General features: G+C 48.2%; 1 pseudogene; it reads left to right on the top strand.

Annotated features, from left to right (window-relative positions):
* The first annotated feature begins 1,828 nt into the window (after positions 1-1,828).
* LOC144482862 (uncharacterized) lies at positions 1,829-59,959 on the top strand (annotated as a pseudogene).
* Positions 59,960-62,396: the final 2,437 nt, after the last annotated feature.

The raw sequence follows: 62,396 nt of genomic DNA, 5'->3' as shown, positions 1-62,396 counted from the left end.
GGTCCCCCATGCAAGACTTCTTGAGAAAGTGAGAGGGCATGGGATCCAAGGGGCTGTTGCCTTGTGGATCCAGAACTGGCTTGCCTGCAGAAGGCAGAGAGTGGCTGTGGAGGGGTCTTTCTCTGCATGGAGGTCAGTGACCAGTGGAGTGCCCCAGGGATCTGTTCTGGGACCCTTGCTGTTTGTCATTTTCATAAATGACCTGGATGAGGAAGTGGAGGGATGGGTTGGTAAGTTTGCTGACGACACCAAGGTAGGTGGTGTTGTGGATAGTTTGGAGGGATGTCAGAAGTTGCAGCGAGACATAGATAGAATGCAAGACTGGGCGGAGAAGTGGCAGATGGACTTCAACCCGGATAAGTGTGTAGTGATCCATTTTGGCAGATCCAATGGGATGGAGCAGCAGTATAAAATGAAGGGTACCATTCTTAGCAGTGTAGAGGATCAGAAGGACCTTGGGGTCCGGGTCCATAGGACTCTTAAATCGGCCTCGCAGGTGGAGGATGCGGTCAAGAAGGCGTATGGCGTACTAGCCTTCATTAATCGAGGGATTGAGTTTAGGAGTCGGGAGATAATGCTGCAGCTTTATAGGACCCTGGTTAGACCCCACTTGGAGTACTGCGCGCAGTTCTGGTCACCTCATTACAGGAAAGATGTTGAAGCCATTGAAAGGGTGCAGAGGAGATTTACAAGGATGTTGCCTGGATTGGGGGGCATGCCTTATGAGGATAGGTTGAGGGAGCTTGGTCTCTTCTCCCTGGAGAGACGAAGGATGAGAGGTGACCTGATAGAGGTTTACAAGATGTTGAGGGGTCTGGATAGGGTGGACTCTCAGAGGCTATTTCCAAGGGCTGAAATGGTTGCTACGAGAGGACACAGGTTTAAGGTGCTGGGGGGTAGGTACAGGGGGGATGTCAGGGGTAAGTTTTTCACTCAGAGGGTGGTGGGTGAGTGGAATCGGCTGACGTCGGTGGTGGTGGAGGCAAACTCGTTGGGGTCTTTTAAGAGACTTCTGGATGAGTACATGGGATTTAATGGGATTGAGGGCTATAGATAGGCCTAGAGGTGGGGATGTGATCGGCGCAACTTGTGGGCCGAAGGGCCTGTTTGTGCTGTGACTTTCTATGTTCTATGTTCTATGTTTATTCGTTGATGAACACAGTCTGCAAACTGACCTTTACGCCACTATTAAGACTGCCTTAGTCTTTAACACTACCATTAGCACTTCCGTTGTCTTGTGTCCATGACATATTTGTTAAATCTCTCCTGATCTACTTTCACTGACCTTCTATTTTGCTCCACCCTCTCCAACAATATAACAGCCGTGACATTTCTACCTCTCTTCAGTCCTAAAATCCACTCATGATTCTCACCTTCTACTGCGCATGCGCATTGCTGCCACCAAGATGGCGGCCGTGTCCCGGGTCTGTCATTAAAAAAAGTCGTAGCGTCTCTTACTGACAACGTAGAACTGATTGCTTCTTATTTGGATTGTGAATCCTCCAGAAGGTGTTTATGAAACTTCCCAGTCCACTCACCGGCTCTGTTCCTCTCCTGTCCGGAGCTCATGTCTCCTCACAAACACCACGACACCGCCTCCATTCCATTCGCCTACAGCGTCCACTCCACGCCTGCGCAGCGGGCACCATCAGTCAGACTACGACCCCGCCCCTCCTTCACTCCGATTGGTTGGAGGACCAGCCGCTCCCGCTCGGTCCTCCAGCCCCGCCCACTCTCATTGTTCTGGAATCTCACTCTGCCGCTTCCGGTTTCAGCCCAGCAGCAACTTCAACCAAAGACCCAACTGGGAAAAGGTGAATATTTCCGCATGTTTAAAATCAGTAATGAAGTCATTAAATATAAATTGATAAAAGCAAAATACTGCGGATGCTGGAATCTGAAACAAAAACACAAAATGCTGAAAATCTCAGCAGGTCTGACAGTATCTGTGTAGAGTGGAAAGACAGTAAGAAGTCTCACACCAGGTTAAAGTCCAACAGGTTTATTTGGCAGCAAAATCCACTAGCTTTCAGAGCGCTGCTCCTTCGTCAGGTAAGTGGGAGTTCTGTTCACAAACAGGGCATATAAAGACACAAACTCAATTTACAAAATAATGGTTGGAATGCGAATCTTTATAGGTAATCAAGTCTTCAAGGCCCAGGCAAGTCGTGGGGGTTACAGATAATGTGACAAGATCCCGATTGAGGCCATCCTCATGTGTGCGGAACTTGGATATCAGTCTCTGTTCAGCACTGATAGCCAAGTTCCGCACACATGAGGACGGCCTCAATCGGGATCTTGGGTTCATGTCACACTATCTGTAACCCCTACGACTTGCCTGGGCTTGCAAAATCTCACTAACTGTCCTGTCTGGAGATAATACACATCTCTTTAACCTGTGCTTAACGCTCTCTCCACTCTCATTGTCTGTACCTTTAAGACTTGATTACCTATAAAGATTCGCATTCCAACCATTATTTTGTAAATTGAGTTTGTGTCTTTATATGCCCTGTTTGTGAACAGAACTCCCACTTACCTGACGAAGGAGCAGCGCTCCGAAAGCCAGTGGATTTTGCTACCAAATAAACCTGTTGGACTTTAACCTGGTGTTGTGAGACTTCATAGAATCATAGAAACCCTACAGTGCAGAAGGAGGCCATTCGGCCCATCGAGTCTGCACCGACCACAATCCCACCCACGCCCTACCCCTTTTTACTGTGTTTACCCCAGTCCAACACCAGCATCTCCACACCAGAGAGAAAAGAGCCAACGTTTTGAGTCCAGATGACCCTTCGTTAAATTGTTGTGAGCTGCATTATTTGTTAGAATGAGAGTGACGGAGTGGGATTGATCCACAGCCAGTGTCACCAGATTGAGGACAGGAGGGGAGAGAATCTGGAGAGAAGAAAAGAATCAGGAGAAGACTAGAAACTGAATCTGGAGCAATGAGCAGAGAGGGAAAAGCGTGTGTGGGGCACAGAATTGTTAGCTCTGAATTTCTGTCCTGTACTTACACTGATAACTTCTGTAAACTCCTTTTGCAGGGAGTTCGAGGGAGAGAAGTTCCAGATGGGAAAGTCAGAACAAACATCATATCAAAATCTGACAGTCACTTGATTCATCAGGACCTGAATATCATCGACTTCTGAATGTGGAAGGAGAAATGTTTGTCTGTTCTATCTGTGGGGAAAGATTTTAAACGTCAGTGTGACTGAAAAAGCACTGAGACACACACACACCTGAGTGAGAGTGTTCCAGTGAACTGACTGTGGAAAGAGCTTTAACCAGTTACACAGCCTGAAAAAACATCATACCATTCACAGTGCGGAGAAATGTACATGTGTTCTGTGTGAGGCTCCAACTGATCATCCAACCTGGAGAGACAAATTAATAATTGAATCACGGAGAAAGCGTGGACATATGGTGATTGTGGGATGGGATTAATTTTCCCTTTTAAACTGGGACATGATCAATGCAGTCACACTGGGGAGGGACCTTTCACCTTCTCCATGTGTGGAGATGGATTTACTCAGTTATCCAGTCTGTTGACACGCCAGCCAGTTCATACCCAGGAGAGGCCGTTCAGATGTTCCACATGTGGGAAGGACTCATATGACCTCCTGGCTCATGAGCAAGTTCACACTGAGGAGAGCGCATTCACCAGGCCTGTGTGTGGCAACGGATTCACTCAGTCATGCCAGCTCACTGAACATCAACATGTACACAGTGATCAGAGACTTTTTAAATGTTCTGACTGCGAGAAGAGCTTTAAAAGCAAGAAGTATCTGCAAATACACCAGCGACTTCACACTGGGAAGAGACTGTTCATCTGCTCTGAGTGTGGGAAGAGATTTGTTCAGTCATTTGACTTGCTAATGCACCAGTGACGTCACACTGGGGTGAGGCCATTCACTTGCTGTGTGTGTGAAAAGGGATTCACTCAACCCCACCAGCGAGTTCACACTGAGGAGAGGCCATTTATTTGCTGTGTGTGTGGGAAGGGATTCACTCAGACATCCCACCTTGTGACACACCAGCGAGTTCACACTGGGAACAGACCATTCATCTGCTCTGAGTGTGGGAAGGGATTCACTCAGTCATACCAGCTTCTGTTGCACCAGCGAGTTCACATTGGAGAGAGGCCATTCACCTGCTCAGTGTGTGCTAATGAATTCATTCAGTCATCAGACAGTCTGGTGCACCAACAAGTTCATACTAAGGGGAGGCCATTCACCTGCTCCGTATGTGGGAAGGGATTCACTCAGTCATCCCATCTGCTGAGGCACCAGTGAGTTCACACTGGGGAGAGGCCGTTCACCTGCTCAATGTGTGGGAAGGGATTCAATTAGTCATCACACCCTGTGACACACCAGCAAGTTCACAAATGACTGCAAGAATTAGATTCTGCTTTTAATCATATTGAAGACTAAATGTGTGGGTTAATCTTGATGTGTGTAAGAAAGCCACTCTCTTCCATGGTTTAGAGCTCCTAGATATGGAACAGAAGCTCCTTTACAACTATGTTTAGAGTCAGGAAGATTGCTGGAAACATGATGTCAAATCAGAGATTGGTGTAAAACTGGGATCTGTTCCTGACTGAAAGTAAAATGGTAAGAAGTCTCACAACACCAGGTTAAAGACCAAATAAACCTGTTGGACTTTAACCTGGTGTTGTGAGACTTCTTACCATGTTCACCCCAGTCCAACGCCGGCATCTCCACATCAAAAGTAAAACGGCAGGTTTAACTTTACAGTCTGAAAATAGTGATAGAAACTGACTGTTGAAATCTGTCAACATTAGAAAACTATTTATAAATAATTTGAGGGTTCTTTACAGTTGGGATCTTTCTCTGTTCTGTCCACTCAGGGTATTAGATAACAGACTTTCTCCTTGAATATCCAGCTGGAGTATTTGGCCCTGATGTGTTTCTTTGTTCATCTTATTGACTCTAAATATTGAGCCTTGTGGTTTCAGACACCAGGTAATCAAATTCCCAACAACAGATTGTCTTTTATTGACTTTATTAACAGCACTGCAATAATACAGACAGAGTAATTCCTCACATGGTTCCAGTACTCAGTGAAGTACTTTTTAAAAATTCATTCATGGGATGTGGATGTCACTGGCTTGGCCAGCATTTAGTACCCACCCTAATTACCCTTGACCTGAGCGGATTGCTAGGCCATTGCAGAGGGCATTTAAGAGTCAACCACGTTGCTGTGGATCTGGAGTCAAAGATGTGCCAGACCAGGTAAGGACGGCAGATTTCCTTCCCTAAACACATTAGTGAACCAGATGGGTTTTTTTTACAACAATCGACAACAGTTTCCTGGTCATGAGACTTTTAACTCCAGATTTTTATTGAATTCAGATTTCACCACCTGCCGTGGTGGGATTCGAACCCTGGTCCCCAAAGTATTACCTGGGACTCTTGATTACTAGTCCAGCGACAATATCACTCTGCCACTGCCTGCCTTTTATATGAAATTTATCTGCATCTCCGAGCCTGTAATGGTGTATTGGTCTGTAATTTTAACAATCTAATTCAATATTCCTTCTGTAATATCCTGTCTACCACTTTCCTGTTACCTGATGAATTTGTTAATTGTTATTATCACTGGATTGTCACAGTTTCCATGTGTTTAACATGATTAGTTAGTCTGTACCTGAATTTTATGATTTTTTAATGCAAGTTACACAGCAATTCAGCCTATTGGCTGTGAGCCTGTTCCTTGAATGAAATATCATTTGACTTAAAATTTACCCAGTCTGGAGAACAGAGATAATACAGTGGATTCAGAACTCTCTCCTCCCCAGCTCTGATCGAACAAGCTGCAGTTACACTGGAGATATTTATGTTTAAATTGTTCACTACAGTTGTGATCTGACCCTGTTCAAACTGTAACCAGAATGATATCTGTGCATTGTTCTGAGTGTGAGCACAAGAACGTGTCACTGTCACAAACAGATACCATTTCCTTCGTTCACACCTCCACACAAATACCAGCCCTTTACACACTCCTTTTCTACACAACCACAGCAACATGAGCAAGGATGTGAGGCTCATTACTATTCATCCACATTTCATAACAGCAAAGGCTCCACAGTACAGGAGCACACTGACCGTATAAGAGCCTCATCAGCCTGCAGGCTCCTGTTAAATACAGAGCAGTACAGGAACACACTGACAGTGTAACACAGCCTCATAAGCCTGCAGGCTCCTGTTAAATACAGAGCAGTACAGGAACACACTGACAGTGTAACACAGCCTCATAAGCCTACAGGCTCCTGTTAAATACAGAGCAGTACAGCAGTACATCAGTGACAAAAACGGTTGATGAAGGAAGGGCCGTGGATGTCGTCTATATGGATTTCAGTAAGGCATTTGACAAAGTCCCACATGGCAGGTTGGTTAAGAAGGTTAAGGCTCATGGGATACAAGGAGAAGTGGCAAGATGGGTGGAGAACTGACTTGGCCATAGGAGACAGAGGGTAGTGGTCGAAGGGTCTTTTTCCGGCTGGAGGTTTGTGACCAGTGGTGTTCCGCAGGGCTCTGTACTAGGACCTCTGCTATTTGTGATATATATAAATGATTTGGAAGAAGGTGTAACTGGTGTAATCAGCAAGTTTGCGGATGACACGAAGATGACTGGAATTGCGGATAGCGAAGAGCATTGTCGGGCAATACAGCAGGATATAGATAGGCTGGAAAATTGGGCGGAGAGGTGGCAGATGGAGTTTAATCCGGATAAATGCGAAGTGATGCATTTTGGAAGAAATAATGTAGGGAGGAGTTATACAATAAATGGCAGAGTCATCAGGAGTATAGAAACACAGAGGGACCTAGGTGTGCAAGTCCACAAATCCTTGAAGGTGGCAACACAGGTGGAGAAGGTGGTGAAGAAGGCATATGGTATGCTTGCCTTTATAGGATGGGGTATAGAGTATAAAAGCTGGAGTCTGATGATGCAGCTGTATAGAACGCTGGTTAGGCCACATTTGGAGTACTGCGTCCAGTTCTGGTCGCCGCACTACCAGAAGGACGTGGAGGCATTGGAGAGAGTGCAGAGAAAGTTTACCAGGATGTTGCCTGGTATGGAGGGTCTTAGCTATGAGGAGAGATTGGGTAGACTGGGGTTGTTCTCCTTGGAAAGACGGAGAATGAGGGGAGATCTAATAGAGGTATACAAGATTATGAAGGGTATAGATAGGGTGAACAGTGGGAAGCTTTTTCCCAGGTCGGAGGTGACGATCACGAGGGGTCATGGGCTCAAGGTGAGAGGGGCGAAGTATAACTCAGATATCAGAGGGACATTTTTTACACAGAGGGTGGTGGGGGCCTGGAATGCGCTGCCAAGTAGGGTGGTGGAGGCAAGCACGCTGACATCGTTTAAGACTTACCTGGATAGTCACATGAGCAGCCTGGGAATGGAGGGATACAAACGATTGGTCTAGTTGGACCAAGGAGCGGCACAGGCTTGGAGGGCCGAAGGGCCTGTTTCCTGTGCTGAACTGTTCTTTGTTGTTCTAGCAGCACACTGACAGTGTAAGAGTCTCATTAGTCTGCAGGCTACTGTTGAGTACAGAGCAGTACATCAGCACACTGACAGTTAACACTGTTTCAGAGGCCTGCAGGCTCTTGTTAAAAACAGAGAAGTGCAGGAACACACTGACAGTGTAACACAGTCTCATCAGCCTGCAGGTTCCTGTTAAATTTGCTGAGACGATTTCAATTTAAACCAGGTTTGCAGGCATCATGTTCCATTCACATGTCAAAGAAGAGAGAGATGTTTTGGGACAGGGGTGAAGTCCAAGCAGACTTGTTTTTGGCTTTTTTGATCACAGGACTGTGACCGATAACTTCCCTGGATCCCAGCGCCAGGAAAGACACTCTGGAAAATATGGGAGCTGAGAATTGTCCATGAGAATAACCAAAGGCGTGAGAACTGAAATAATCTCGAGTTCGAAATGAGAAAATGAAGCTGGTAGCAGGACATCAAGTCTCCTCTTCCATTGGAGAAATATTAACACAGCACTGCGCATTTCCATAAAAACTGACTTAGTGACATTTATCTAGAATATCAATAACTCCTAGAACAGGGTTGGAGTTTAACATGAGCAGAAACACACAATGGAAGTGATTGACAGAATCCCACCCTTGCACAGAAACTTACTGATGTCTCAATAGCTGTGGTGACTGAATAAGTCCCTTCCCACAGACAGAGCAGGTGAGCATCCACTCTTCAACACGAATGCATTGGTGTGTCTGCAACTCACTCTTCTCTCATTCGTAATGTTTAAAAAGAAATTTTTCAGTGTGAACATGTTGATGCAAACTGAGAGTGTCTCACCGAGTGAATTCCTTCCCACACTTGGAGCAAGGGAACGGCCTCTCCCCAGTGTGAACTCGCTGATGCCTCAGCAGAGTGGATGACTGAATGAATCCTTTCCCACACACTGAGCAGGTGAACGGCCTTTTTCCTGTGTGAGTCTGCTGATGTCTCATCAGGGTGGCTGACTGAGTGAATCCCTTCCCACACACAGAGCAGATGAATGGCCTCTCTCCAGTGTGTGTGTGTTGGTGTTGTTTCAAGTGCTTTTTGCTCTTAAAGCTCTTCTCACAGTTGGAACATTTTAAATGTCTCTTATTGGAATGAGAGCGTTGGTGTGACTGCAGGTGTTGTGACTGTACAAAACCTTTTCCACACACACAGCAGATGAACGGTCTCTCTCCTGTGTGACTGCGACGATGAGTTTCGAGATGGGAAGGATAATTGAATCCCTTCCCACAGTCCTCACATTTCCAAGGTTTCTCCATAGTGCCAGTGTCCTTGTGTCTCTCCAGGTTGGATGATCAGTTGAAGTCTTGTCCACACACAGAACATATGTACAGTTTCTCCCAGCTGTGAATGGTGTGATGTTTTTTCAGGCTGTGTAACTGGTTTAAGCTTTTTCCACAGTCAGTTCACTGGAACACTCTCACTCGGGTGTGTGTGTGTCTCAGTGCTTTTCCAGTCACACTGATGTTTGAAATTTTCTCCTCCAGGCAGAACAGACAAACATTTCTCCTTCCACATTCAAAGTCTCAGGATATTCAGGTCCTAATAAATCGATACTCAGTCTGATTTTTATGTGATGTTTCCTCACCTCACCTGTAAAAGGAGTTAACAAAAATCGTCACAGTCAATCGAGATAGAAATTCAGTCCAAAGATGTGCGGGTTAGGTTGATTGGCCATGCAAAAAAAAAAATTGCCCTTCGTGTCCTGAGATGTGTAGTTTAGAGGGATTAGTGGGTAAATATGTAGGGATTTGGGGGTAGGGCCTGGGTGGGATTGTGGTCGGTGCAGACTCAATGGGCCGAATGGCCTCTTTCTGTACTGTAGGGTTTCTATGATTTCTATGAAATTCTGAACAGACAATTCTAGTTTCTCTGGAACTTTTTTTCCTCTCTCATTCCCCCAAATCTGTAAATCCCCGTCCCACACATTCTCCCTCCTCCCTGGGCTGAAATCCAAACCATTTCTTTCCTCCACTCCCAGTTTTCTCCCTCCCTCTCCTCTGTCTGGGTTCAGTTCTCCAGCTCCTGTCTGCAGACTGACAATAAAACCAATGGGTCTTATTGGGGGTGTTGGGGCCTCCAGCGGGTGTTTGTGAATCCTCCCCGCCCACCTCCCAGGGTTTCCTTCCTTCCCAGAGATCAGAGTCCTCATTGATTTGAGGCCAAAGTGTAACCTCTTATTTATTGTCCCCCTCCCCCATCCTCTGATGTGAACCATCCTCCAGTGGCTGAGCCAGGATGGGGCCGTTAACCTGGGCCTGTTCCCGGGAGGGAGGGAGGGAGAAGCCCCGCAGCTGCAAACCAGGGAGCTGACAATGATTCTGAAGGGTTTGCGGATCCACAAAGTGTTTCCAAATCCTCCCAGCCACCGCCGAACGCTGACTCCGCTTCTCCGGGACAAACAAGCGCCAAGGACAGCAATGACACTGCGCATGCTCCACATCACAATGCCCGGGGACTGATTGTCGGCAGCTCCGAACCAATGGGAAGAGGGGGCGGGGCTGGAGGACCGAGCGGGAGTGGCTGGTCCTCCAACCAATCGGAGTGAATGAGGGGCGGGGCTGGAGGACCAACGCTCAGATAAAACCTGGTGGGGGCGGAGTCAACATCGCAGCGGCGGAGCCGGCGGTTGGAGATTGGGGAGGATCCGCAAACCGTTCAGAATCATTGTCAGCTCCCTGGTTTGCAGCTGCGGGGCTTCTCCCTCCCTCCCTCCCTCCCTCCCGGGAACAGGCCCAGGTTAACGGCCCCATCCTGGTTTGGGAGCTGGAGCATGCGCAGTGCCTGCGGCAGACGGTAAGGAGCTCGAGCGAGCGGGTTTTAAATGGGGATTTTTATAGAGTCAGAGATTTACAGCCTGGAAACAGGCCCTTCGGCCCAACTTGTTCATGCTGCACTTTTTAAAACCCCTAAGCTGATCCCAATTGCCCGCATTTGGCCCATATCCCTCTGTACCCATCGTACCCATGTAACTGTCTCAATGCTTTTTAAAAGATAAAATTGTACCGGCCTCTACTACTACCTCTGGCAGCTTGTTCCAGACACTCACCACCCTCTGTGTGAACAAACTGCCCCTCTGGACACTTCTGTATCTCTCCCCTCTCACCTTAAACCTATGCCCTCTAGTTTTAGACTCTCCTACCTTTGGGAAAATATATTGACTATCTCGCTGATCTGTGCCCCTCATTATTTTATAGACCTCTATAAGGTCACCCCTCAGCCTCCTACGCTCCAGAAAAACAAGTCCCAGCCTCTCCTTATAACTCAAACCATCAAGTCCGGTAGCACCCCAGTCAATCTCTTCTGCACTCTCTCTAGTTTAATAATACCCTTTCTATAATAGGGTGACCAAAACTGCACACAGTATTCCAAGTGTGGCCTTATTGTTCTGACTTTTCCAACAGGGCTATTGAATTTATTGGATAGATCTTCCAGGCATACTGAGCTGAATGGTTTCCATCTGTGCTGTATCATTCTGTAAAACAATGAATATTCAGAATCAGGAAGGGACAGAACGAGAGGAATCAGTGACTGTGATTGAATCCAGCCAGAGTCAAGGGGAGAGAGAGGAGATAAAGTAAAAGTTTCTAAATCTCTGTAGTCCCACAGGACAATTTAACATAGCAGATCATCAATTTGCAATTTGTGTTTATTTTTTAAAATTAATTTATCTCAATAGCTAACAATGTTATTTTATATTCATTGAGGTTAAAATAGTGCTGCAGAGAAGGAGGTGCTGGAAGTCTTAAAGTACATCAAGGTAGATAAATCCCCAGGACTTGATGGAGTGGGAGGCTCGGGAGAAAATTGCAGGTCCTCTGGTGCCAGCAGGTTAGGTTGGTGTGGAAGCACTGGTCAGTGCCTTGGGCTGTGGCTCAGAGAGAGCGGGGCCCCCTGCACTGAGATACCCTGCCCTGCACAGCCCTGGGGGAAATGTGTCAGTGCCTCCCAGATAAGGATCCGCTTCACCGCCTCCTGCCCACTTGGGCCTGGAGTTAGTGCTGCCTGTGGGGAGGCAGGTGCCGCTCAGTGCCCTGAGAGTGGGGGAGCTGGGGCCTGCCTTCCTGACCCTCCCCTCCCCTCCCCTCCCTCTATCCAGCGCCTCCTTGTCATTCACACCAAGTCCTGGTAGCATCCTCGTAAAACTTCTCTGCACACTTTCTAGTTTAATATTATCCTTCCTATAATAGGGTGACCAGAACTGTACACAGTATTCCAAATGTGGTCTTACCAATGTCTTGTACAACTTCAACAAATTGTGCCAACTTCTGCATTCAATGTTCTGACCAATGAAACCAAGCATGCCAAATGCCTTCTTCACCACTCTGTCCATCTGTGACTCCACTTTCAAGGAGCTATGAACCTGTACCCCATGATCTTTGTTCTATAACTCTCCTGAACTGAGTAAGTCCTGCCCTGGTTCGATCTACCAAGATGCATCACCTCGCATTTATCCAAATTAAACTCCATCTGCCATTCGTCAGCCCACTGGTCCAATTGATCAAGATAACTCTTCACTGTCCATTATGCCACTAATCTTAGTGTCATCTGCAAACTTACTAACCACGCCGCCCATATTCTCATCCAAATCATGAATATAAATGCCAAATAACAGTGGACCCAGCACTGATCCCTGAGGCACACCGCTGGTCACAGTCCTCCCGTTTGAAAAACAATTCACTACAACCCATCCTCTGGCTTCTGTCAAGAAGTCATGATGTGGAGGTGCCGGCGTTGGACTGGGATGAACACAATAAGAAGTCTCACAACACCAGGTTAAAGTCCAACAGGTTTATTTGGTAGCAAATACCATAAGCTTTCAGAGCACTGCTCCATCTGACGAAGGAGCAGTGCTCCGAAAGCTTGTGGTATTGGCTACCAAATAAACCTGTTGGACTTTAACCTGGTGTTGTGAGACTACTTATTCTGTCAAGAAGCCAATTTTGTATCCATTTAGACACCTCACCCTGGATCCCGTGAGATTTAACCTTGTGTAACAACCTACCGTGTGGTACCTTGTCAAAGGCCTTGCTTAAAGTCTTTGTCGATAACATCAACTGCACTCCCCTCACCTACCTTCTTGGTTACCCCTTCAAAAAAAACTCAGTCAAGTTTGTGAGACATGATTTTCCACTCAAAGCTATGCAGAACTGTCCCTAATCAGTCCTTGCGTCTCTAAATGCCTGTGGATCAAAATACCCTCCAACAATTTACCCACCACAGATGTGAGGCTCACTGGCCTGTCGTTCCCAGGCTTTTCCCTGCAGCCCTTTTTAAACAAAGGCACAACATTTGCCACACTCCAATCTTCAGGCACCTCACCCGTGACTATCGATGATTCAAATATCTCAGCTCGGGGAACTGCAATTTCCTCCCTCGCCTCACACAATGTTCTGGGATACACTTCTTCAGGTCCTGGGGATTTATCTACCTTGATGCACTTTAAGACTTCGAGCACCTCCTTCTCTGTAATATGTACACTCCTCAAGACATCACTATTTCCCCAAGTTCCATGCTTTTCTCAACAGTAAATACTGATGAGAAATATTCATTATAGGATCTCACCCATCTCTTGTGGATCCTCACATAGGTGACCTTGTTGATCCTTAAGAGGCCCTACTCTCTCCCTTGTTACTCTTTTGCCCTTTATGTATTTGTAGAAGCTCTTTGGATTCTCCTTTGCCTTATCTGCCAAAACAATCTTCTGTCCCCTTTTTGCACTCCTGATTTATCGCTTAACTCTACTCCTACACCCCCTATACGCCAAGGGATTCACTTGATCCCAGCTCCCTATGCATGTCATCTGCCTCTTTCTTCTTCTTGACCAGGGCCTCAATATCCCGAGTCATCCAGGGTTCCCGACTTCTGCCAGCCTTGCCCTTCACTCTAAGAGGAGTGTGTTTACAAAGACTGAGTGCGGATGCAGAGCCCGAAATAAAACTGGAAACATAAATGGAGTTGGTGGGTGGGTGGTGAGGCTTTATAAACACCCGATGTTGGCCTCAATTAGCAAAGCAAATTCCTTGGGCCTTCCGGAGGCTTCAGGACCGAGTTAATATCCACCATCTTTATAGGGATCCACGTACTGCAAAGTGCCTGCGCATCCGCCATCTTTATTGAGGGTAATTTGGAACAACGCATGCACAGCCACCGTATTTCTTGGGGGTGAAACCAAATGAATAACCCACAGGGGACAAAAAAATCAGATTGATTTCATAACAAACTGTTGTTGAAAACCGGAATTGAGGGTTACAGCCAACAACAACTTCTATTGATAAAACACCATTAATATCAGGGTGGTTAACACTGCCTCTCAGCTCCAAGGACCCAGGTTCGATTCCAGCCTTGGGTCACTGTCTGTGTGGAGTTTGCACGTTATCCCTGTGATTGTGTGGGTTTCCTCTGGGTGCTCTGGTTTCCTCCCACTGTCCAAAGATGTGACGCTCAGAGGGATTGGCCATGCTATATTGCCCCTCCGTGTACAAAGATGTACAGGTAAGGTGGATTAGTGGGGTAAAAACATGGGTTACAGGTATAGATCAGGGGTAAAATATTCAGAGTTGGTGCAGACTTGATGGGCCAAATGCTTTCCTTCTGCACTGTAGGAATTCTTTGAGAAGTCATCCCTGTGCACTGAAGGTCTAGTCACTAATGGTGGAGTGATTAAAATAGGGAATGTGCAGGAAGCCAGAATTGGAGCAATGCTGGAGGTGATTCCAGAGATAGGGAAGAAAAGGCCTTGGAGTGATTTGGAAAAATTAGTTGTGAGGATGAATGAAAAATATGCAACATTTCATTTCGATCTCCTAGAATCCGACAGTGCAGAAGGAGGCCATTTGGCCCATCGAGTCTGCACTGACCACAATCCCGTCCACGCCCTATCCCCATTAGCCAATGCATTTACCTGAGCTAGTCCCCCTGACACTAGGGGTAATTTAGCATAGCCAATTCACCTAACCTGCACCTGTTTGGACTGTGGGAGGAAACCAGAGCACTTGGTGAAAACCCATGCAGACATGGGGAGAATGTGCAAACAGACTGTGACCCAAGCTGGGAATCAAACTTGGGTCCTTGGTGCTGTGAGGCAGCAGTGCTAACCACTGTGCCACCGTGCTGCCCTCAACTCAGGGAGGAGGGAGAGTGTGTGGGACATAGATTTACTGTTTTGGGGAACAAGAACAGAAAAGTTGTTCCCTTTGAAATTAGACTTGTCTGATCAGAATTTCTATCCTGGACTGACAGTAGTTTTGTAAACTCCTTTTGCAGGATATTTGAAGGGGAAGATTTACAGTCAGCAAAATGAAATCAAGTTTCATACCAAGATTTAACAGTTGCTCAATTCACCAGCACCTGAACACCATCAGCCTTTGAATGTGGAGTGTGGGAAAAGATGACTGGACTCAGCGTGACTGGAAAAGCACTGAGAGACACACACACACAACCGAATGAGAGTTTTCCAGTGAACAGCCTGTAAAAACATCACACCATTCACAGCAATGTGAATCTGTGCATGTGTTCTGTGTGGACGAGGCTTCAACTAATCACTCAATATGGAGAGACATGATGATACTGACACCATAGAGAAACCGTGGATATGTGGGGACTGTGGGAAAGCATTCACTTGCCCATCCAAACTGGAAACTCATCGACACACCCACACTGGGGAGAGACCCTTCAACTGCCCCATGTGTTGGAAGGAATTTACTCAATCATCCTGCCTAACATTACACCAGCGAGTTCAGAGAGACCGTACACTTGCTGTGTGTGGGAAGGGATTCGTCCAGATGTGTAACCGACAACTACACTGGAGAGTTCATACTGGGGAGAGGCCGTTCACCTGCTCCGTGTGGGAAGCGATTCATTAATTCATCCAACCTTGTGACACCAGAGAGTTCACACTAAGGAGAGGCTGTTCAGCTGCACTGACTGTGGAAAGAGCTTCAGACATTGATCCAGCCTCAAAGCACATCAGCGACTTCACACTGGGGAGAGACCATTCACCTGCTCAGAGTGTGGGAAGGGATTCACTACCTCCTCCCACCTGGTGACACACCAGCGACTTCACGAGTGAGTGCAGGGAGTGGATTCTGCTGTAGCTGCTGCTGTTAATCACATCCAGGAGTGAGCCACATTCATTCTGACATTTGAGGTTTGTTTCTGCTGATAATAATCCCTGTAACTGGGCTGGAGTTTAATATTCTGGATCTAGAGCTGATTGTGTTTTCAGGATTGCCATTTCCCTTTAAGAACTGCTGTCTGTGATCTTTCCCCATCAGTCAGGAACTCGCATCACCGCTTCTTTACAGTGCAGAAAGAAAATTCACCAGTTCCCTCATTTGCATCAAGCGGGTCAAAGATCCCTGAGATCTTAATGACTGCCCCCAATAAAGATGGCGATGTGTGGATGGGTGATCACCATCTTTGTAAGGGGCAAATTGTCAGTGAATGGGAGGGGCTTGTTCCCCATTGTTCAGAATGGAGACAACTTGTCCATCAAACTGCATCAACACTCTGAGTCCCAATGTCTTATTGAGGCAGTGTGTTGCCACAGAAGGTTAGAACTAAAGAAAAAATCACAAGATCTTTTATTTATATTTTAAGGGCAAGAGGGTAATCGGGAAAAGAGTAGGTTGGTTAGGAACCAATTGCCCATTAGACAACTTTGGTGTGGAGCCGGAAGATGTATTTGAGGTACTAAATGAGTATTTTGCATCTGTGTTCACTGTGTGGAAGGACAATGTAGGTACAGAAAGCAGGGACGGGTGTGTGATAGAATTGAACAAATTGTCATTGGTGGTGTGGTAAATAGCGAGGAGGACAACCTTGGATTACATGGAACACACAGAACATAGTACAGTACAGGCCCTTCGGCCCTTGATGTTGTGCTGAGCTTTGTCCAAAATCAAGCTATCCCACTCTCTATCATCCTGGTGTGCTCCATGAGCCTATCCAATAACCGCTTAAATGTTCCTAAAGTGTCTGACTCCACTATCACAGCAGGTAGTCCATTCCACACCCCAACCACTGAGTAAAGAATCAAACCCCTCCCCATTACCCACACATCAGTCAACCCACTTTCTCTCTCTTCCCCCCCCCCCCCCCCCCCCCCCCCCCCCCCCCCCACCACCACTGATCTGAGTCAGAGCCGTTGGAAACACTGAACGTGCCCTTCAGAAGCTGGAGAACCCGATTCAGACTTTTATTGAGCAGGTCCATTACGGTGCGGTTCCGGATTGGCAAACGCGGTGGTGAAGGGGGAAAGTTGGGCGGGCAGTTCATTCATTCAATTTAAATCGCCATTGCACCTGTTTTGGGCGCAAAGCGGATCACCGCCATTCCGGGTTTCGGTAAAGTGGCAATCTGCACGGACGCAGGTGCAGATCGTACCCGAGGGAGAGGGCACTGAGGAGGGCTGGTGCCCCAGTCAGGAGGGAGGGAGTGCCGGTGTTGGGGGCAGCAGCAGTGGGGAGGGGGACTTTACTCTTCCAGCTCTCTTGGGCGCAAACTAAGTCCAGGGTGTCTTTCCCCCCCCCCCCCCCCCCCCCCCCCTCCCCCCCGGTGCAGTCTTCCCTCCCGTAGGTGGAAAAAAGTAAAGAAAGAGTGTGTCTCCGTGTCCTCTTTCCCCCTCTCCCTCCAGGGAGAGAGCACCCTCCAGCGGACCGCAGGCAGGCGATAGCTCACCTTCCTCCCCTTCCCTCCTCCCTTCTTCCTTGCAGGAAGCCAACAATTCGGCAGAAACAATAGAAAACGGGCATCTCCAGCAAGCAAGCTCCAAGAAAGTGTGTTACTCACAGATGTTGCCCTCTTTTAAGGTCAAACCAAATAAACAAACTCAGGTTAAGTCAGGACAAAGTAAACGGGGCAGTTCCCCAAAAGGAGGGGGAACAGCCCGAACAGAAATCAAAGTACAAAGGAAACTTAAAGATCAATTTAAAATGTGATTATTAGGGTCAATAATGCACCCCAACCTCTGCGGTGCTCAACGGGCACGGAAAGCGTCAACCGCGCCCGTGGACACCGCACGCTCCCTCTCCAGGGACACCTGGCCGCGAACGTAGCTGCGGTAGAGGGGAAGACAGTCAGGGTGGACGGCCCCCTCGATCGCCTGCTGCCTGGACCGGTAAATGGCGTGTTTCGCCAGGCCCAGGAGCAGGTTCATGAGGAGGTCGCCATCCCGACCCTCCCCTCTCCGCACCGGGTCCGTAGATCAGGAGCGTGGGACTGAAGTGCAGACAAAACATCAATAAAAGGTTCTTTAGGAAAACATAAAAGGAGTGCAGCCTAAGACACTCAACATGGACATGGTCCACGGACTCCACAAGGCCACAGAAAGGGCAGTCTTCGGGGCCCGTGAACCAGTGAATCCTACGGTTGTGCGGAACTGCTGCATGCATCACCCTCCACCCCAGGTCCCCGACGTAATTGGGGGAGATCCCTCCGTAGAGGGACCTTTTATACACCTCTATTAAGTCTCCCCACATCCTCCGTCTTTCCAGGGAGAACAACCCCAGTTTATCCAATCTCTCCTCATAACTAAGCCGCTCCATACCAGGCAATATCCTGGTAAACCTCCTCTGGACTCTCTCCAAAACCTCCACGTCCTTCTGGTAGTGTGGCGACCAGAACTGGACGCAGTATTCCAAATGCGGCCGAACCAATGTTCTATACATCTGCAACATCAGACCCCAACCTTTATACTCTATGCCCTGTCCTATAAAGGCAAGCATGCCGTATGCTGCCTTCACCACCTTCTCCACCTGTGACGTCACCTTCAAGGATCTGTGGCCTTGCACACCCAGGTCCCTCTGCGTATCTACACCCTTTATGGTTCTGCCATTTATCGTATAGCTCCTCCCTACATTATTTCTACCAAAATGCATCACTTCGCATTCATCAGGATTGAACTCCATCTGCCATTTCTTTGCCCAAATTTCCAGCCTATCTATATCCTTCTGTAGCCTCTGACAATGCTCCTCACTATCTGCAAGTCCTGCCAATTTTGTGTCGTCCGCAAACTTACTGATCACCCCAGTTACACCTTCTTCCAGATCGTTTATATAAATCACAAACAGCAGAGGTCCCAATACAGAGCCCTGCGGAACACCACTAGTCACAGGCATCCAGCCGGAAAAAGACCCTTCCACTACCACCCTCTGTCTTCTGTGACCAAGCCAGTTCTCCACCCATCTAGCCACCTCCCCCTTTATCCCATGAGATCCAATCTTTTTCACCAGCCTACCATGAGGGACTTTGTCAAACGCTTTACTGAAGTCCATATAGACGACATCCACGGCCCTTCCCCCGTCAACCATTCCAGTCACATCTTCAACAACTTCCCCACCACGGATGTCAAGCTCACCGGCCTATAATTACCTGGGTTAAATAACGGGACCACATTAGCTATCCTCTGGGACCTCACCTGTGTCCAGTGACGAGACAAAGATTTGTGTCAGAGGCCCAGCGATTTCATCTCTCGTCTCCCTGAGCAGCCTTGGATAGATTCCATCAGGCCCTGGGGATTTGTCAGTCTTTATATTCTCTAACAAACCTAACACTTCCTCCCTTGTAATGGAGATTTTCTCCAACGGTTCAACACTCCCCTCAGACACTCCCAGTCAACACATCCCTCTCCTTTGTGAATACCGACGCAAAGTATTCATTTCGGATCTCCCCGACTTCTTTGGGCTCCAAGCATAATTCCCCACTTTTGTCCCTGAGGTCCAATTTTTTTTTCCCCTGACAACCCTTTTGTTCCTAACGTATGAATAAAATGCCTTGGGATTCTCCTTAATCCTGTCTGCCAAGGACATTTCGTGACCCCTTTTTGCCCTTCTAATTCCCTGTTTGAGTTCTTTCCTACTTTCTTTGTATTCCTCCAGAGCTCCCTCCGTTTTTAGCTGCCTGGACCTAACATACGCCTCTTTTCTTTTTGACCAGTCCCTCAATTTCCCTGGTTATCCACGGTTCTTGAATCCTATCCTTTTTTACGGGCACATGCCTGTCCTGTAGCCCTAACAACTGTTCCTTAAAAGACTCCCACATGCCAGATGTGGATTTACCCTCAAACAGCCTCTCCCAATCAAGAGCTGCCAATTTCTGCCTAATCCCACTAAAGTTAGCCTTCCCCCAATCCAACACCTTACCCTTGGGACACCACTCATCCTTTTCCATCGCTATCCTAAAGCTAACAATTGTGGTCACTATTTGTCACATGTTCCCCTACCGAAACTTTGAAGACCTGACCGGGCTCATTCCCCAGTACTAGGTCCAGTATAGCCCCCTCTCGAGTCGGGCTATCTACATATTGTTCCAAAGAACTCTCCTGTACGCATTTTACAAATTCCTCCCCATTCAGAGTCCCTGCTCTCAGCGATTTCCAGTCTATACCAGGGAAATTGAAGTCTCCCACTACAACAACCCTATTTTTCCTGCACCTATCCAGTATCTCCTGACATATCCGTTCTTCCACTTCCCTTGGGCTGTTGGGGGGCCTGTAGTATACCCCCAACATAGTGACTGCACTCTTCCTGTTTCTAAGCTCCACCCAGAGTGACTTGTTACACAACCCCTCTGAATTGTCCTCCTTCTGCACTGCTGTAATATGCTCTCCAACTAATACTGCTATTCCCCCACCTCTTTTGGCCCCTCCTCTGTCTCACCTAAAACACTTGTACCCCGGAATGTTCAGCTGCCAGTCCAGTCCCTCTTTCAACCAAGTCTCTGTCACTGCAACCACATCCAAATTCCTTGTGAGCATTAAGGCCCTAAGTTTGTCTGTCTTACCTGCTACGCTCCTTGCATTGAAGTATAAGCACTCCAGACCTCCAGGCCCAGTGAGGTCATCCTCCCCCAGAGTGCACTTCTTCTTTGCCAGCCTTGTCCCAGCCCCAAGCTCGTCCCCAGCCTCGACACTTGTAGACCTAATATTTTGATCCCCACCCCCCTGCCATACTAGTTTAAACCCCCCCCCCGAACTGCACTAGCAAAACTCCCAGCCAGGATATTCGTGCCCTTCCAACTTAGTTGTGACCCGTCCTCCTTGTACAGGTGCCATCCTCTCCTGAACTTCCCATTGATCTAGGAAAATGAAGCCCTCCCTCCTGGACCAGTCCTTTAGCCAAGCATTCAATTGTACTGACTCCCTATTCTTAGCCTCACTGGCACGAGGCATTGGGAGCAGACCAGCGATGGCCACCCTGGAGGCCCTACTTTTTAGTCTATTTCCCAACTCCCTGAATTGCTCTCGTAGGATCCCCCTGTGCTTCCTATCTACGTCATTTGCACCAGTGTGTACAATGACATCCGTTTCTTTATCTTCCCCTTTTTAAGATGCCTCCTATCCACTTGGTGACATCCATTACCCCAGTACCAGGTAGGCAGACTACCATCCTGGAGTCCTGTTCGCACCCACAGAATCGCCTGTCCGTGCCTCTAACCGATGCATCCCCCACCACTATTGCTCTCCTAACCCCTCTCTTTCCTTTCCGGGGCCACAGAGCCTGACTCTGTGCCAGTGACCTGGTCACTGTGGCTTACCCCTGGAGAGTCATCCTCCTCCACACTATCCAAAACAATATACTTGTTTTGGAGGGGGACAACCACAGGTGACCCCCTCCACTAATTGCTCACTCCCCTCCCCTCTCACACCTGTCGCCGAGCCCTTCCTATTATGAGAGACAGCCACTGGAATACTCTCTGGTACATTACCCTTCTGACCTTTACTACTCCTAACTGTGACCCACGTGTCTTCCTCCCGATGCCCCGGTGTAACTAGTTCCCTATAACTCGTGTCAATTATTCTCATTCTCCCTGACTAGACCAAGGTCAGCAATCTGCAGCTCCTGCTCCGTGACGCGGTCCCTCAGGAGCTGCAGTTCCACGCACCTGGCGCAAATGTGGTCCTCCGGGAGGCTAGGTGTTTCCAGGAACTCCCACATCCCACACCGGAAGCACAGAACTGGCCTATCATTCATAGTTACCCTTTTCCTATATAGGTTTGGATAAAAATAACTTGCCCTGCCTCGCCCTTACCGCCTAAGCCCTCTGAGCCAAAGCCCTGACAGCTCTCACTCTGCTTCACTTGCTCCACTGCCCGCTCGTAAGTGCTGCCTGCCTTTTAAAGCCAGCAACAAACCTCCCCAGGCCTACTTCCGGTTTTGAAAAAAAAACCCTCTGATTTTACGCACAAAATTAACTGAAAAAAATAATAAATCTCCACTAAAAAACACTCTCTCTTCCCCTCAGCTCTCTCTGTGGAACAGTGAGGCTGAAACCTCCAAGACAATCCCTTTTTAAAGCCAGCAACAAACCTCCCCAGGCCGAGTAACCTGGGGTCCATCCCATCCGGACCCGGCGACTTATCTATCTTGATGCCATTCAAAGATTCCAGCACAACCTCTTTCTTAAAGTCCACATACTCAATCTTTTCAGTCCACCACAAGCCCGCAGTACATCCACCCAGGTCCTTCTCCTCTGTGAAAACAGAGGCAAAATACTCAGAGCGCCTCTGCCATTTCTACTGGTTCTGTACAGACTTTCCCGCCTTCACCTTTTATAGGCCCTATTCCATCACGTCTCATCCTTTTACTCTTCACATATTTATAGAACGCCTTAGGGTTCTCCTTAATCCTACCTGCCAGGGCCTTCTTGTGACCCATTCTGGCTCTCCTAATTTCCTCCTTTAGTCCCTTCCGACAAGTCGTATACTCTTCTAAATCCCTATCTTTGCCAAGCTCTGAGTCTTTTGTACGCTTTCCTTTTCTTCTCGACTTGGTCCCGCACAGCTTTCGTGCACCACGGTTCCTTTAACTGACCAACACCTCCCTGTCTGCTCGGAACGTTGTTCTGTAGAACTCTAGACAGGCATTCCTTGAAAAACTGCCACCTCTCTTCAGTACATTTCCCTGAGAATACCTCCTTCCAATTTACTACTCTAATTTGCTGTCTAATGTCTTCATATTTCCCCTTACTCCATATAAACACTTTCCTGGCTTGCCTGATCCTCTCGTTTTTTTCTAATGCAAGCCTAAAGGAGATAGAGTTATGACCGCTATCCCCAAGATGCTCTCCCACTGAGAGATCTGACACCTGTCCAGGTTCATTGGTCAGTATCAGATCAAGTACAGCCTCTCCTCTTGTAGGCTTGTCCACATGCTGTGTCAGGAAACCCTCCTGAACACACCGAATGAACTCTTTCCCATCCAATCCCCTTATCCTCGGGATATTCCAATCTATGTTTGGGAAATTAAAGTCTCCCATCACAACAACTCTGCTATTACTGCATCTCTCCAGGATCTGTTACCCTATCTGCTCCTCCACCTCCCTGTTACTATTAGGCGGCCTATAGAAAACTCCCAGCAAAGTGACCGGCCCCTTTGCACTCTGTACCTCCACCCACAGAGACTCGGTGGACAATCCCTCCACAGCATACACCTTCTCTACAGCTGTGACACTATCCCTGATCAGCAGTGCCACTCCACCCCCTCTCTTGCCTCCCTCCCTGTCCTTCCTGAAACATCTGAATCCCGGCACCTGGAGTATCCAGTCCTGTCCCTGAGACATCCAAGTCTCCGTAATGGCCACCACATCATACTTCCAGGCATCGATCACGCTCTGAGCTCATCCCCTTTATTCACTATACTCCTGGCATTAAAGTAAACACATCTCAATCCTTTGGTCTGAGCTCTCCCCTTCTCTATTCCCTGTCCATCCACCCTCTTGCACTGTCTATAACCCTTCTCTGTTTGCGAGCTAACTTCCTCACTCTGATCCCCTCCCCCAAACCTATCGAGTTTAAACTCTCCCCAGTAGCCTTAGCCAACCTTCCTGCCAGGATATTGGTCCCCCTGGGATTCAAGTGCCACCCGTTTTTTGTGTGCAGGTCACACCTGCCCCTGAAGAGGTCCCAATGGTCCAGGAACCTGAATCCCTGCCCCCTGCACCAGTCCCTCAGCCACACATTCATCCTCCACCTCACTCCATTCCTGTCCTCGCCTTCCCGTGGCACAGGCAGCAATCCTGAGATTACTACCTTTGCTTTCCTCCTTCTCGGCTGTCTCCCTAATTCCCTATACTCTCTTTTCATGACCCCTTCCCCCTTCCTACCCACATCAGCGGTACCAATATGTACCGCTACCTCCGGCTCCTCTCCCTCCCCCCTCAGGATTTCTGGGACTCGCCCAGCGACATCCTGAATCCCAGCCCCAGGGAGGCAGACCAGCATCCGAGACTCCTGCCTGCCTCCGCAAAATCGCCTGTCCGTCCCCCTGACTGCCGAGTCCCCGATTAATACCGCCTTCCCCTCTTTTCTTTAGCCCTCTGAGTTACAGGGCCGGACTCCACCCCGGAGACACGGCCACTGCTGCTTCCCCCAGGCGGGCTGTCCCCCCCAACAGTACTCAGGCAGGAGTACTTGTTGTGTAGGGGCACATCCACCAGGGTGCTCTCAATCACGCGAGCTTCACCCTTCCTGGCCGTCACCCACTTGGCCTCCTCCCATGGACCACCTGATGATAGGGACACGAACATTGGAGTGTTGCCCCAGTCCCCCGACATGCTAAAGAAGAACTCCGGGTTGTAACCGGCCGGGTGGAACAGAGCCGTGGGGGCCCCGCTGCCACCCGGCCCCGGAGACTCCTCGCCGGGGGACTGAGGCAGCACATGTTTCGATTTACAGGGTGCCTTGCCCCCTTTTTTTCAGGGGACAAGGCACAAAGACAGGTGGGGGCACGGCAGGAGATGACTCACAAGGGGGGAGGGGCATGCAGACCTCGAACTCTACGGTGCCCGAGGGGCCCCGCCTCTTTTTGTTAACCTGCCCTCGGGCAGGCGAGGCCCCTCGCCCTCCGCCCCTCTTCGCCTTGCCGCGCCCCCCCTGCTCTCCCATCACGTCCCCCCGAGGTGGCGGCGTCACCAGTTTTGCCGGCTCGGGGTCGCTTACCCCCCCATGCTCGGGCCCATGATCCCGGGCACCGGACCCAGCACTTGGCCCCGGAGAGCCCACGGGCCCAGCAGATGGTGGTGGGGGGGGGGGGGCGCAGGTGGAGACTGAGGTGGTCCCCGAGCCGGCTGCCGGGGTGGTTGGGGTGTTTTTCCTGGGGGACGGGGTTCCGGTACCCCCCTTCTTTTTTGTTGTGCCCTTCTGGGCCTTTTGGCCGCGCGGGGGCTCCGCTCCCCCCCCGCCGGCAGCTGAGGTGGCAGCTGCTGCCGGCGTGGCCTCCCCTCGCGGGGGGGCAGATGGTACTCGTTTGGGGGGAGAGGGGGCTGCGGTGCCAGCCTTCCAAGGGAAGTGCTACGCCCACCCCGAGACTGCCTTGGGTTGGCGGTCGGCGGCCTTGGAGACGGGGCAGTTTTTCCTCACGTGCCCCGCCTCCTTACAGGCATGGCACCGCACACCGTCCGCGGACCAAAACACCCGGTAAGTGGTCCCCTCATGGGGGACATTGAACCCTCCCTCCAGTTCCTCCTCCCGGGCCAGGCGGACAAAAACCTGGCGCCGGAAGGAGTATATGTGGCGGAGGGAGGGGTCCCGAAGGCCGAGCGGGATCGGCTGCACCCCGGACCTGACCTCCCCCAGTAGATGGAGGTGGGGGAGGAGGAGCTCACTCGGTAGGAAGGGCGGGACGTTCAATATTACTATCTTGTGGGCGGTGGCCTCCAAAGGGTCCACCGCCAGGAATGTCCCGCCCACCGTGAGCCCCTTTTCCAGGGCGAGGCGAACCGCCCGCTCGGCCTTCAGGAAGAATACGGCCCGGCCGTACATCTTTGAGGCCGCGACAATGGCTGAGGGGCCGACAACCCCAGCCATTGCCTTAACGCAGGCCTCGATAGACATGTCGGGGTGGGCGTAGCACTTCACCCCGAGCTGCCGCGTGATCAAAGAAAATGGCGGCAGGGCCTTGGAAGCGGCGGGGGCTCCGGCAGCCGCCACGCCCGCATAGGTGGGCCGAGAAGGCCCTGCCACCGGCGACGCTGGTGATGTCGCCATCGTATCAGGGGAAGTGCTACACCCACCCCGAGACTGCCCAGATGTACGGCAGGGCGTATGTGGGATGGGGAAGATAAGGGAGGGTGGGGTAGGCGGGGAGGGGTGTAGGTGCTCTCTCCCTGGAGTGAGAGAGGGAGAGAGGAGGTTGGAGGAGCAGGAGGGAGACGAGGCACAAGGCCGGTGCCCCAGTCAGGAGGGAACAAGGGGAGGGGGCGCCGGTCGTGGGGGCAGCAGCAGTGGGTGGGGGACTTGGGTCTACTGGCCCTGTCGGGCGCGCACTGTTCAAAAGTCCAAGGGGTCCTCACCCCCCCCCCCCCCCCCCCCACTGCAGATGTTAAAGTCCGAAAATGCCTTCGCACCCCCCCCCTCTCCCCTCCAGTCACCCCTTGTCCTCTCTTCCTCCCTCCCTCCGGGGAGCGCACACCCTCCGCAGGCAGGTCAGATGGCAGGCAGGCAGGCAGGTCAGATGGCAGGCAGGCAACAGGCAGGCCAGGCAACAGGCAGCAGCTCACCTCCCTCCTTCCTCCCCGCAGGGAACGAAAAACAAACAAACCAAAACAACACAAAAACCGGGCGTCTCCGTGAGGAAAAACTGAAAAATAAAGGTACTTACAAAAAGAAAGAAAACAAACCCAAAGTTTCCGCCCGGGTCTGACCCGGGGCCTTCCGCTACACGGGCGAATGTGAATCCACTTCACCTCAGAAACAAAATGTAGGTGTTGTCGAGAGGAGGCACGTTTCAGGCCGTCCGTACTCAATCCTCATTCAGAGAGAGAGCAGCAGCAGCTTTGCTGGGCAGGAATGCTCTATCCAGAATCTCTGGGTCAACAGAAGCCATACATCAGGACTCTGATGAGAGACCTTTCACATGCTCTCACTGCGGGACTGGCTTCAGGCGATCAGGCGACCTCACTGTACACCAGCGAATTCACACTGGGGAGAGGCCGTTCACCTGCCCTGTGTGTGGGAAGAGATTCACTTGTTTATCCTCTCTCACTTCACACCAACTTGTTCACACAAATGAGAGACCGTTCAGATGTTCTGACTGTGAGAAGAGCTTTAAAAGCAGAAAACTTCTGCTCGCACACCAGCGAAATCACTCTGAGGACAAACCGTTCACCTGCACTGAGTGTGGGAAAGGATTCACCCGGTCATCCATTCTGCTGAGACACCAACAAGTTCACAGTGAGGAGAAGCCGTTCACTTGTTCAATGTGTGGAAAGAGGTTCACCCAGTCACACAACCTGGTGAGACACCAGCGAGTTCACCAGTGATCACAGGGGTGTGATTCTGCTGTTATTGCTGCTGTTAATTGCATCCCCGACTGAATTATATTTATACTGAAAGTTGGAGTTTTTCTGATGTAAATCAACCCTGTTGGACTTGTAGAATACCCCACAGCATCTCTCATTCATGTGTCAATAAATCTTCACACCTGCAGACCTTGTTTTAAATTTAAATCACTCAGAAACTGTATTGAACTAAAGATGAACAATAAACAGATCACAGTCCAATCCACCCCTGTGTGAATGTGCCGATGTATCAGCAGGCTGATGACTAAAGTCTGTTTTGTAACTTCAGGATGAGGATGTGAAAGCTCTGAATGTTGGTAATCTTATCTGTCGGCTGGAGCTATTTGATAGGCAGGATGTTCATAGCTGTAAACTTGTCAGATGTCGAAAGAATTACTATTGGAGTAAACTCACCCATTTATAACCTCAGACTCTGGTCCCTATTGTAATGAATAAGTAACACAGTGGAACAGCGAGGGAAATATGTGGGGCTACGGGGATAGGGCCTGGGTAAGATGCTCTGTTGGAGAGTTAGTGCAGACTCGATGGGCCCTGTACCCTTGTGCATTTACCCTGCTAACCCCCGCTAACTTATACATCGTTGGGCGCTAACAGATAATTTAACATGGCCAATCCACCTAACCTGCACATCTTTGGACTGTAGGAGGAAACTGAAGCACCCGGAGGAAACTCAGACACAGGGAGAAGGTGCAAACTCCACACACAAACCCAAGGCTGGATTCAAACCCAGTGCTGTTAGGCAGCAGTGCTAACCACTGTTCCACAGTGCAGCCCTTCATAGAATCATAGAATCCCTACAGTGCAGAAGGAGGCCATTCGGCCCATCGAGTCTGCACCGACCACAATCCCACCTAGGCCCTACCCCCACATATTTACCCGCTAATCCCTCTAACCTACACATCTCAGGACTCTAAGGGGCAATTTTTAACCTGGCCAATCAACCTAACCCGCACATCTTTGGACTGTGGGAGGAAACCGGAGCACCTGGAGGAAACCCACGCAGACACGAGGAGAATGTGCAAACTCCACACACACAGTGACCCGAGCCAGGAATTGAACCCGGGACCCTGGAGCTGTGAAGCAGCAGTGCTAACCACCGTGCTACCGTGCCGCCCTTCTGCTGCTGAATCCCACATCCACACATTACCGCCAGACTTGACAATTTCAACACATTCCTGACTGGTCTCCCACATTCTATAATTTTGAGATAATCCAAAATGTCCTCATGTCTTGCAGACGCTTCCTCCATCTCCACAACCCCCTCTTCTAATTCTGGACCTCTGTGCAGCCCCTTTGCAATTCCTGCAGCATTGCTGGCCTGCGGACTAATGTATGGTTCAATTCCCATTCCAGCTGAGGTCAGTGTCGGAGCTGTCTCCTCACCCTGCCCAAGAGTGGATGGTAACGGCAGCCTGCTACTGACACAAACTGCCAGGAAAACAGCTCTGGATGACACATCAGCAGACATTTGGGGTTCCAAATGCTTGAAAACTGTTAACCTGTGTGAAATTGAGGTGTATTACAGCCTAATTTAAATATAGGATGAGTGTCATTGCTTATTTAGTCACTGCTATAAACAGCGGAATTCTCACTTTGTAAACCTCAGCTTGAAGGAATAAAGTGAATAAATTGGGATATTAACTTTTACCATTATCCATCTGAAGCCAATGGACTCCTTTTTCCCTGTCCTGATGTGACACTGGATCTTCTTCGGTTTGAAGAAGAAACTTAACATAGAACATAGAACATAGAAAGCCACAGCACAAACAGGCCCTTCGGCCCACAAGTTGCGCCGATCACATCCCCACCTCTAGGCCTATCTATAGCCCTCAATCCCATTAAATCCCATGTACTCATCCAGAAGTCTCTTAAAAGACCCCAACGAGTTTGCCTCCACCACCACCGACGTCAGCCGATTCCACTCACCCACCACCCTCTGAGTGAAAAACTTACCCCTGACATCCCCCCTGTACCTACCCCCCAGCACCTTAAACCTGTGTCCTCTCGTAGCAACCATTTCAGCCCTTGGAAATAGCCTCTGAGAGTCCACCCTATCCAGACCCCTCAACATCTTGTAAACCTCTATCAGGTCACCTCTCATCCTTCGTCTCTCCAGGGAGAAGAGACCAAGCTCCCTCAACCTATCCTCATAAGGCATGCCCCCCAATCCAGGCAACATCCTTGTAAATCTCCTCTGCACCCTTTCAATGGCTTCAACATCTTTCCTGTAATGAGGTGACCAGAACTGCGCGCAGTACTCCAAGTGGGGTCTAACCAGGGTCCTATAAAGCTGCAGCATTATCTCCCGACTCCTAAACTCAATCCCTCGATTAATGAAGGCTAGTACGCCATACGCCTTCTTGACCGCATCCTCCACCTGCGAGGCCGATTTAAGAGTCCTATGGACCCGGACCCCAAGGTCCCTCTGATCCTCTACACTGCTAAGAATGGTACCCTTCATTTTATACTGCTGCTCCATCCCATTGGATCTGCCAAAATGGATCACCACACACTTATCCGGGTTGAAGTCCATCTGCCACTTCTCCGCCCAGTCCTGCATTCTATCTATGTCTCGCTGCAACTTCTGACATCCCTCCAAACTATCCACAACACCACCTACCTTGGTGTCGTCAGCAAACTTACCAACCCATCCCTCCACTTCCTCATCCAGGTCATTTATGAAAATGACAAACAGCAAGGGTCCCAGAACAGATCCCTGGGGCACTCCACTGGTCACTGACCTCCATGCAGAGAAAGACCCCTCCACAGCCACTCTCTGCCTTCTGCAGGCAAGCCAGTTCTGGATCCACAAGGCAACAGCCCCTTGGATCCCATGCCCTCTCACTTTCTCAAGAAGTCTTGCATTAGAGCACTGGGCGGTACAGTGGCACAGTGGTTACCACTGCTGCCTCACAGTGCCAGGGATTTGGATTTGATTCCTGGCTTGGGTCACTGTGTGGAGTTTGCACATTTTCCCCGTGTCTGTGGATTTCCTCCGGGTGCTCCGGTTTCCTCCCACAGTCCAAAAGATGTGCTGGTGAGGGTGCATTGGCCAAGCTGAATTCTCCCTCAGTGTAACCCGAACAGGTGCCGCAGTGTGGTGACTGGGGGATTTTCACAGTAACTTCATTACAGTGTGAATGTAAACCTTCTTGTGACTCATAAATAAACGTTACTATTGGCCTCAGTACCCGAGACCTGGCAGGATGGCAAGAATGGCCCGGGGCTCCAGTGAGGTGTACTGGAGGGGCCGGAGTGGGCAAGTGGTGACACTGGGAGGAGCAGCAGCTGGGAGGCCTACAGCGACCTCTGGTGGACAGGAGGGGAAACAGCAGCAGTGCAGTCTGCGCAAAAGCTTCCCCAGTTCAGCTGATCAGAGAGACTGGGAACCTCTCCAAATGTAAACTTCAGCTTCTCACATTCACCCCCATTCATCCCTCTCTCCCTCCATCCACCTCACTCTCCCTCCCTCCCTCTCACTATCCATCCCTCTCTCCCTCCTCCCATCCCTCCCTACAACAAGAACCATTCACTGAGCACAGCAGTTTCACCCTCATTCCCCCAGTCTGTATTCCAGCCTTTATCACATCCACTCTGCTCCCAGATACTTTACACCATTAGATATTACAATTCAAACTTTATAATCTCTACAATTTACTATTTGTTCAAGGAGATGAGGGCGGCATGGTGGCACAGCGGTTAGCACTGCTGCCTCACAGCGCCACGGACCTGAGTTCAATTCCTGGCTTGGGTCACGGTCTGTGCAGAGTCTGCACATTCTCCCTGTGTCTGCGTGGGTTTCCTCCAGGTGCTCCGGTTTCCTCCCACAGTCCAAAGATGTGCTGCTTAGGCTGACTGGCCATGCAAAATTGACCCCAGTGTCAGGAGGATTAGCAGGTTAAATATGTGGAGTTACGGGAAAGGGCCTGGGTGGGATTGTGGTCGGTGCAGACTCGATGGGCTGAATGGCCTCCTTCTGCACTGTAAGATTCTACAATTCTATGAGTTCAGAAAATTAAAGTTAAAAGTTAAATTTATTTATGAGTCACAAGTAAGGCTTACATTAACACTGCAATGAAGTTACTGTGAAATTCCCCCAGTCGCCACACTCCAGCACCTGTTTGGGTCAATGCACCTAAACAGCGCATCTTTCAGACTGTGGGAGGAAACCGGAGCACCCGGAGGGAACCCACACAGACACGGGGAGAATGTGCAGACTCTGCACAGACAGTGACCCAAGCCGGGAATTGAACCCGGGTCCTTAGCGCTGTGAGGCAGCAGTGCAGACAGACAGTCAAGAAATCATCAATTCCACTCCCACCCGGAGCTATGGGGATATATTTATACATTATCTCATTTCACAATAAAACCCACACACTGAGTTTCAGATTTGCTTCTGTTATTATTTTGGTGCCCAGCAGGTGGATTAGAGTGAGATTGACATTAACCCTTCATGTCTCAGTCTGTCTCTGTGTTTGTGAGAGTGTCTGAGATTGAGTGTGTGTGTGTGTGCGTGTGTGTGTCATTAGAAGGATAGAAACAAGAAGCAGGTGTAGGCCATTCGGCCCTTTGAGCCTGCTCCACCATTCATTTTGATCATGGCTGATCATCGAATTCAATATCCTGATCCTCCCTTCCTCCCATATCCCTTGATCCCTTTTGCCCCATGAGCTATATCTAATTACGTCTTGAAATCATATATTCATGTCTGTGAATGTATTTATGCATCTGTGAGTTTGTCTGTCTCTAGAATCATGGACGATTGACTCACCTGATGAAGGAGCAGCACTCCAAAAGCTCGTGATACCAAATAAACCTGTTGGATTTTAACCTGGTGTTGTGAGACTTCTAACTAGAATCATAGAATCCAACAGTGCAGAAGGAGGCCATTCGGCCCATCGAGTCTGCATGACCACAATCCTATCCAGGCCCTATCCCCTTAACGCCATGCATTTACCCTAGCTAGTCCCCCTGACACTAAGGGGCAATTTAACATAGCCAATCCACATAACCTGCCCATCTTTGGACTGTGGGAGGAAACTGGAGCATCCAGAGGGAACCCACGCAGACACGGGGAGAATGTGCAAACTCCACACAGACAGTGACCTGAAACTTGAATCGAACCCTGGCCCTTGGCGCTGTGAGGCAGCGGTGCTAAGCACTATGCCACAGTGCAGTAATCCAGGGGAATGGGATTAATTATTGGATTACACAGTGATATGTTACAGAGCAGGAATCCAGGGGAACTGGATTAATTGTTGGATTACACAGTGATATGTTACAGAGCAGAAATCCAGGGGAACTGGATTAATTGTTGGATTACACAGTGATATGTTACAGAGTCTTAAAATCTGAAATAAACGAGTCAATGCCACAAATAGTCAACAGGCCCAGCAGCTTCTATGAAGGCAGAAACAGAGTGAAACATGCAGCCAAACATCCATATGAATGAGGAGCAGCAGTGGACCATTGGGCCCCTCTGCTGCAGCATTTGACAAGATCCCGACTGATCTGATTGTGGCCAGAACTCCATTTTTCTGTCCCCCCCGCTCTCCCCCTCCCCATACCCCCCCCCCCCCCCCCCACCAACCCTCTGACTCTCTTGTCAATCAGGAATCCATTTATTCAGCCTTAAAAATATTCAATGACTCTGTCTCCACTGCTCTCTGGGGAAGAGAATTCCACAGACCAAAGACCCTCTGAGAGAGAGAGAAAGATCTCGTTCTCTCTATCCCTAACGTCTCAAGTCCAATGCGCTCTCCAGAGCCACACAGAAAAAATCAGGATAAAAACAAATTACTGTGAATGATGGAATCTGAAACCAAAAGAGAAAATGCTGGAAAATCTCAGCAGGTCTGGCAGCATCTGTCAGGAGAGAAAGGTGTTGACGTTTCGAGTCCAGATGACTCTTTTTCAAAGACTGACCTCTGAAGAATTGAGAGAGGGGGGAGACAAAATGAAAGATCTGCAAATTGACAAAATGTTTCACGGCCCAAGACCAAAGCGAGTGGTAATGGGACAAGTAAAGACACAAAAGATGTTCTGGATGAGGTGTGAATAGCTGGTGAGCGATAGTCTGAATGTAAAGTAAACAAGAGGGAAATTAGGTGAAAAAAGCAGCAACGAAACACAGATCACAATGGGGGGAGAGATTGTGGTGTAAAATTGTTGAGCTCAGTTTTGTTCTGAAGGCTGTAAAGTGTCTCTTTCAGTTGCGAGAAATAATATTATATTTCCCAGTTCCGATGACAGGTCACATTCAGTCTGTTTCTCTCTCCACAGAGGCTGCCTGACTTGTTGAGTATTTCCAGCCAAAAGAGAAAACGCTGGAAAATCTCAGCAGGTCTGGCAACATCTGTAAGGAGACAAAAAGAGCTGAGGTTTCGAGTCCAGGTGACCCTTTTGACAAAAACAGCAATTTGCTTTAATTCATGAATATTTCCAGCGTTTTCTGTTTGGTGTCAACCAGAGAATGTGTAAGAATTGTCACACCTGGAACAGATGTCTCTTACTCAGGACACCCCAGGTCGGGTCTGGGTGGCCGGGGGGGGGGGGGGGGGTGAGGGGGGGGGTGAGGGGGGGGGGTGGGTGGTGGGGGTGAGGGGGGGGGGTGGTGGTGGGGGGGCGGGGTGGGTAACGTTCACAATTTTATATTTGTGTCTGGTGTGAATAATACCTTAGATTAAACGGAGAAGTTTTTTAAACTGAGGAGAGTAACTGCATTTGGGCGCTGACTTTAAACAACATTAACAAGCCCGGGCTGCTGGAGAAACATTTTGGGATTTGTGAGCAGTCAGTTCCGGCTGGTTTGAAGTGAAATCCTGTCGGTGCTGCGGCAAATCTGAACTCAAACCAGACAAACTGGAACCGCTGGGTTAGAGATTCCGGGTGTTGGGATGTGGAGGCTGGGGGAGGGGGAGATGGCGCTAAAACTCTGAGCTGACTTCAGACAGAGTGAGTGGGGTAAAGGGGAGGAATGACAGAGTTAATGTGGGATTCAGGGACAATAGCAGAAGGTGGGAATCTCTGGAAAGAAGCATTGGGGGTAAAGGCCATCAAAGAATGCTTGTTTAAATGAAGATAAAAGCAAAATACTGCGGATGCTGGAATCTGAAACAGAAACAGAAAATGCTGGGAAATCTCAGCAGGTCTGACAGCATCTGTGGAGAGAGAATGGAGTTAATGCTTCCAGTCTGAAGGTTCAGCAGGGAAAGAATCAGCGAACTGAACATACTGAACCCAGGGGGAGGGAGTGACCCAGGATAAGGGACAGGCGCAGCTCAGTGAGGCTCTGCCATGTCCATCAACACATCCACATTCAGACCTTAGAGCGCCAAGGGGGACGGGAAGGAGAAACTATCTGGGGCACAGCAGGAGATCACCCCTCCCCCCAGTCTGTGGTTCCACAGACCTCCCACACCTGGACAGGGTTGGCTCAAGGTGCAGGAAACTGCAAGCTGAGAGGCTGAGCTGTGAACTGGGCCGGCTTGGGGGTTTGAGTGACAGTCCTGGGGCTATTTCAGGACAGGAACAGCCACAGATTCCCCCTTTTTCCTGGGACGTTTCACTGGAGCTGTGTTGGTGAGTGTAATCTCTGTCTCACTGTCTCGGTAATGGGGGTGGGTTGTAGATTGCTGTGAGTGTTAGACTAAATAACCTCTCCTCATGCTGCCAGTTCCAGTCTGCAGACTCCATTTCTCAGTCCAGTTTGCTGCTCTGTCTCTCTGTACTTTGCTGCAGTGCTCCACATTCTGAGCAACATCCAGCCCATTGTTATCACCCGAAATTTGCGGCAAACTCCCTTCACTGTGACACAGCGGTTCGCACTGCTGCCTCACAGCGCCAGGGTTCGACTCCAGCCGTGGGTCTGTGACTGTCTGTGTGGAGTTTGCACAGTAAGGGTCCAGAATATATTGTTGCGGTTGCAGGCAGGATGAAGAAAAAGGTCAGGATGGGGATTAGCAGAGTAAGTGCGTGGGGTTACTGGGATAGGGGGTGAGCCTGGGAAAGATGCTCTCAGAGTCAGTAGAGACTCGATGGGTAAAATGGCCTCTTTCTGCACTGGAAGGATTCTATGATTAGTGAATTACGGTGAGCAACTTTTGAATAGAGGGGTTTCTAGGGCGCAGAGCATTGTGGGAAATGTGACCGCCATTCGTCAGTGCTTGACTCTAGATGTTTCATTATAGACTGAGGGCAAGTCAGCAACCTGAGCCCTCAATAATGTTTGTAGCTCTCACAGGCTGCCTAGTCTGCTGAACATCTCGACGATCCTCAGTTCCTGGCCTCCTGCGTGTTTTCTTTATTGCTGCTTCGGTCTGGCATCTATTCATCACCTGTCTCTATGGGTTCTCTCTCAATCCCCTTTTTTCTGTTTTAAATCAGTTTCACAGGGACTAGAAGGGGACGATTTGCAGTCAGGAAACTGAAAGTAAATATCATATCAAGAACTGCCAGAGTCGTCCAATTTATCATAACTGAATATCAGTGGATTTTGAACATGGAAGGAAAAAGCACTATTCCCAGTGGGGAGAATCCGTACACGGGTTCTGTGTGTGGACGAGGCTTCAGCCGATCCTCTGGCCTGTCAAAACGTAAGTGCAATCACTCCTTGGAAAAACTGCAGAAATGTGTGGACTGTGGGAAGGAATTTAATTCCCCATCCCAGCTGGAAACTCATCGGCGCAGTCACACTGGGGAGAGACCGTTCACCTGCTCTGAGTGTGGGAAGGGTTTCACTCAGTCATCCAACCTACTTGCTCATCAACGAGTTCACACTGATGAGAGACCTTTTAAATGCTCAGACTGTGGGAAGTGCTTCAAAAGTTCTTGGGGACTGATGTCCCATCAACGTCTTCACACTGATGAGAGACTGTTCAGGTGCTCTCACTGTGGGATTGGGTTCAAGCATTCACATAACCTTACTGTGCACCAGCGAATTCACACTGGGGAGAGGCCATTCACCTGCTCCGAGTGTGGAAAGGGATTCACTTGGTCATCCAAACTATTGATACACCAGCGTATTCACACTGGGGAGAGACCTTTTAAATGCTCTGACTGTGGGAAGTGCTATAAAAGTTCAGGGGAACTGATGTCCCATCAACGTATTCACACTGATGAGAGACCGTTCAGGTGCCTTTACTGTGCTACTGGGTTCAGGCAATCAAATCACCTCATTGTACACCAGCGCACCCACACTGGGGAAAGGCCATTCACCTGCTCTGAATGTGGGAAGGGATTCATTCAGTCCTCCAGCCTGCTGAGACACAAGCGAGCTCACACTGGGGAAAGGCCATTCACCTGCTCTGAGAGTGGGAAGAGATTCACTCAGTCATCCTACCTGCTTAGACACCAAAGAATTCAATAGTAACCACGGTGATTGGAATCTGCTGTTAATCCTATCCAGGACTGTAATATGTTCATTGCGTTTGTTTTTGTTGATGTTAATGAACTCCAGCCAGTTATACGGTTTAATATTCTGAATAAAAGTCAAATCAATTATCTTTGTGTTCAGTACTGTGAATCTTTTTAATATCATTAGCACAACTGAATTCCTTCTGAGTTGCTCTCCCTTTGTCCCTCATCCAGCTTCACCTCCCCACAAGTGCTCATTGGGAATAAAACTCACAATCTTCTTTGTCACTAAGTTTGAGACAATCCAATCAGCTGCCTCTCCTGCTTCCCTCCTTCCCCTAACCCACTGGAACAAACCTCCTCTAACGCTGCCCTTTATCTGAGCTCTGAACTCTCATCTTTCTGCAGTTTCTCTCCTGCCTCCCCTCATGTCCTCTTAGAGCTCATCTTGTCCATGAGACCCATCTCTTGATCCCTCAATCCTATTCCCACTGAGCTATTGACAGCACAACCTCTCCATATCAGCTGATATTGTCAATATCTTCCTCTCCAAATTCAGTATCATCACCCAATTCTCAATAACATTTCTTTGACACATGCCTTTGTAAACTACCATCCCATCTCCCTTTCCTCTCTAAAGTTCTTGCATGTTTTACCTTCCACATATTGTAACTTGTTTTTCCTTTCTCACTGTGTATAGTAAAGTTTATTTTGTTTGTTCAGAATGTGTGGAATCTTGTGCCTTTATTCACTTGTTAAGTGTCTTGAATCTCCACCTTTCTCTATTTTATACAAACTCACCCAAATCTAAAAACTATTTTGTGGGAATTGGGGGAATAGAACAGAAGATGGGTTTCTGCTGCTAAGTTACCATCTCAGCTGATGTTACTTCTGGACAGGAAGGTCCCAGAATAAAACCCTGGCTCAATTGACCGTAACTTTTACCTTTTTGTTTTAGAAATGTAGATGAACAGAGTCACTGGACGGACAGTTAGCTTTTAACAAAAATATTTATTAAACATGAAAATATTGACAATAACACAAGACTCCTTCATTCCACACAATCACAGTGAGGGAGCTCCCTCTAGTGGCGAAGTGAGGTAAATGGCCTCTGCCTGGGAGATCACTGAATCATGATGTGGAGATGCCGGCGTTGGACTGGGGCAAACACAGTAAGAAGTCTCACAACACCAGGTTAAAGTCCAACAGGTTTATTTGGTAGCACAAGCCACAAGCTTTCAGAGCGCTGCTCCTTCATCAGGTGACTGGGAGTTCTGTTCACAAACAGGGCATATAAAGACACAAACTCAATTTACAAAATAATTTTTGTATTTTGTAAATTACATTATTTTGTAAATTGAGTTTGTCTTTTTGAGGTTGTTATGCTGAAGCTTTATGAAGCACTGTTTAAAGCACAATGGGAGTATTGTGTTCATAACCAGCCAGCACACTTTAGGAAGGATGGGATGGTCCTTGAGAAGGTGCAGAGGAGATTTACCAGAATGGTTCCAGCACTGAGGAATTTTAACTCCAGAGTCAGCTTCGAGAAGCTGGAGTTGTTCTCCTTGGAATGAAACAGGCTAAGGGGAGATCTGATTGAGGTGAACACCATTATGACAGGTTTAGATCAAGTGGATCGAGAAATTGGGCAGGATCTACAGAGACCGCTGGAGGTTGTTGGTAAACGTAACCTTTAACTGCACATTTTTCTAATGATGTACAGGGCGGCACGGTAGCACAGTGGGCGGCACGGTAGCACAGTGGTTAGCACTGCTGCTTCACAGCTCCAGGGTCCCGGGTTCGATTCCCGGCTCGGGTCACTGTCTGTGTGGAGTTTGCACATTCTCCTCGTGTCTGCGTGGGTTTCCTCCGGGTGCTCCGGTTTCCTCCCACAGTCCAAAGATGTGCGGGTTAGGTTGATTGGCCAGGTTAAAAATTGCCCCTTAGAGTCCTGGGATGTGTAGGTTAGTGGGATTAGCGGGTAAAATATGTGGGGGTAGGGCCTGGGTGGGATTGTGGTCGGTGCAGACTCGATGGGCCGAATGGCTTCCTTCTGCACTGTAGGGTTTCTATGAAAGCTCAGCACGAGGCTTCACAGAGAACCATCTCTCAGCAGACTCTTATCATCTGATCATACATCACTGTGCAGAATATTTACACATTTAACATTCACCCTTTACACTGCACCAAGTCTTTCGTCAGCCTTCCTAACATCCCCTTCTTTGACTCCGTGTCAGTTGTCTGATTTGTCAGTTGATGTTTCTGAGATTCACCTTGGGACACTCTCCTACATTCAAGGTCTGATGGAGATGAAAGTTATTTTAAAATCACATTGTAACAGACTGGGGAAGTCAGGATTAAAACAATATCTGGGTAAATGGAGTTAGGTCACAGATCAGCCCTGACCTCACTGAATGAGAGAACAGGCTCGAGGGGGATAAATGACCTCCTCATGTTCCTGGTAAACTTGGACTCAGACACCAGCTGATGAATGGAAAGTGATGGGAGACCTGGGCAGAAGAGACTTCATCAGAAACCAGCACTGGAGCAGAGTTAGAGAGTGGGAGAAGCCTGGGGAGAAACTACACAGGAACTGGAGTAGGTTGTTCAGCTCTTTGGGTCTGCTCTGTCATTCAGTTAGACTCTGGCTGATCAATTAGTTTATCATCAAGATTTATTTGATTCTATTCTGTAGATTAAGCTGCAGCTCAGTTTTATGGGAAATTAACATCAGCAGAAACAAACTCCAACTATCACAATGGGAACATGTGAATTAGGAGCAGGAGAAGGCCACTCGGCCCCTCGAGCCTGCTCCACTATTCAATAGGATCCCGGCTGATGTGATTATAGCTTCAACTCCACTTTCCTTCTTACCCCTCATACCCTTTGACTCTCTTGTCAATCAAGAATCTATTAAATTCAGACTTCAGAATATTCAGTGAGCCAGCCTCCACCACTCTCTGTGGAAGAGAATTCCACACTGTAACAACCCTCTGAGAGAAAAGGTTTCTCCTCATCCCAGTCTTAAATGGGAGACCCCTCATTTTTAAACTGTGCCTCTAGTTCTCCTCTCTCTACAATCAACATCCACTCTGTCAAGTCCCCTCTGAATTTTATATGTTTCAATCAGATCCTCTCATTCTTCTAAACACCAATAGATACAGGCCGAACGTGTCCAACTTTTCCTCGTATGATAACTCCCTCATCCCAGGAATCAGTCAGGTAAACCTTCTCCGAGCTACTTCTCACACAAGTCCTCTCATAAGTAAGGAGATCGAAACTCCTAGAGTACACAGTACTCTAGATGTGGTCTCACCAATACCCTGAACAAATGCAGCAAAACATCCCTGCAATAAACAACAATTCATTTACCTTTCTAATCATTTGCTGTGTCCACACACTAACGTTTCCTGATTACAGTACCAGGACACCCAGATCCCTCTGTACGTCAAGTTCTGCGATCTCTCGCTCTCTTTAAATAATCAACTGCTTTTCCATCCTTCCTGTCCAAATGGACAAGTTCACATTATCCAAAAATCTTGTTCCAACTGCCAACTTTTTACCCACTCACTCACCCTATCTATATCGCTTTGCAGGCTTGTTATGGTCATTCACATCTCACTTTCCTACCTACCTTTGTGTCATCAACAAATTTTGATCCTGTCATCCACGTCATGAAAATAGTTTGTCAATAGTTGAGGGCCCAGCACTGGTCCCTGTGGCACTCCACAGGCTACACTTTGCCATCCCAAAAATGACTTGTTTCTCCCTCCTCTCTGTTTCCTATTCGCTGATCAATCCTCTATCCATGCTAATATGCCTTATGCTACGAATTCGTATTTAGTGTGGTAAACCTTGACGTGGCACCGTGTCAAATGCCTTCTGGAAATCTAAATACACCACATCCACAGGTTCCACTTTATCCACATTGATTTATTGGATTTCTTTGAGGAAGTAACAAGCAATTAACATGGTTTCCCTTGCACAAAACCATGTTGACTCTGCCTGATTGCACAGAGATTATCTGTGTCCCACCCCAGTCTCCTTAATAACAGAATGAACATGATTCAGTCCTGCACGGGATTATTTATTAATTACTTCAATAATAGATAGATAAATAAATAAATGAACATGATTCAGTCCTGCATGGGATTAGCAGCAACAGCAGAATCCAATCCCTGCAGTGACTTGTGAACTTGCTGGTGTCTCAGCAGATTGGCTGACCGAGCAAATCTCTTCCCACATACGGAGCAGGTGAACGATCTCTCTCCTGTGTGAATCTGCTGGTGTCTCAGCAGGTGGGATGACTGAGTGAACCTTTTCCCACACATGGAGCAGCTGAATGATCTCTCCCCAGTGTGAATTTGCTGGTGTCTCAGCAGGTCCTTAGAGCTTTTAAAACTTTTCTCACACTCAGAACATTTGAAAGGTCTCTGATCAGTGTGGACCAGTTGATGTGCAATGAGCTGGGGTGGCTGAGTGAATCGTTTCCCACATGTGGAGCAAGTGAAGGGTTTCTCCCCAGTGTGAATTCACTCGTGTATCAGAAGGTGGGGTGAATCAGTGAATCCCTTCCCACACACACAGCAAATGAACAGTTTCTCCCCGGTGTGAACTCGCTGGTGTCTCAGACAGTGGGATGAATGGGTGAATCCCATCCCACACACCGAGCAGGTGAACGGTTTCTCCCCGGTGTGAACTCGCTGGTGTGTCACCAAATCCTGTTTACTTTTAAAGCTCTTCTCACAGTCAGAACACTGAAATGGTCTCTTATCAGAGTGAACTCGCTGGTGTGTTTGCAGCTGGGATAAACGTCCGAATCTCCTCTCACACACGGAGCAGGTGAATGGCTTCTCCCCAGTGTGAGTGCGCTGATGGACTTGTAAATCATTTTTACTTTTAAATCTCTTCTCACAGTCAGAACATTGAAATGGTCTCCGATCAGTGTGAACAAGTTGGTGTGTCAGAAGGTGGGATGACTGAGTGAATCCCTTCCCACACACTGAGCAGGTGAACGGTCTCACCGCCATGTGAGTGCGCTGGTGTCTCAGGAGGTCCTTTGTGCTTTTAAAGCTTTTCTCACAATCAGAACACTGAAACAGTCTCTGATCGGAGTGAACCTGCCGGTGAATCAGGAGGCTTGATAAAGCATAACATCCCCTCCCACATTCGAGGCAGGCGAATGGCCTCTCACCAGTGTGAACACGCCGGTGTGGATAGAGGCTGGATGAGTAAGCAAATCGTTTCCCACACTCAGAGCAGGTGAACGGCCTCTCTCCAGTGTGAATGCGACGATGAATATCCAATTCGGACGGGTAATCGAATCTCCTCCCACAGTCCACACATTTCAATGGTTTCTCTGAGCTGCGGGTGTCCTCATGTGACTCCAGGTTGGATGATGAGTTGAAGCCTCGTTTACACAGAATATGTGTCGGGTCACTACTCAGTTAGAATGATGTGATTATTTTTCAGACTTTTTAAACCACTTTCCACATTCAGCACATTGGAAACTCTCAGGTGTGTGTGTCTGGGTGCTTTTTCAGTCACACTGATGTTTGAAATCTTTGCCTGCAGACAGAATGAACATTTCTCCTTCTGGAGACAAAGGCTGACGATATTCAGTTTCTGATGAATCAAATCACTGAAACAGATCTTGATGTGAAGTTTGGTTTGAGTTTCACATCTGTAAATCCTGCTTCATAATACCCTGCAAAAACAGTTTACAAATACCATCACTGTCAGTACAGGATAGAAATTCTGAACAGACAATTCATAGTTTCTCTGGAACATATTTTCCTCTCGTTCCCCCAAATCTATAAATCCCCGTCCCACACACTCTACCTCCTCCCTGGGCTGAAATCCAAACCCATCTCAACATCTCCACCATTTCTTCCCTCCACTCCCAGTTTTCTCCCTCCCTCTCCTCTGTCTGGGTTCAGTTCTTGATGTGGAAATCTCACTAACTGTCCTGGCCGGAGACAATACACATCTCTTTAACCTGTGCTTAACCCTCTCTCCACTCACATTTTCTGTACCTTTAAGACTTGATTACCTGTAAAGACTCACATTCCAACCATTATCTTGTAAATTGAGTTTGTGTCAATATATATGCACCGTTTATGAACACAATGTGGGGGTAGGGCCTGGGTGGGATTGTGGTCGGTGCAGACACGATGGGCCGAATGGCCTCCTTCTGCACTGTAGGGTTTCTATGATTCTATGAAGTCCTACTCACCTGACGAAGGAGCAGTGATCCGAAAGCGAGTGGCTTTTGCGACCAAATAAACCTGTTGGTCTTTAACCTGGTGTTGTTAAACTTCTTACTGGGTTCAGTTCTCCAGCTGCTGTCTGCAGACTGACAATAAAACCAATGGGTCTTATTGGGGGTGTTGGGGCCTCCAGCGGGTGTTTGTGAATCCTCCCCGCCCACCTCCAAGGGTTTCCTTCCTTCCCAGAGATCAGAGTTGATTTGAGGCCAAAGTGTAACCTCTTATTTATTGTCCCCCTCCCCCATCCTCTGATGTGAACCATCCTCCAGTGGCTGAGCCAGGATGTTCCCGGGAGGGAGGGAGGGAGGGAGAAGCCCCGCAGCTGCAAACCAGGGAGCTGACAATGATTCTGAAGGGTTTGCGGATCCACAAAGTGTTTCCAAATCCTCCCAGCCACCGCCTAACGCTGACTCCGCTTCTCCGGGACAAACAAGCGCCAAGGACAGCAATGACACAGCGCATGCTCCACATCACAATGCCCGGGGACTGATTGACGGCAGCTCCTGACCAATAGGAAGAGGGGGCGGGGCTGGAGGACTGAGCAGGAGCGGCTGGTCCTCCAGCCAATCGGAGTGAATAAGGGGCGGGACCTGAAGCATGCGCAGTGCGGGTAATGGCGACGGACGGCCGGTTTTCGTTTGGAAGCGAGATCAATACGAGGTAGAGGGCGGCGCGCGGGGAATGATAAATGTGGCGGGTGGGTGGAGAGACTTTGTAAACATGTTGTTCAAACCCAAACCCCGGAAATGAACTTCCCGGTCCCCCCCTTTGTACCAAATGGAGCGGCAGCTTGTAATGTTAGACCCGGGCTGACTGCCGCCATTGAGGCTGCATGTGGGAGGCCGGCAGGGATTGTGATCGGAGAGGGAAGCCCTGACGTCACAATGGAAAGAGTGAGGGTGTGACGTCACAATGGAATGGGTGAGAGTGTGACGTCACAATGCAATGGGTGATAGTGTGACGTCACAATGGAATGGGTGAGGGTGTGACGTCACAATGCAATGGGTGATAGTGTGACGTCACAATGGAATGCGTGAGGGTGTGACGTCACAATGGACTGGGTGAGGGTGTGACGTCACAATGGAATGTGATCGGAGAGCAAAGTTTCACTCTGAAGCTCATTGGACAACTTACGCATTGTGACACCACGATAGAGCCCTGCCTGAATCAGCCAATAGAAATCACTCTGCTCCGCGGTGACGTCTCCGGGTTCCAATCGCAGGCCCGGGCGCGCGGACCCGGGAGCCCCGCCCCCACCCACTGTTCCCCTCCCCCTGCACCACATCGAGCCAAGGTTTCCAGGCAACCGGCTGACGGCTCCGGCCAGAGCGAGAAGCCGCTCGGTGATCTCCCCCTCCCCCCGGCCCGGACTGCAAAATGTGCGAGGGAGAGGGGAAGCTGCGCATGTGCGGGGGAGAACCCACCCTCTGAATGAGAGAGGAAAGAATGTTCCATAGAAATTGTCTGTTCTGAATTTCTATCCTGTACTGACATGATGACTTTTGGAAACTCATTTTACAGGATATTGAAAGAGGAATCACAGGCTGAAATCTCAAACATCACGTCTAGATCTGACAGAGTCATATTCCTTGGGAACTCAATATCATCGGACTTTGAATCCAGAAGGAGAAATGATTGTCCAGTCTGTCGATTTGAAAAGATTTGAAATGTCAGTGTGAGTGAAAAAGCATCAACACACTGCCACACTTGAGTGAGAGTGTTCCAATGCACTGACTAAAGAGCTTTAACCAGTTACACAGTCTGAATAAATATCACACCATTCACAGCAGGTAGAGACTGTAATCTTGTTCTGTGTGTGGACGAAGTTTCAACTAATTGTCCACTCAAGAGAGAGGTAAGGACATCTGCACCAGGGCGAAACCATGGAAATGTGCGGACTGTGGGAAGGGATACGGAACCCCATCAGAGCTGGAAGCTCATCGGCGCAGCCACACTGGGGAGAGGCCGTTCATCTGCTCTCAGTGTGGGGAGGGATTCAGTCAGTTATCCAACCTGCAGAGACACCAGCGAGTTCACACTGGAGAGAGGCCGTTCACCTGCTCTCAGTGTGGGGAGGGATTCACTCAGTCATCCCACCTGCAGAGACACCAGCAAGTTCACAATGGGGAGAGGCCCTTCACCTGCTCTCAGTGTGGGAAAGGATTCACTCGGTTATCCAGCCTGCAGATACACCAACGAGTTCACACTGGAGAGAGGCCATTCACTTGCTCTCAGTGTGAGAAGGAATTCACTTATTTATCCAGCCTGCAGTCACACCAGCGAGTTCACACAGGGGAGAGGCCGTTCACCTGCCCTCAGTGTGGGGAGGGATTCACTCGGTCATCCCGCCTGCAGTCACACCAGCGAGTTCACACTGGAGAGAGGCCATTCACCTGTTCTCAATGTGGGGAGGGATTCACTCAGTGATCCTATCTGCAGAGACACCAGCGGGTTCACACTGGAGAGAGGCCGTTCACCTGCTCTCAGTGTGAGAAGGAATTCACTCATTTATCCAGCCTGCAGAGACACCAGCGAGTTCACACTGGGGAGAGGCCATTCACCTGCTCTCTATGTGGAAAGGGATTAATTCAGTTATCCGAGCTGCGGACACACCAGCGAGTTCACACAGGGGAGAGGCCGTTCACCTGCTCTCAGTGTGGGAAGGGATTCACTCGGTCATCCGACCTGCGGGCACACCAGCGAGTTCACACTGGGGAGAAACCACCATTCATCTGCTCTCAGTGTGGGAAGGGATTCACTCGGTCATCCCACCTGCAGAGACATCAGCGAGTTCACACTGGGGAGAGGCCGTTCACCTGCTCTCAATGTGAGAAAGGATTCACTCTGTCATCCCACCTGCAGAGACACCAGCGAGTTCACACTGGAGAAAGGCCATTCACCTGCTCTCAGTGTGGGCAGGGATTCACTCAGTTATCCAACCTGCAGAGACACCAGCGAGTTCACACTGGGGAGAGGCCATTCACCTGCTCTGTGTGTGGGAAGGGTTTCAGCGTTTCATCCCGGCTGCTGAGGCACCAGCAAGTTCACGAGTGATGACAGTGGTTGGATTCTGATGTTATTGTCTCTGCTCTCAATTGCATCCAGGATTGCATTTTGTTCATTCTCACAGTTGGTCAATGGGAAGGGTCAGAGGGTTTCTTTGTGCGGGACTGGCCGGTCTCAGCCTCCAGTGGGCTGATGCTCTTTGAGTCTTTTTGCAAATACCTGGTTTCAAATGTCACAAGGATCACAGAGTGACAGGGTGTTAGGAAGTTTCGAGATATTTAGTCAGAGGAAAACAGAGGTTGGCAGTGCAAAGGTACATTTCTGAATGGAGGGCTGTGACAAGTGGCGTTCCTCAGGGATCAGTGCTGGGACTTTTGCTGCTTGTAATATATATAAATGATTTGGAGGAAAATGTAACTGGTTTGATTAGTAAGTTTGTGGACGGCACAAAGGTTGGTGGAATTGCGGATAGCGATCGGGACCGGCAGAGGATGCAGCAGGATATAGATCAGTTGGAGACTTGGGCGGAGAGATGGCAGATGAAATTTAATCCGGACAAATGTGAGGTAATGCATTTTGGAAGGTCTAATACAGATGGGAAATATACAGTAAATGGCAGAACCCTTAAGAGTATTCATAGGCAGAGGGATCTGGGTGTACAGGTACACAGGTCACTGAAAGTGGCAATGCAGGTGGAGAAGATAATCAAGAAGGCATACGGCATGCTTGCCCTCATCGGCCGGGGCATTGAGTTTAAAAATTGGCAAGTCATGTTGCAGCTTTATAGAACCTTAGTTCGACCGCACTTGGAATCTCGTGTTCAATTCTGGTCACCACACTACCAGAAGGATGTGGAAGCTTTGGAGAGGGTACGGAAAATATTTATCAGGATGTTGCCTGGTGTGGAGGGCATTAGCTATGAGGAGAGGTTGGAGAAACTTGGTTTGTTCTCCGTGGAACGACGGAGGTTGACGGGGGGGGGCGACCTGATAGAAGTCTACAAGATTATGAGGGGCATGGACAGAGTGGATAGTCAGAAGCTTTTTCCCAGGGTGGAAGAGTCAATTACTAGGGGCATAGGTTTAAGGTGCGAGGGGCAAGGTTTAAAGGAGATGTACAAGGCAGGTTTTTTTACAGAGGGTGGTGGGTGCCTGGAACTCATTGCTGGGGAAGGTAGTGGAAGCAGATACGATAGTGACTTTTAAGATGTGTCTTGACAAATATATGAATAGCATAGCAATAGAGGGATATGGTCCCCGGAAAGGTAGTGGGTTTTAGTTCAGACGGGCAGCATGGTTGCTGCAGGCTTGGAGGGCCAAAGGGCTTGTTTCTGTGCTGTAATTTTCTTTGTTCATCATTCTGTTTGGAACATCCCAAATGCCCATCCAATTTCCTTTTTAATTGTTTATTGTCTCCACTTCCTCCACCCCCGTAGGCAGCGAGTTTCAGGTCATTACCATTCGCTACATCAGAATATTCTTCCTCACATCTCTTCCCACAGCCCCCCCCCACCCCGCCTCTTCAATCTCTGACCCAAAACAAGAAATCTGTGTCTCCCTCGTCCTTGTCCCTTCAGCTAATGGGAACAGCTTTTTTTTGTGAACTCGCTGGTGTGTCCCCAGGTTGGATAACCGAGTGAATCCCTTCCCACACGGAGAGCAGGTGAATGGTTTCTCCCCAGTGTGAACTCGCTGGTGTGTCTGCAGGTTGGATGATCGAGTGAATCCTTCCCCACACTGAGGGCAGATGAATGGCCTCTCTCCAGTGTGAACTCGCTGGTGTGCCTGCAGGTTGGATAACTGGCTGAACCCCTTCCCACACTGAGAGCAGATAAACGGTCTCTCCCCAGTGTGAACTCGCTGGTGTCTCCGCAGGGTGGATAAATCAGTGAATCCCTTCCCACACTGAGAGCAGGTGAATGGTCTCTCTCCAGTGTGAACTCGCTGGTGCGTCTGGAGGCTGGATAAATGAGTGAATCCCTTCTCACACTGAGAGCAGATGAACGGTCTCTCCCCAGTGTGAACTCGCTGGTGCGTCTGCAGGTTAGATAACTGACTGAACCCCTTCTCACACTGAGAGCAGGTGAACGGTCTCTCCCCAGTATGAACTCGCTGGTGTGCCTGCAGGCTGGGTAACTGACTGAATCCCTCCCCACACTGAGAGCAGGTGAAGGGCCTCTCTCCAGTGTGAACTCGCTGGTGGGTTTGCAGGCTGGATGATTGAGTGAATCCCTCCCCACATTGAGAGCAGGTGAACGGTCTCTCCCCAGTGTGAACTCGCTGGTGTGCCTGCAGCTGGGACAACCGAGTGAATCCCGCCCCACAGTGAGAGCAGGTGAATGGCCTCTCCCCAGTGTGGCTGCGCCGATGAGCTTCCAGCAGGGATGGGTATCTGTATCTCTTCCCACAGTCCCCACATTTCCATGGTTTCTCCATGGTGCAGGTGTCCTTGCCTCTCTCTTCAGTTGAAGACTCGTCCACACACAGAACAGTCCCCCCACACCTCCCCCCCGCTGTGAATGGTGATATTTATTCAGGCTGTGTAACTGGTTCAAGCTCAGTGCACTGAAACACACTCACTCCAGTGTGGCAATGTGTTGGCGCTTTTCCAGTCACACTGATGTTTGAAATCTTTTCAGGTCACCAGACCGGACAACCATTTTTCCTCGATTCAAAGGCCGATGATATTCAGGTCCCAAGGAATATGACTCTGTCAGATCTAGATGTGACATTTGAGATTTCAGCTTGTGATTCCTCTTTCGATACCCTGTAAAATGAGTTTACAGAGGTCATCAGTGTCAGTGCAGGATAGAAATTTAGAACAGACAATTCAAGTTTCTATTGAACATTCCTTCCTCTCTGCAGACTCGAAACATTGGCTCTATTCGCTCTCCATCTGGGGGATAGTGTGGGAAATGATGCTGAGGTAGATCAGCCAATTCTCAATGAATGGTTGAGGCAGTTCGATGGGCTGAATGGCCAACTGCAGCTCCTGTTTCTTATGATTTCTGTGTCCAGGACAGGAAGCAGCGAGCATGGATCTGTCAATCAGCCTCAATCAGCACCTTCAGGAGAATTGGGAGGGTGAATATTCGATACAGCAGAGTGAGAATGGAGGGAGAGTGTGTGGGATGGAGATTTGCAGCTTTTGGGGAACGAGAGAGGAAAGAATGTTCATTAAAATAATAGAATTCTTACATCTGATCAACCGTCCCTGAGCCTTCACAATGAATCCCTCTTCTCAAGACACTCTTATCTCTGACTTGTCTGTGCTGCCAGCAGTCTCACAAAGCAGCTGCCTTTGCGCTGATATGAGAGGCCCTGCGAGGCAAGTTTAATGCTCCATGGCTGTGTGTTTACCATTCTTTCCCTTCATCTGAGCAGGAATATACTTCTCCTGGACTCTTGATATCACACTTTTAAAAGCTTCGCATTAGCCAGTCATTCCTTTCTCTTCAAACAGATTCACATAATCAACATCTGCTAGATCCTGCCTAATGCCCACAACATTGGCCCTGCTCCAGTTTAGGGCCTTAACCTGTGGATCACTCCTATCTTTTTCCAGAACTATTTTAAAACTAATAGTGTTCTGGTCACTGGACACAAAGTGGTCTCCGATGACACTTCATTCACTTGCCCTACTTCATTTCTTAAGAGTCTTATAGAAAGTGAGTCCAGCAATTAAAAATGAAAAATAAGGAGCTGGGAAATTAATTGAACAAGTATTTTGCCTCGGTCTTCACAATAGAGGATACAGTTAAAACTCAGAAACAGCTGGAAATCAGAAAACAGAAGTGTGGGATGAACTCTGAAAAATCACAATTACCAGGGAAGTGGTCCTCAGCAAACTGTTGGAGCTGTGGGCTGATGAGTCCTCGGGTCCTGCTGGGCTCCATTCTCGGGTCTTAACAGAGTGAGATCGTTGATGTGTTGTTTAATTTTCTAAAATTCCCCATCGGGAATTGGATAAATGGAATCAGTGGATGTGCTGTACTTAGATTTCCAGAAGACATTTGATGAGGTGAAACATCAAAGATTATTGCAGTAAATAAAAATTCATACTGTGGGGATAACATATTGGCGTGGATAGAAAATTGGCTAACAGCAAACAGTGGGCAGAAATGGATCATTTTCTGGTTTGAGAGAGGGAGAAACCTGGGCCAACCTTTCCAGAGTCTGCAGCCTCCCTGGATTCACTTCCTTTATCTTCAGTTACTGCAAGTCCCCAATTTCCCCCAGAATGAGAAAAGAAATGGAAAGGGGGAGAAAAGAAAGTGTTTTACTCACAGATGTTTGAGACAGGAGGAGGTTTGAGTCTGTCTGAAGATCAATCTTCATTCACACAAAGCCCGCGTTCTGATTGGCTGGAGGACCAGAGTCCTTCCGGTCCTCCAACTCTTCTCATTGGTCACCCCTCAGCATGAAGGTCAGGGGGTGGGATCTCCGCCGTGCGGACCCGGGAGCCCCGCCCCCACCCATTGTTCCCCTCCCCCTGCACCTCCTCGAGCCAAGGTTTCCAGGCAACCGGGTGGCGGCTCCGGACAGAGCGAGAAGCCGCTCGGTGATCTCCCCCTCCCCCCGGCCGGGGACTGCGCATGTCCAAGGGAGAGGGGAAGCTGCGCATGTGCGGGGGTGCTCCCGCTGACCTGCATGCTGAAGGGTTCACCAATGAACTATTCCTTTCTTAACTTTCTGGAAGCCGATTGTCTTCGAACATTCAAAAACCATTTAAACTGCCTTTTTACTCAGCACTTGCTAAAATACTGATTAAAAAACACAAAACTCACAGCTTGGACTCAAATACTACCCAGTGCAAGGAACTCGTCTACTTTGTCAGAAGACTAAGGAAATTTGGCATGTCAGCTACGACTCTCACCAACTTTTACAGATGTCCCATATCACAGCTTGGTCTGGCTCCTGCTCTGCCCAAGACCGCAAGGAACTACCAAAGGTAGTGAATGTAGCCCAATACATCACGCAAACCAGCCTCCCATCCATTGACTCTGTCTACACTTCCCGCTGCCTCGGCAAAGCAGCCAGCATAATTAAGCACCCCACGCACCCCGGACATTCTCTCTTCCCCTTTCTTCCGTTGGGAAAAAGATACAAAAGTCTGAGGTCACGTACCAACAGAACAGAGTTTTCCCTGCTGCTGTCAGACTTTTGAATGGACTTCCCTTGCATTAAGTTGATCTTTCTCTACACCCAAGCTGTGACTGTAACACTACATTCTGCACTCTCTCATTTCCTTCTCTATGAATGGTATGTTTTGTCTGTTTAGCGCACAAGAAACAAAACTTTTCACTGTATGTTAATACATGTGACAATAGTAAATCAAATCAAACCAAAAAGGCAAATTGATCAGGCTCCCTGCCGATAGGCTTTTGTTCCAATATTTCTGAGTTCCTGACTTGGGGACCTTTCTTTGTGCTTTGGTTGTTCCTGCAGGTCAACACTGGCAAATCTCCTTTATCTTCTTCTGCTCGGGGTCTCACTGGCTGAGATGTGCTTTCAGTCACATATTCACAGAACATGCACTGTTACACATTAATGATCTGGAAGATGGAATGAGGGCATAATTGCTAAATTTAATTTGATTTGATTTGATTTTGTTTTGATTTATTATTGTCACATGTATTAGCATACAGTGAAAAGTACTGTTTCTTGCGCGCTATACACACAAAGCATACCGTACATAGAGAAAGAAATGAGAGAGTGCAGAATGTAGTGTTACAGTCATAGCTTGGGTATAGAGAAAGAGCAACTTAATGCAAGGTAAGTCCATTCAAAAGTCTGATGGCAGCAGGGAAGAAGCTTTTGTTGAGTCAGTTGGTACGTGACCTCAGGCTTTTGCATCATTTTCCCAATGGAAGAAGGTGGAAGAGAGAATATCTGGGGTGCGTGGGGTCCTGAATTATGCTGGCTGCTTTGCCGAGGCAGCGGGAAATGTAGACAGTCAATGGATGGCAGCTTAGTTTGCATGATGGATTGGGCTACACTACGACCTTTTGTAGTTCCTTGTGACCTTGGGCAGAGCAGGAGCCATATCAAGAAGTGATACAACCAGAAAGAATGCTTTCTGTGGTGCATCTGTAAAAATTGGTGAGAGTCATAGCTGACGTGCCAAATTTCCTCAATCTTCTGAGAAAGTAGAGGCATTTGTGGGCTTTCTTAACTATAGTGTCAGCATGGGGGGACCAGGACAGGTTGTTGGTGATCTGGACACCTAAAAACTTGAAGGTCTTGACCCTTTCTAAATTTGCGGATGATACAAAGATATGTAAAGGGACTGGTAGTGTTGAGGAAGTCGGGAGGCTGCAGAATGACTTGGACAGGCTAGGCAAATGGGCAAAGAAGTGCCAGATGGAATATAACGTGGGGAAGTGTGAGGTTATGCACTTTGGTCGGAAGAATAAAGGCGTAGACTATTTTCCAAATGGTGAAAGGCTTTGGAAATCTCAAGCAGAAAGGGACTTGGGAGTCCTGGTTCTGGACTCTCTTAAGGTTAACATGCAGGTTCAGTTGGCAGTTACAAAGGCAAATTCAATGCTAGCATTCACTTCTAGAGGGCTAGAATACAAGAGCAGTGATGTACTGCTGAGGCGGTATCAGGCTCTGGTCAGACCCCATTTGGAATATTGTGAGCAGTTTTGGGCCCCATCCTAAGGAAGGATGTGCTGGCCTTGGAGGGGGTCCAGAGGAGGTTCACAGGAATGATCCCAGGAATGAAGGGTTTGTCATATGAGGAGCAGTTGAGGAGTCTGGGTCTATCGTCGATGGAGTTCAGAAGGATGAGAGGGGATCTAATTGAAACTTACAGAATACTGAGAGACCGAGATAGAATGGACGTGGAGAGGATGTTTCCACTAGTGGGACAGACTAGAACTCGAGGTCACAACCTCAGAGTGAAGGGACGCTCCTTTAAAACTGAGATGAGGTGGAATTTCTTGAGAGGAGGGTGGCGAATGTGAAACTCATTGCCACAGTGGGCTGTGGAGGCCAGGTCATTAAGTGTCTTTAAGACAGAGATGGATAGGTTCTTGATCAATAAGGGGATCAAAGGTTACGGGGAGAAGGAAGGAGAATGGGGATGAGAATCATATCAGCCATGATTGAATGGCAAAGCAGACTCGATGGGCCAAATGGTCTAATTCTGCTCTGATATCTTATGGTCATATGGATCACTGTCTTTTAGTCACAAAGGCTGAGGGAGTAATGCCTCTCTCAGGGGGTGGCATTTCTCTCAGGAGCACAACACACAAGGGTCTATGTTCACTCAATGTCTGTTCGAGGCAGAGCGACTGCCCCCAATCAATGAGCTCCTGTGTCCATTCCTCAGTGCAGAACTCCTTCAGCCTGATCCTCCCACTGTACTCAGCCTGATACAGAGTTAGCTCTTCTAACCATCAGCCTTTGCTGTTGTCTTCATTTGCTTTATGGTCACACATCAGGTTATACTCTCTTTAGATCAGTCAGGAATTAGGGTCGAGAATGCAGCCATCCACCCCATTAAGTCCATGCTGGTTCCCTGTGAATCAAACCATTGCCCCGTTCTATCCCCGTACCCCTGTCGGTTTATTTCCCTCAATTGCCCATCCAATTTCCTTTTGGAAAGATTCCATCATCTCTGCTTCTCCCCCTTGCCGGAGTGGGTTCCAGATATTTACCACTTTCATCAGATGCAAATGAATCTGAGAGCAGAGAAGGAGGCCATTCCAGCCATTGTACCCATGATATCCCTTTGAACAAGATCCTCCATTAATCCCATATTTCATTTCGAATCTGTCCAATTCCCTTTTGAAAGATCCAGTTTAATTTGCTTCCTGCACCATTTTCAGACAGTGCATTCCAAATCACAACAACTCATTCTGTTTTAAACCAAATAATTTCACGATATATTGTGTTTGGATTTTCACAGGGGATTTGGAAACGGAGTGAAAGACATGGTTGTTTCTCAAAATTGAGACTCAGTCTTTATTAATGATCTCAATGAGCGGACTGAGTGTGATGTATCCAAGCTGGGGACTATTTCTAAAAAGGAAATTACATTTCTGCAGCTTCTTGCATGACCACAAGATCTTGGAAAGTGTTTTACGGTCAAGTTATTTTGAAGTGTGGTCACTGTTATGATGTGGGAAACTGTAGGGGTGCCTCAGAAATGAAAATGATCACTTTCATCTGTATTAACAGTTAAATATAACTTGGTCAAGGAAGCCATGTTAAACTTGAACATGTGATGAGAACTTTATATCATAAAGCTCAAAGCCTCTAGACACGGCTGAGCAAGCAATTCTTCAATCATTTTGATAAGTTAGAGGACATTATATTCTGCTAAAGTCTGGCTCAATAATGAGGCTGATTGTTCAACCTGATCAAGATTAGTAAGAAAGCTTTGTGTCTTTCACAAAGTATATTTTTGAACCATTGTATCTTGTATTAATCAAATGTATTAATTAAAGATTACTCTAACAATTAGCTACCAGTCAGTAACAGATGGGTGAATAAGTAGTGAGCCATAATTGAGTTAAAGTTAATGAATCAATAATAAGTCAGTAGTTGTAATGAAAGATTGAGTTTTATTTGCAGTCAAATGTAAAAGCTTAATTGCTGTGTATGTAAAGAATGTGCAGTGAAGATAAATGTACTGGCGAGAGAGACCTTCCAGCTCTGATTAGCCTCAACATTTGTACAGGGATTGTATAGAATCAGATAAAGGGATGGTGTGAAATTATTCTATTGTATTCCTGATAATGACAGAAAATGGGGCAAGTAATTGAGGATACAATTAATCCAGTGACAAAACTGCTTTCTTTCTTCACTACAACCATTACCTCTCCCTTTGCCTTTTGTTCCAGGACATTTTTGACATTTAATCTCGTCGCCCTCTAACCAATCCCTGACTTTCCCTTTTGTTCGACCTGACCCTCCCCTCTTTCTCACCGGTATCAAACCCATCACATTTCTCCCTCTAGTTCTGAAGTAGAGTTACATTGGACGTGAAACATTAACTCAGTTTCCCTCCCCACAGATGCCTGCCAGACCTGTGTTTTTCCAGTTCTTTCTGTATTTATTTTAGATCTACCTGCAGTGGAGGGAAAAACACTATTTACTATCCAGGATAAAATAAATGTCTTTCGTCAGATTTTGTGGATCATTTTGTTTATTTGTTTGTTTAGCTATGAGGAGAGGTTGGAGAAACTTGGTTTGTTCTCACTGGAACAACAGAGGTTGAGGAGCGACCTGATAGAAGTCTCCAATATTATGAGGGGCATGGACAGAATGGATAGTCAAACGCTTTTTCCCAGGGTGGAAGAGTCACAGCTTTAAGGAGCGAGGGGCAAGGTTTAAAGGAGATGTATAAGGCAGATTTTTTACACAGAGGGTGGTGGGTGCCTGGAACTCGCTGCCGGGGGTGGTAGTGGAAGCGGATACAGTCGTGACTTTTAAGGGGCATCTGGACAAATACATGAATAGGATGGGAATAGGGGAATATGGTCCCTGGAAGGGTAGGGGGTTTTAGTTAAGTCAGGCAGCATGATCAGTGCAGGCTTGGAGGGCCTGTTCTTGTGATGTAATTTTCTGTGTTCTTATTTCATTGGAAATGTGCTCTCCCAGGCTCAAAGAGCATCAGCTCATTGGAAGCAGAGGGGTGAAACCAGCCAGTCCAACAGAAAGAGAACCCTTCAACCTTCCACTTCACCAACTGTCAGAATGAACGTGGTTCAGTGCTGGATGTGATTAACAGCAGAAACCAACTCGATAATCATTTGTGAATCTGTTGGTGTTTCTGCAGGTTGGATAACCGAGTCAATCCCTTCCCACACACAGAGCAGGCGAACGGCCGCTCCCCAGTGTGAACTCGCTGGTGTATCCGCAGTGCAGATGACCATTTAAATCTCATTGTGCAGTGAGAGCAGCTGAACGGTCGCTCCTCAGTGTGAATGCGCTGGTGGGACACCAGATCCACTGAGCTTTTGAATCCGCTCCCACAGTCAGAACATTTAAAGGGTCTCTCATTGGTGTGAATGAGATTGTGTCTCAGCAGGATGGAAAACTGAGTGAACCCGTTCCCACACACAGAGCAGGTGAACGGCCTCTCCCCAGTGTGAACTCGCTGGTGTTTCCGCAGGTGGAATGTCGTTCTAAACATCTTTGTGCAGTGAGAGCAGCTGAACGGTCTCTCCTCAGTGTGAATGCGCTGGTGAGACTTCAGTTCTCGAGAACTTTTAAATCCACTCCCACAGTCAGTACATTTAAAGGGTCTCTCATTGGTGTGAGTGACTTTGTGACTCAGCAGGTGGGAGGACCGAGTGAATCCCTTCCCACACTGAGAGCAGGTGAATGGCCTCTCCCCAGTGTGAACACGCTGGTGTCTCTGCAGGTGGGATGACTGAGTGAATCCCTTCCCACAATCAGAGCAGCTGAACGGTCTCTCTCCAGTGTGACTGCGTCGATGAGTTTCCAGCTCTGATGGGGCATTGTATCCCTTCCCACAGTCCCCACATTTCCACGGTTTCTCCATGGTTCGGGTGTCCTTGTGACTCTCCAGGTTAAACAATCAGTTAAATCTCACACAGAACACGGGTACAGTCTCTCCCCGCTGTGAATGCTGCGATGTATTTTCAGGCTGTGTAACTGGTTAAAGCTCTTTCCACACTCAGTGCATTGGAACACTCTCACTCTGGTGTGTGTGAGTCTCGGTGCTTTTCCAGTCACACTGATGTTGAGAATCTTCTGAAGCAGACAGAACAGAGAAACATTTCACCTTCTAGAATCAAAGGTCAGTGATATTCAGGTCCCGATAAATTGAATGCTGACGTGATGTTTGTTTTGAGTTTTTGTCTGTAAATCCTCACCTTCTGATATCCTGTAAACGAGTTTGAAAAATTCACCATTGTCAGTACAGCATAGAAATTCAGAACAGACAATTCTAGTTTCTATAGAACATTCTTTCCTCTCTGATTCCCCAAAACTGTAAATCGCCATCCCACACACTCTCCCTCCATTCTCACTCTGCTGTATCTAATATTCACCCTCCCAATTCTCCTGAAGGTGCTGATTGAGGCTGATTGACAGATCCATGCTCACGGCTTCCTGTCCTGGACACAGAGAGTTGGAAATCTCCATGCAGGAGAATAACAGAAATATGGCTACTTTCCTCGACTAAGAATGTTTTAAATGGATTGTTTCAGTTAGTGAAGATACAGGGGGTTGTGATTGATGATAGTCTTGAACTTGCTGCCTGTGAGGGTGGTCATAGAGTTTGACAGCATGGAAAGAGGCTCTTCAGCCTATCGTGTTTGCGCCGACCATCAAACACCTTTCTATTCTAATCCCATTTTCCACTCTTGGTGCGTAACCTTGTATGCTATGGCATTTCAAGAGCTCATCTAAATACTTCTCAAATGTTTCATGCAGTGAGTTCCAGATTCCCACCACCGTCTGAGTGAAAAGGTTTTTCCTCACATCTTCAAGAAACCTCCTGCCCCTGAATTTAAATCCATGCCTTTGGTTATTGCCCCCTCTACTAAAGAGAAAAGTTCCTTCCTGTCCCCCTCCATCTGTGCCCCTCAGAATTTTATACACCTCAATAAGGTCCCTCTCACCCTTCTCTGCTCCAAGAAAAACAACGCCAGCCTATCCAGTTTCTCTTGATAGCTGAAACACTCCAGCCCAGGCAACACCCTGGGGAATTTCCTCTGCGCCATCTACAGTGCAATTACATCCTTCCTATAGTGTGGCAACCAGAACTGCACACAGTACTCCACCAGAGTGTGGCCAACCAACGTTTTGTATAGCTCCATTATAACCTCCCTGCTCTTATATTCAATGCCTCGGTTAATGAAGGCAAGTATCCCATGTGCCTTCTGAACCACCTTATGTCGCTGTCCTACTGTCTTCAGAGATCTATGAACATACGCACCAAGGTCCCTCTGATCCTCTGTACCTCCGAGGATCTGACTATTCATTGTGCATTCCGAGATGCCGCTTTTAAAAACTGCTTCAATTGAAGCTAAAATGTAACCAAATGACTTCAACCAAGCACAGCATGTCAATACTACACTGGATCTTAGCCAAAAGGCCGAGATGCGATACCTCCTGCTCTTAATATACTGACAGAACACCTTTGGGATTCCTCACAGATGTTGCCGAGAGGAGGAGGTTTGGTCTGAAGCTCATTGGCCAACCAACTTCCGCATTCAGACAATGGGGAGCTCTGATTGGCTGGAGGACCTTGCGGTCCTCCAACTCTTCCAATTGGTCAAAATCTCAGTATGTCTGTCAGAGGGTGGGTTCTCCCCCGCACATGTGCAGCTGCCCTCTCCCTTGAACATGCGCAGTCCGGGCCGGCGGGAGGAGATCACCGAGCGGCTTCTCGCTCTGGCCGGAGCCGTCAGCCGGTTACCTGGAAACCTTGGCTGGAGGAGGGGGAGGGGAAAAATGAGTGGGGACGGCCGGGCCTGCGCATTGGAACCGCAGTGACGTCACCGGAGAGCAGCGAGATTCCTATTGGCTGATTCAGGCAGGGCTCTATTGTGACGCCACAATGCGGAAGTTGGCCAATGAGCTTCAGATTAAACCTTCCGCTTCTGCAACGTCTGGGAGGAAATCAGTGTTTCCCCCTTTCCATTTCTTTTCTCATTCTCATGGGCGGCACGGTAGCACAGTGGTTAGCACTGCTGCTTCACAGCTCCAGGGACCTGGGTTCGATTTCCGGCTCGGGTCACTGTCTGCGTGGGTTTCCTCCGGGTGCTCTGGTTTCCTCCCACAGTCCAAAGATGTGCGGGTTAGGTTGATTGGCCATGCTAAAAAATTGCCCTTAGTGTCCTGGGATGCGTGGATTAGTGGGTAAATATGTAGGGATATGGGGGTAGGGCCTGGGTGGGATTGTGGTCGGTGCAGACTCGATGGGCCGAATGGCCTCTTTCTGTGCTGTAGGATTTCTAAGATTCTGGGGGAAATTGGGGACTTGCAGCAACTGAAGGGGAAGGAAGTGAATCCAGTCTGTATATTCCACACATTTTTAGTCCAGTCATATGGGCATAGATCTGTCTGGCCGCCTGCATGGAGATTTTCAGCTCTCTGTGTCCAGGACAGGAAGCCGTGAGCATGGATCTATCAATCAGCCTCAACCAGCACCTTCAGGAGAATTGGAAGGGTGAATATTAGATACAGCAGAGTGAGAATGGAGGGAGAGTGTGTGGGATGGAGATTTACAGCTTTTGGGGAATGAGAGAGAAAGAATGTTCCATAGAAACTGGAATTGTCTGTTCTGAATTTCTATCCTGTACTGACACTGATGACTTGTGTCAACTTGTTTTACAGGATATTGAAAGAGGAATCACAGGCTAAAATCTCAAACGTCACGTCTAGATCTGGCAGAGTCATATTCCTTGGGACCTGAATATCATCCGTCATTGAATCTGGAAGATTTGAAAAGATTTCAAACATCAATCTCACTGGAAAAGCACCAACACACTTCCACATTCAAGTGAGAGTGTTCCAGTGCACTGACTGAAGAGCTTTAACCAGTTACACAGCCTGAATAAATATCACACCATTCACAGCGGGGAGACACTGTACACGTGTTGTGTGTGTGGATGAGGCTTCAGCTGATTGTCCACCCAAGGCAGAGGCAAGGACACCTGCATCATGGAGAAACCATGGAAATGTGGGGACTGTGGAAAGAGATACTGAGCCCCATGTCTGCTGGATGCTCATCGGCGCAACCACACGGGGGAGAGGCCATTCATTTGCTCTCAGTGTGGGGAGGGATTCATTCGGTTCCCCCACCTGCAGTCACACAAGCGAATTCACACTGGCGAGAGACCATTCACCTGCTCTCAGTATGGAAAGGGATTCACTGTGTTATCCACTTTGCAGAGACACCATCGAATTCACACTGGGGAGAGGCCGTTCACCTGCCCTCAGTGTGGGAAGGGATTCAACCAGTTATCCAATCTATGGACACACCAGCGAATTCACACTGGGGACAGGCCATTCATCTGCTCTCAGTGTGGGAAGGGATTCACTCGGTCATCTGACCTGCAGACACATCAGCGCGTTCACACTGGGGAGAGGCCATTCACCTGCTCTCAGTGTGGAAAGGGATTCACTGTGTCATCCGCCTTGCAGAGACACCAGCGAGTTCACACTGGGGAGAGGCCATTCACCTGCTCTCAGTGTGGGAAGAGATTCACTTGGTAATCCGACCTGCAGAGACACCAGCGAGTTCACACTGGGGAGAGGCCGTTCACCTGCTCTCAGTGTGGGAAGGGATTCACTTGGTCATCCGTCCTGCGGACACATCAGCGCTTTCACAGCGGGGAGAGGCCGTTTACCTGCTCTCAGTGTGGGAAGGGTTTCAGTCAGTTATCCAACCTGTGGAGACACCAGCGAGTTCACATGGGGAGAGGCCATTCACCTGCTCTCGGTGTGGGAAGGAATTCACTCAGTTATCCCACCTGCTGAGACATCAGTGAGGTTACACTGGGGAGAAACCGTCCACCCGCTGAGTGTATAAAAAGGGTTCAGAATTTCATCACAGCTGCTGAGGCACCAACAAGTTCACAGGGGTTGGATCCTGCTGTTATTGTTTCTGCTCTCAATTACATCCAGGACTGCATTTTGTTCATTCTCACAGTTGGTCAATGGGGAGGGTCGGAGGGTTTCTTTCTGCTGGACTGGCCGGTCTCAAGACTTTGCCTCCAGTGGGCTGATGCTCTTTGAGTCTTGTTGCGAATACCTGGTTTCAAATTTCACACGGATCACAGAGTGACAGGGTGTTAGGAAGTTAAGAGTTACTATTTCTGTTTGAAATTTCCCAACTGCTCATCCAATTTCCTTTGTAATTGTTTATTGTCTCCACTTCCTCCACCCTCGTGGGCAGTGAGTTCCAGATCATTACCATTCGCTGCATCAAAATATTCTTCCTCACATCCCCCCCTGCATCTCTGACCCAAAACCATAAATCTGTGACTCCCCTCATCCTTGTCCCATCAACTAATGGGAACAGCTTTCCTTTGTCCACCCTACCTAAACCTGTCAGAATTTTGTCCACCTCTATCAAATCTCCCCTCAACCTCCTTTGAACAAAGAACAAAGAACAATACAGCACAGGAACAGGCCCTTCGGCCCTCCAAGCCCGCGCCGCTCCCCGGTCCAGGATTGAATCCTAAATTCAGGATCCCCGCCCAATTTTCCAGCCTATCTACATCCTAATATCCTATCCACCGAGCTGTCCCTCACAGCTACGATGCTTTGTTCATCATTGTTCATCTTTGCTCCAAGAGGACCAACCCCAGCCTGACATCGACAATAATGAACAAACTAACAGAATATGTTAATACCTGAAATCAAATGGGAATGTTTAAATTCTGTTTTAAAGATATTGTGAATATATTGTCCTGGACAATAAAGGAATTGGAATAACGCATCTTGGGAGTGGTTGAATGGAATATATCAATGTGGTATCCACCTTCAGTCCAGTGAATGTCTGGAATGTGTAGCTGGAAATCTTTCCCTAATATCACTGCGAATGTACTTACACAATGTGGGGTTGCCGGCGTTGGACTGGGGTAAACACAGTAAGAAGTTTAACAACACCAAGTTAAAGTCCAACAGGTTTATTTAGTAGCAAACGCCACTAGCTCCTTCGTCAGGTGAGTGGGAGTTCTGTTCACAAAACAGGATTTTTTATGATCAGAACTCCCACTCACCTGATGAAGGAGCAGCGCTCCGAAAGCTAGTGGCGTTTGCTACCAAATAAACCTGTTGGACTTTAACTTGGTGTTCTGAGACTTCTTATGGTGTACTTACACCTCGGGCATTGTAGCAGTTCAGGAAGGCAGTGTTGGGGTTGACCACGGCCGAGGCAGCTACATACAGCCACATATTCTGTTATAATTGAAGGACTGCAGATTGAATGTGAGGCATTGTGGGACTGGACTATCTTGACCACATTCCTGTGACTGCTCAGTTTCTGCAATCACGGACCATTAAAGCTGCTTAGTAGGGCCCTGACAGAGGACCTGGTGAGAATATTTACTCAGAATGAGTTAGAATTAATCTTATTCCAGCACCGCTGCTGTTCAGCGGCTGAGATTCCTGAATCTGTGAACAGGAGGTCTGACCAATCAACAAACAGTGGTAGATAGTTGGTTAAGAAGTTAAAAAGCGTTCTCAGGCATTGTTTAAATTATTATATCCCAAATTTGTGATCAGAACTGTGAGGGACTTGTGATCCGATATTCAGTGAAGTGACGATATACTCCAAGTAGCACTGGACTGAAAAGCAGACCTCTGAGAGTAGATTCTAATGGTTATAATCCGACACAAGCATGGCCAGTGAAAAATCAGAGCTCTTACCTGCTATTTGGAAACTGAGAACAAGAAACTTATTGATAAAATTATTAGAGAATACAGCCAACGTTTCGAGTCTTAAGACATTTCATAACAGCTCTTATGAAGGGTCATCCTTACCTGAAACATTGGCTCCATTCTGTCTCCACAGATGCTGTCAGACCTGCTCAGCTTTTCCAGCATTTTCTGTTGTTGTTTCAGATTCCAGCATCCGCAGTATTTAACTTTTATGATAAAATGATTCGGTCTGATTGGAAACCCCACCACCTTCCTGCAAAACAGTGGGAGTGGTGGGAAAAGGGAAAAAGGATAAGGATGATAAAGTCTGGGTTCTGATTCTCCGAGCTCAGGTAGAATCAACAAAATGAGTGAAGCAGTTTATAAAGAACAGATGTTATCCATCCCTAAATAAACTGATCAAATAAAAATAATTAAGTTATGGAATATAACAAAAAAAATCAGAGATGAAGTTTACAATCTAGTTTGTTTTGATTTTTAAACTTGTGTAAAGTGGTATTATTGTGTGCCAAGTTTTTTCTGCTCACTC

The sequence above is a fragment of the Mustelus asterias genome, unplaced genomic scaffold (genome assembly GCF_964213995.1).
Source record: "Mustelus asterias unplaced genomic scaffold, sMusAst1.hap1.1 HAP1_SCAFFOLD_43, whole genome shotgun sequence".
In the NCBI taxonomy this organism is placed as follows: Eukaryota; Metazoa; Chordata; class Chondrichthyes; order Carcharhiniformes; family Triakidae; genus Mustelus; species Mustelus asterias.
This window is presented reverse-complemented; position numbering and strand designations above follow the sequence as displayed.